This window comes from Phoenix dactylifera, chromosome 9, assembly GCF_009389715.1.
Source record: "Phoenix dactylifera cultivar Barhee BC4 chromosome 9, palm_55x_up_171113_PBpolish2nd_filt_p, whole genome shotgun sequence".
Classification (NCBI taxonomy): domain Eukaryota; kingdom Viridiplantae; phylum Streptophyta; class Magnoliopsida; order Arecales; family Arecaceae; genus Phoenix; species Phoenix dactylifera.
The window spans coordinates 7,358,967-7,414,542 of record NC_052400.1 but is presented as its reverse complement, the minus strand read 5'-3'; the positions used below and the strand labels follow the sequence as shown (position 1 = coordinate 7,414,542).

Here is a 55,576-nt window from a genome sequence, read left to right as displayed (position 1 = left end):
GCTCGTAGCATATATGGACAACAGTAGCAATCTTTCAAGACAAATGTCTGCAGATAATGGATAGGCAAATGAGCTATAGACAATAGCCCTCCACCAAATGTGAAAGCAGGATAAAATTATTGGAACAATCAGTTATCATTTTCACCGATCTAAAGTGTTGATATCCTTTTAAAGTTGAAACAAAACATTTGATTTTTCATATATTTAGAGTAGAATAATGACTCAAAATAATAATAATACGACATAAGAATCGAGATTTAAAATAATAAATATTGAGTTTTAAAGGCTTCCATTTATATGAACAAAGCTAGGTTTCAATGATGACTAATTGTTAGTCATGATCTTAAGATAGTGGTTGGGGTCTTTGCTTGGTGTAGGAGTCTTGGAACAGCAAATATGTGCAAAAAAATTCTGATTATTAGTTTAACAATAATTTCCATTTCTTAAATATTTTTGTCATCTTGAAAAATTTAATGTTTGAAAATAAAATAGTTTTATTGTTTTGTTGTTGTTGTTCATTATTTTCCATAATAATAACCCATAACAAAAGTCATATTCATTCTATTTCTAAAAAAATCAAGTTAGAAATTGAATTAGACAAATAATAACAATATTCTTTCTTATGAAAAAAATAATTAATATTACAATTGAAAATTGTTAAACTAATATCAGTGCAAAAAAAGAAGAAGAAAGGAATGAAATGAGAGACAATTTAAGCGGTGAAGGACTAGATAATTAGATGGCTAGCCTACTTACATATATATAAAAACATGATTGCCAATCTTTAGTTATCTTGGATTAGCAATTTAGCATTGCTCGGTATCATTATTGTTCTAATTGATGATTATTTAAGAGACCCTTCTTATTATGGAAGAGTTCGGAATGTATCCTTCATGTAAAAAAAGAATGAGGTTCTTTCGCGACATCAATTATTGGATCGCATATTTTGCCGTTATCAAAGTATTTGATCTTTTTCTTTTGTTTGTGCAAATCTCAAAACGGCTATTACGCGGTCCAACCCTTTTAGGTGGGGAAAAAAAAAAGTGAAATATTCTTTGGTGCGAAAGATACAACCCCAACCTATTGCGGAAACCTTGATCAACGGACGTCTCCATCCGTTCCGTCTTGAAAAAACACGCGAAGAACGCACGAGCACGAGCGCACGCCAAACGAACGGTTGCAAGCTGTGTGGGGCCCATATCATGCAGCCTCGAGTGCATGGGTCTCATGATTCTTGCTCTGGGGCCCGTTCTTTTTGGACGACATTCTCGTTGGCCTGCAGAGAGCCAGTCGATTTTGTGTTAATAAGATATTATTATATATATATTCTGTCGAACCAAGTACTGATCTGGACACCTAACATGGAAAACTAATTGGAGATTGGGATGTTTGGTACGTCTCAAGAAAATTGAGAGCTCTAGGTTTTGCTATTAGGAGTCAGAAGGTATGTTTGGTTGAGCAGTGGAGGATTTTAAATTTGAAAAGGGAGAAATGGAAGGATTTTTAATTTTGACATTAAGTAGATCTGGCTCTACTGGGCCTCTGTTTTACCCTCCAAACACTACACATTCTGGATGTATTTGTAGAAGATTGACTAAAGTTATGTAAGTTTGTTATTTCATGAAGTTCATGAAATGGGATGGGCTATCTACCTATGTTTCTTCTCAAAATAAAAAATTGTTAGTCATGATTTTGGTAGCCTAATGACATCATGTTGTCATGTCCCGAGAGGGGGAGAACTCTAAAATTATAACACATGGATTTCATATGGCAAGCCAAATTCCGTGCATGTCACATGCAAGATATGTGCATGGAACCTTGAAGGCTTTTTGAGGTAAAACTTGGAAGGCTTTGAGTCCAAAACAATTGCCTTCATATTATGTATGTATATAAAAGGATATGCTATCAAGTTTCCATGGATAGTATATTACTATGAATGTTTTCAAGCAAATTTGGATTGAAGTTTCATCTATATATGACTAGTATTAAGAACCAAACATAAATGCTCAAGTGGAAAAGAAAATAATGAAGAGAATAAGAAATTTGGAAACTATATTGGCTCGCTCCTTGGAGGGCATGAAACTTACTCAAAAATTTATATTTTTTTTAGATAAGTGTTACCTAGGCAATACTTTGACGGAAAAATAATTACCCATATTTTTTTATGCATTGGAAGGTGGTTTGGAATTTGTTACTCATATTCTTTTGTATTATGATTTTTTGGATAAGTAGCTAAAATCTATCCATCTTTTTCATAATGCCCTTTATACTTTCAAGCCCTATTTGCACACTTATTCTATACTGCCTCTTTGTGATTGAAGCTCAATGTCCTCGTACCAAACTAGGCTTTCAACCCGTACAAAATTGGAGGGGCTAGGTAATCCAGAGGCATGAGAAAACAGTCAAAATTGTATTCAATTAAATATGGGTAAAGAAAAAAATATTGCTTGAATTCATCACCAGCTATTAAAACAAAATCCAATATTAAATACCATAAGTCATGTTCTATCACATAAAATAAGTCCAATTAATTCCACTAGTCAAACTAAAACAAAAGCCATGCTAGTCTCATAAGGGACCAGCTGGGCAAGAACTTAAGCCTGCCTATAATCCTCACGTAGACTAAAGAAGTAATCAGTCTCAGTGCATCATTTAAAATTTTCCTTCTTGCCATCATCCTCTCATTTTGTGTTAGCCCTTCCATTCATCAAACACTTTATATTGTAGTTTTATATAAGTTAAGATAGTTATTTTTTTCTGTTCTATGTTGCTCCTCTTTTCTTTGCATGGTAGATTCTGCAAAGTTCTAATAGATTTCAGGAACACCGATGAGGCTAGTTGGTGGAGTTCTTACTCACGACGTGCTTTGGGCATCAGACGGTGGAATCTTTGGCTTGGAGAAATCCTTCAGTAGCAAGCCAACAAGCTACTAAATATCGTATAGTGCTTAGATCTTTTTTTGCTGGCCTTTTAGTTTTTTAAAATTAAGCTTATTCATTTTCTTACTTCAATAATTAGATTATATCTTGCTTGGATTAATTATTCTTGTTCGGTGAAGCTTACATCGGGTCCTCCTCGCTTGCATTATTCCATGAAATCGAAATTATGATACTAAGACGATTAGCATCACCATTGCACAAAGATGACAAAATGGAAATTGAGAAGCAACACGAATTATTACTAAAAAACATAAAAGCTAACCTACCATATATTTAAGACTGACTACTCTAATTGTAAGCACTGCTTTTCTTTTATAACCCAAATTGAATGGCTCTTTCTTAGATTCTTTTGGTAGATAAGTCCCTTAATTATCCGCGTGAATTATGGAAGTGGGCTCTGAATTATGACACATAATTGTACGCCTCGTAGCATATTTGCGAAGCCTTAATGTGATCATTTAATTGAGGTCTTGTAAGTTAAGTGGGACAGGTACAAAGAATAGATTGGAAAGACAAGGGTGATTTTAGGATCAAAGAGCACTCACTCGGCACACCCTTTTTCCCAGTTGGGACCCTTCCATGGACGCATCTGTACCACCTCTTGTAGAGACCCCACATCTCAGTGATTTAGAATTTGGTGTAGTTAATATCACTCTTTATAAATATTGCATAGTTAAAGTGCCTTTGGAGGGGAAGAATAACTTTGGGTTCGTTTGTCCAAATCGCGTTTCATACGGCTGGAATATTCTTCGCTTTCTTTTCATGAGTTTAATTACTTTACACTTCTTTTAGCTGCGCATGGGAAGCTCTTTTTAGCATGGAAAGATGTGCTTTGAAGTTTAAAACAACAAATAAATGGATAAAGGGAATGGAATAATTAACATCATCACCAGGGGATAAGAGTGCATGAGTGAGAATAGAAGCATTTACTTGATGCTCGGACATGTTGACGAGGGGATAAGACTGGGCATCTTGTTAAATGACAGGAGGAAAGAAAGAGATGCCATCATGCCACTTCTCCCATCGAGAGAGAGGCATCCCTATTTTTTAGAGCATGTTTTGATTGTCTTCTCCACTTGGAACAGACCGTTGTGCTAAGAACTTATATCATCTTTTTGCTACATGATTGGTTCGAGAAATTAAAATTTTCAATTTTGAAAAAACTTTTTCAAATTTATACTTTTAATCTCATTGTCAATTTACAACTTTATGTTCATTTTAAGTTTCTGTTCTGCTCGAGATGCACCCACCCGTGTTATAGTTGTCCAAGATTTGAATCCAAAAATCTCTGAAGGCTAAACAGTAGGGTATGATAACAGGAACCAGACCGGTTCATTTGAATATTGCCAACAAATAAAAACTTCTCTCAAAATTTAAAAAATTTGTATGCAAGAAAAAAGTCATAATTTTGACATAGAAACGTTATACTTTCTCGTTATCTATAATGAAAATCTTTTTTATGGTTTAGTAATAAAGAGACTCAAATACTCCTGTGATGGTGGTGGTTATTTCCATGATGCTTAGAAATACTCCTGTGGTTGGATCTAGTAGATAGGAGCATCTTTATCCGGTTCCCTCAATTGTTTCCTAAATTTATATGTTCATCATACTCCTGTTGCTGACCTATCACGAATAAAAGGAACAAACGTCTCTGACATACAGATTTCTCCATTTCTTTGAGCAAAGAGGATCACATTTCACGGAGAGTTGGCTTGGATAAACTAGGTTGATTCTTATACTGAATCAAAAGAAATCCAAATGATACAAATACTGCTTTTCTCCTCCAACACTATAGTTTATCATGGAACCAGATATATATACAAATTTCCACTACTAAGAAGGTATCTAATCAAGGTCAATCAAAGAACAAGTTAAATAGACTTGGAAACAAGGCAATGTACACTAACTCACACAATGCATGCAGCCGCAAACAAAACCAACTGAATAAATAAGCAGACACCTTACGTTACAAAGCACCAGAACCATATCCTGCTTCCAATCCCCAGAACAAAGGGTGGAACTACTTGACTTGTTGAGCATGGGCATCCTCAGTGATCACAGGCAATAAGCAATCTGCTCATTTGCTCCTGCAGGACAAATGCTTTCAGGAATTGATCCAAAATTTTGAAATGTAGCACCAAGTAATCATCCCGAGTCTTCACACTATCTGTGCGGGTCTTCCAAGAGAAAAAGAACCTCTTCATCTTCAACGTTTCCAGTCTCTAATGCATACTGTAGGGGGGTTTTGCCATCTCTGTCAATAGCTTGTGGATCAGCCCCCCTGCAACCAGAAAATCACATAATGGATTTATATCTCATTGTTTTATTTAAAAAAAAACAAGAACATTAACTAGCTGACTGATGTATGAAGCCATGGAATGGCTCCAATTTATAGAGGTGAATTCCACCTATATTGCCTTAAGTAATGTAGGTAGAAGAACAAGCCATCTTTTTGGTAATATGACATAAAAAGCCACATATAATCTGAAATATACAAAGCTGCAGTCCACTTAATGTGGTCTTAGAAAACATATGACAAGAGCCGCATATAACTGTAAACCTACAACCTTACAATCATCGCATATTATGTGGGAACGTAATTGGTTTACAAGTTCGTGATATTTTCTAATCACTTGATTCTGTATCAATACTCGATACCATCACAGCAACAGTTGTCTTTGTCATGGTAATCTAAAGCTACTCTAGAGGAAATCCAGTACAAAATAATTCATCCAGCCTCTATTCATCAGCCATGCAGTGACTCACCCCACTTACAAGGAATGCGAAAACGAAGATAATGTAAGTCTGCACAGATAACAACACAATCTTGAACCTCAAGGAATTCACCCAGCAAGATTGACAGAGACCGTTAATTTCTTACTGGAGGATTAGAATTTGATAACATGATCTCGCATGGCACTAAGTATGACCTCTGACTTGAACAATCAACCAATGGACCATTAGGGCTGCTTGCATGTCAAAGATTAACATACTCTGTCGCATATAGACAACAAAATATTGTTGCCACATATGAAAACATGTACTGTACACCAAGTAGACGTACATAGCAGATATATGTAAGGCACCATTGCTGGAACATTACCCAGGTGCTTCTTTTTGTTGGATAAACTGTATGCAACAGAATAAATAAATAAATTTGTACTGACCTCCGCCCATGCTGTTCAAGCACGAAATTGTCACACCTGAAAGAGAGAGAAGAGAAATTCCACGAGAGAGAGAAGAGAAATTCCACAGGCTTATTTATACTGCTAGGTTAGGAACCCGTATCCTTATCCATGAGATTTATCTCTAATTATTTCCATCCATCACAAAAACTACCAGATAAGATAAACTCTTAATAACCTCTTAATTTGATTGGATTTAAATCACCATTTAAACAAGGTTTATCTTGATGTGGGATAAATTTATCAAGTGGGCCACATCAGTCTTCTAAAATTAGGAGACGTGCTAACATTCTCCGACTTGGCCCACGTGACATAAAGGTGATAAAACTGTATTATGGCCATAAATTAAATTTATCCAATCTTGTAACTTTATCAACAAATACCACTACATGAATCATAGCGGTTATAACTTATTATGAAGACATTTTTTTCCATGTATAACAATGTAAGATATTTGTTGATGTGTACTTTATAAGATATATCCATATCTTACCGAATGATTAAATAATAGTCCCTTAGGATCCTTCCTTTATGCATCAAAAGATACCATACATGACAAAAGATAAACTTTATGTGCACAACCATAGTCATGTATCAAAGCTGTAAGTATTGTTCACAAAATGCAAACACAAAAATGAGAGGAAAATATCATACATCAAACGAGCTAATAAGTTTCATATGATCCACATAATTAGTATAAACTTTAGCCGGCAATGCTTTATTCATGGGATCAGCAATCATCAGCTCAGTACTGCTATGTTCAATAAACACATCTCCAGATCTTACTTTATCTCTCACAACCAAATACTTTATATCTATAATGCCTGCCACTTTTATTATTCTTAGAGAAGAAAACTGCAGCCATATTATCACAATAGATCTTTATTGGCTTTGATATAAAATCAACGACTCTTAGTCCTGCTATAAAATTTCTTAGCCATATAGCCTGTGAAATCGCTTCATAGCATGCAACAAATTCTACTTCCATGGTTAATGAAGCAGTTATAGACTGCTTGATGCTTCTCTAAGATACAACTCCCCCAGCCAAGAGAAAAACATATCCTGAAGTAGACTTCCTTGTATCGGAACATCCAGCAAAATCTGAATCTGAATATCCGACAACCTCCAAGAAATCTGTATGTCTATAAGCTTGAAATTCTTGGTTCCTTATAAATACCGCATCACCTTTTTGGCAGATTTCCAATGTTCCTACCCTGGATTGCTTTGGTATCTCCCCAACATTCCTACTGCAAATGGAATGTTTAGACGAGTACATACTTAAGCATACATCAAGCTACCAACTATAGAAGCATAAGGTATGGTTTTCATATGCTCCAGTTTCAAACTGTTTTGTGGTGATTGTCTCAAACTGAATTTGTCTCCTTTGACAATGGGTGCTACTGTAGGTGAACAAAACTTCATATTATATCTCTCTAAAACTCTTTCGATGTAGGCCTTTTGAAACAATCCCAATATCCTTTGGAATCTATCTCTATGAATCTCTATGCCAATGACATATGAGGCTTCACCCAAATCCTACATCTCAAAGTGTTTAGAAAGAAAATCTTTAGTTCACGTAGAAGACCTAAATCACTGGTTGCGATCAAAATATCATCCACACATAGAACTAGAAAAATATATTTACTCCCACTCACCATAAGGTATATACACTGATCAACAATGTTCTCCGTAAAACCATATGAAGTAACAATATTGTGAAACTTAATATTACCACTAGCGGGAGGCCTGTTTAAGTCCATATATGGATTTTCTTAATATGCAAATCAGATGATTATCCTTAGATGAAATCTTTCAGGCTGATCCATGTACACCATTTCTTCAAGATCACCCTCCAAGAAAGCCGTTTTCACATCCATCTGATGTAGCTCTAAGTCAAAATGAGTTACTAGTGTCATGATTATCCTAAATGAGTCCTTAGATACTGGAGAGGTCTCATGGAAATCAATTTCTTTCTTTTGAGTGAAACCTTTGGCCACAAGTCTAGTTTTATATCGTTCAACATTACCAGAGGAGTCCCTTTTAGTCTTAAAGACCCATTTACAGTCAATAGCTTTTGCTCCTTGTGGTAACTCAACGAGATCCCAGACTTAATTCTTAGTCATTGATTCCATCTCTTCATGGCATCATGCCATAGAAAGGAATAATCTCCTATCATGGCGTCTAAAAACGAAATAGGATCGACTTGAGGTCCAACATCAAAGTTGGATTTTTGAAGGTCTACAAGGTAGTCACTAGATATTGTTGGTCTCCTTATTCTTGATGATCGTCTTGATTCAATAAGAGGTTCCGTATGAGTTTGTTCCTCAAGGTGTGGTTGCTCTTGAAATGGTTGTTCTCCAAGTATATTTGGAACTAGATTTTGAAAAACAACCATATTTCCAATTGATTCACCACTTGGTTCACCAATTAGTTTCTTTATTTTCTCAAACGATATGCTTCGAGGAAAACCACTTCCACTAAACTCATGATCCTCAAGAAATTTAGCACTTCCAGCTTCAACGATTCTAGGTGTGTGCGGGAAAATAGAACTTGAATCTCTTGAAGTTTTCAGCATACCCAATAAAAAAACGCTAACTGTCCTAGGGTCTAATTTCTTTATGTGTGGATTATAAATCCTCACTTCAACTGGACAACCCCATATATGTAAATGTCCTAAACTTGGTTTTCATTCTTTCCACAACTTAAAAGGAGTTTTAGGAATAGCCTTAGATAGAACCCTATTTAGTACATATACAACGGTTTTTAAAGCTTCACTCCATAGCTCGATAGGGATATTTGAATGACTAAGCATGCTCCTTACCATGTCCATCAGCGTACGATTACTTCTTTCTACCACACCATTTTGTTATGATATTTCCGGCATTGAATATCGAGCAATTATGCTCTTTTCCTTTAAGAAATCTAGCAAATGGCTCAGATATGTCCAGATTCTGTGTACCTTCCATAATACTCTCCACCTTTGTCTGACCTAACAATTTTAATTTTCTTTTCGATTTGTTTTTCTATCTCTGCTTTATATATTTTGAAAGCATCAAGTGCCTCAGCCTTATCATATAGATATATATACCGAGTATGGTCATCAATGAATGAGAAAAAATATCTCTGACCTTCAGACAAGGTAAGGTAAATGATCCACAAAGATCTGTGTGTATTATCTGAAGAGTCTCAGAACTCCTTTTGGCTCCTTTAGTGGTCTTGTTGGTTTGCTTTCCCTTTATGCAATCCACACAAGTACCAAAGTCGGTAAAATTAAGAGTATCTAGTACCCCTTCATTTACCCACCACTTTATTCTTGCCATTGAGATATGTCCCAATCGCCTATGCCATAATAACAAGGAGTTCTCCTTAATAACATTCCTCTTTATGCCAATCTTTAGGAAAAGAAAAACCCAGCATGATATTGGCAATGTAAATTGTAGTACCAGAATCAATCCACCATGTATTATTAGGAACATTAACAAAATTAGACTCATCACAAATAAGAGAGTAGATTACCTTTCTCGAACCCCTTCTTGTATTTGGTATAATCGTTCTTCACGTGTCCTTTTTTTTTACAAAAGAAGCATGCAACCTTATTGCCTTCACGCTTGAAAGACACTTTAGCATCTTTCCATTAGAGACACCTTTTTCTTTATGAGTTTTTTCTTTTCCTTGAAGTGCTAAATTAGCAACTTCAAGAGTCTAATGCTTTAATCTCTCTTCCTCTTGAACACACATGGTCAAAAGTTCATTAATCGACCATATTTCTTAGGAAGAGAATAAAATCTACCAAAAATGACTCTGAAATCTCTATCTTTAAACCTCTGAGTTGAGTAGCAATGTCCCGCATTTCAACAATGTGTTCATGCACACCTTTAGAATCGTTATGCTTCATGTCGGAAAGCCTTTTCATCAGGGTGCTGACCAATGCCTTATCAAAGTTGATAAACTGCTCTTTTATGGCCTTCACGAAATCCTTTGCCTTATGGCAATCAGGGATTGAACCCCTAATGCCCTTACTGATATGAGACTTAATGAGCATCAAACTTAAGCGATTAGATCGCTCCCACTGCTCATAAGAAGCCTAATCAATTGGCGAACTTGATTCTGTGGGAACTGGTGGTTCATCCACACGAAGCGCCAAATCAAGATCCATGCACCCCAAAGTCAACAAAATCTTATCTTTTCCATCAGAATAATTATCATCACTCAATAATAGAACCCAAGATGATTCAATACTTAAAAACGTAGTAGGAATAACTCCAAAAATCAAGAACATATTATGCTACGAAACATTTCAAAATTATAGTAAATTCAAACCTCTCTGTGGGCAAAGATTGCAACATGCATTGAATTTACTTAAACTTCATTAATAAGACTAGTAAATATCACACTAAAAATAAAAAATTTTCATTATTTGCGGATATAGAAAATTCTCATTTCAGCGATGAATCCACTATCTTATCCCAACTAAGACAATAAATTAAATAATTTTTTTGTGGGCATAATAATTATTTTATTAACTTAATTGCAATATTAGATACCATTTAATCCCTTAATTTTGTCTCACAACTCTGAATGTGATCCAAAATTACACGTCATAATAATTTAAGATGTCGTGGCTACTCCCAAATTATCATGACGTTTTTTTTAAAAAACGGTATCAAAATAAAGCTTTAATGGGATAAATACTTTATATAAATATTATAATTCATTTTAATTATCCCAAACAATAAAACTTAATTGCAATATTAGATACCATTTAATCCCTTAATTTTGTCTCACGACTCTGAATGTGATTCAAAATTACACGCATAATAATTTACGATGCTGTGGCTACTTCCAAATTGTCATGATGTTTTTTTTAAAAAAATGGTATCAAAATAAAGCTTTAATCGGATAAATACTTTATATGAATTATTATAATTCATTTTAATTATCCCAAACAATAACTTTCTGTTTTTTCCAAAGAAAAATAATGTCATGAAATTGTTCATCTTTAAAATGCAAATATGAACAATTTAAATAATCAAAACTCATCTAAATTGATTATTTATGCAATAAATTCATTACAGAGATCAATATATAATTATCAGTGTACTGTTCTGTAATGAAACTTGAGTACAGGAACCAAATAAATATATCTAAAGGATCTGTACATAATAAAACTTTCTTCTGCAGATCACATGCAAGTTTCTGAAGACCCTTTTGTAAAATAACATACTTTCAGGGGTCAACTAAATATATTTTAGGATCTGCATGTAATTTAAGTTTCTTCTGGGGATTAAATATAAATTTCTGAAGACCCTTTTCTGAAATAACATACTGTTAGGGAGTTAACCGTAAAAAGCACAGTTTATGCCAAACGGATTCGGGTTTCGGGTCGGAAAACCCAGAAACCCGAAACCCAACTCTCACGCCGGCGGCGGCCGGTTTCTCACGCCTCCAACCGCCCAAACGACGCCGGCGGCCCCTCGCTGTTGGCTCCGGCCAAATGGGAGGAGAAACGACGGCGTGAAGACCCATCCTTCCCCTTCTCCTTGAAAGCCCACGGGAAGAACCCCCTTTCCGCCGCCCCTTCACACGGTGACACGGCCGCTAACCGACTCGCCATCGGTGGCCTTTTTGGCCACTAGATGGGAGGGTATGGCGGCGGAAATCGGAGCGCCGCTGTCTTTCCTCCTTTTTCCCCTCCGACCCGCGGTGGCAATGGCAGGTTGCAGCTGCTGCGACTCGTCGGGGCGGCGGGCCGCAGCGGCCGCCGGGAAGGCGGCGGCCGTGGGCGGCCACGGCCATGGCTGCCTCCTCCCCCTTCTTCTGTTCTCAAAAAGGGGAACAGGCTTGAGAAAGGATGGGTTTAATCTATTTTCTTTATACCAAACAGCATGAGCCGGAGGGTGGCTTTGATACCACAATGTTGGATAAACTTTATGCAGCAAAATAATAAATAAATAAATTTTTACTGACCTCCGCCCATGCTGTTCAAGCACGAAGTTGTCACACCTAAAAGAGAGAGGAGAGAGTCCACGAGAGAGAGGAGATCCGGATCTTCTAACCTATGCAGGACTTGAGTGCCTTAGGTGATGGATCCACAGGCTTATTTATACTGCTAGGTTAGGGACCTGTATCCTTATCCATAAGGTTTATCTCTAATTGTTTCCATCCATCACAGAAACTACCAGATAAGATAAACTCTTAATAACCTCTTAATTTGATTGGATTTAAATCACCATTTAAACGAGGTTTATCTTGATGTGGGATAAACTTATCAAGTGGGCCACATCAATCTCCTAATATTAGGAGACGTGCTAACACTCTTAAGTCAACGCAGTTCCCATGTGTCCTGTTAAGTTTTCTAAACACATGCAATATGCTTGGCAGCAAAGTTGTCCATCAGCAACTATACAACATGTCAGCCACCTTACAGTCACTCCTATTCCCGGAAGCAATCATACAATTTATCTAGGCAAACCCATAAAGACCAACTAAACAGCCATGATCAAATAAAAGGCAACCATGCACAGACCACAGTTTTTTTAACCACATAAATACTCAAGAGTGACAAATAAGGACACTAACTTAGTAATGAGGCCTTTTGGTCATGGTAGTTGTTCATGTCTAGTGTTCATTCAGAAAAACTACTGAATAAGAAGTGTCCTTGCAGTGAGAATGAGGAAACAAAAAATCAGACAGAGAAAAGTGCCGTATAGAGAATACATCGTTAAACAAATAATAGACAATAATTTCTTGAAATAAATGTAATAAATTGTTGAGCAAATTTTCTGAAAATAGTCTCCTATAGTCAAAAATGAAATAGAATAATTTAGAAACTTCTAAAGCTTTGCCATAAAATGTTTTTGGATTAGGGATATTTTTTTGACCTAATGGAGATGCCCACAAGGATAAGGAAATTGACCTGGAAAGCAGTAGTCTGGCAAACAAATGTCTTCCTTTGAGAATACAATGATGAAGTGGTGTCCTTCCCCTAAAATCAGTAGAATTTACATTGGCACCATACTGTAAGAGGAGCTCTACCATGCCCATATCTGCAGTTCGGCATGCAAGGTGAAGTAGGGAGAAGCCCTCAAGGCACTCTTCCAACTCAGTTCGGTCCTCATTTGTGCTCGCTGAGCTAAAGGAGCTCATAGCGGAAGTCTTCTGCAGGGAATCACCTGCTACACAGCTAGAACTTCGATCCAGTACTGCAGTTGGCTGCTCTTGCAGAAGCATTGCTTTTGCAAGAGTTAGAGATAAGTTGAAACATCCCTGCCCATACACAACATTAACATCAGCATTTGAAGTAACAATGTAGTGGTATAGTGCTTTCTTGTCATTGGCATTGACGCTGTCCCACATCTTTTGAGCCACTATATGCTGATCTGTCTTTGCTCTACGAACAAAATCCTTCTCTGCATACTGGAAGCACAAAAAGGCTACTTCAGTATCACATTCGAAGAACCAAGAAACCTGTTACTGAGAGATATCTACAACTTCCAATGGGGTATAGCAAACCAAAGTTAGACTAGATCAACGATACACAAAAAGCTTAATTAATATATTCTACAGAAGAGTTGTTTTTCTGCAATATATAAAACCTGCAATTAGAACTAGAGAACAGTGCACAACATAAATGGCATTCCAGCGCACAAGGCTTCTATAACCGAAGGGTCTGGGGAGGGTCAGATGTATACAGCCTTACCCCTAAAAGCAAACAGGATGTTTCCGTTTTTTTGAGCGCATGACACCAAGGTCGTAATGGAGCAACTTACCATTGCGCCAAGGCCCCCCTTAGGGAACAATGCACAGCATTAGCTCCAAAAAACACACATCACACTAGTAGCGCCAACCGACAAGCATGTACACTCACAGCACACCTTGAGGATAAGTTGACAGAAGATTACAGCATACATATATAACTCAGTCATATAAATATACATTATAATGACTAAAAACCACAAGCTGCACGTGCATGTATACACAGAGATACTAAAGTATATGCACACATTAAAAAAGGAAAATTGTGAAGTTGTGTGCACTATACCATATAGAGAAGCCATAGAGATCCTGAAAAGAGGTTCACACGACATGAGGGCATAAGTTATGTTTAACAGAATAGAGCAGTCAAAAGAATTAGTTCAGGACAAAGAGTAATGCAGAGTAAGAGAAAATAAATCAATGGAGCCAGAAATTGAAGAAAATGATCTGACAATCAACATGACTTCTTGGAGCATGAAGCAGGTTTTGGCCAGGATAAAATAAGAAGTTTTGAAAGAAGCCAAAGGTGGATCAAGTGTTAAGCATCTCTCATAAACATAACCCCACAACATACAGTCCTCAGGATGCATGTGGTGTACAATATGAGGCCAAGTTATTTACTAATAATGGGACATGTGACAATTGAATTAGAGGTAGTCATGGGTAGAAAAGAATGTAAAATAATGCTTTATATATATATATATATATATATATATATATATATATATCAAAAATGACAAGACACACCAATTTTATTGTTGAATATCTCAAAAATAGTGATATGAAAGAAGGAACTATGTTCAGAAAAGAAAAGAGAAAAAGAGAGATGAAAAAGGGAAAATAATCCAAAAAACAGGAGAGGCAAGCTTCTTCACAGACTAGCTTGTTAGGCATGGGAAAGGCATGAAAGACATACTTAGGGGTGGCAAACTATGACTCGACCCGCCAACCCGACCCGTGTTCGACCCGCCATAAACAGGTTTGGGTTTAGCCTAAACAGGTTCGGGTCGTAAACAGGTTGACCGTTTAACCAGTTTATTAATTGGGTCGGATACGGATTTTAGACATCTGACCCGTTTAACCTGTTTAACTCGTTTAACTATTGGGCTGATAGAAGATAAAGGCCACAATCCACAAGGCCCACAGCCGGCCCAACTCCCCTCGGCCCGATTTCTCCGCCTCAGCCCGATTTGGTTTTCCCTTTCATTTTTCACCGCTCAACCATGATTTGGCCATTTGGGGGGATAGGGTTTGTCAAGCGCCGCCCAACTGCCCGAGCTCTCTACTCTCTCGTCTCCCCTCTCCTCTCCTCCGCCTCCGCCCTCTCCTCCCCGGCTCCCCCTTGCCGACTATTTTTGCCTCGTCGACGGCGAGTCGGCGACCGCGGCTACATCATGCCCCCGATCGGCCGATCCCACTCACCTGGGACGAGATCATCGCGGCTACATCGACGCACCCCTCCTTCCTCCTCGGCTAGGGTTTTCAGAACCCACATCTGGTGCCACCGGAGAGAGTTGCTGCAACTTCTTCCCGGAGCAAGGTAAACCGTAAACCCTAACCCCTCTTTCCTTTTACCCCATGTTAACAAAATAAAAAAAAAAAGAAGAGGAAGAAGAAGGGGGAAGGGACCTACCTGGCTACCTAGGGTCTCCGACTGTGGATCCGGCGCCGCGCTTGATCGCCGTCGTGGCCACAGTTGTTGACGGCCGTGCTAGGATTCTTTCTTCCCTCCTCTGAGGGGTTCTTTTCCTTCCCCTGCTATGGGTAGGCAACTAAAGCAAGGCAGAGAGGGTTCTTCCTCCCTCCTCTACTGAGGCCGTGACTTGGTCGCAGGTGGAACCGCCGCGATGAGGTCCGGGAGAGAAGCCATCAGCCCCTCCCAGACCTCATCAGATCTTCGGACTCCGATTTCTGAACATCAGAGAGACTTCTCTCTCTCTCTCTCCGTTGAACCCCCCACCTCTCGCTCTCTCTCTCTCTCTCTCTCTCTCGCCGGAAGCAACCCCACCCAACGTCCCAGCCACGGTCCACGGAGCCACCCTCCAATCTCTCTCTCTCCATTTGGTTAAACGGGTCAGAACAGTAAACCCGACCTGTTTAATCGACCTGTTTATTAAACTAGTTAAACGGGTCGGGTCGGGTTACCTGTTTAATAAACAAGTCGGGTTCAGGTTGTAATTTCTGACCTGTTTATTAAACAGGTCGGATTCAGGTTTCTATTTTCTGACCCGTTTAACATCTGACCCGACCCGTTTATGTCAGACCCGACCCGATTGCACCCCTAGACATACTAGAGTTTAGAGTGACAAATATGTCAACCCTTAATACGCATTGTTAACCCGTTCCCTATCAGCTTAAGCTTTTGGGTTCTAGTGGCTAGTTAACAAAGTGCACCTTATTAAAATGACTGGGAATAATAATTTGTTGTGCTTATGCAGCACGCACACTGCAAGGGCGAGAAGAAGTCATCTAGGGAGGAAAGCTAGATTTGGATGAACAGTAAGACCAACCTAAATTTGGGTCTGCAGACAAAAAAAGGTCAAAACTCTTGTGCAACTCCACAGAAGCAAGAAATATATCTTAGTCTAAGGAGAAGCGACTGCAGTGATGCACGAGTGATGAAGCAAAATGATACAGAACAGCTCAAACGCTGACCTTGGATATCTCAAACACTACTTAGATGATCTCTCTACCTTAAAAATCTCTTAATGGAGAAGAATTTAAATAACATAAAATTGTACAAATCATTGGCACAACACATTCCAAATCAGAAAACTGTGAATCATTAGAGGATCAAGGTTTAGGTACAAACATCACTTAAAAACCAAACCAGAAACCTATTGATTGCTTAAATTAGATAAATGTTTGAGTGGTTCATCAAAGACGTGACAAATATTCAATGCAGGTCTGTTCCACAAGGTCCACAAAATGCATCAGAGCGAAGAAGAGAGAAACACCAATTGAAACCATCAATGAAGAGTGATACAGTTTGTTGGTTTGCTCACCATTTGATGATATCAGGCTCTGGTACCATGGAATCAAAATTTCAGGTGGAGACATTGCACTAAGTGCACTAAATTATTATTGAGAAGCAGTGTCCCAATACATAGAGCCATGCATAAATGCTGTCTACAAAACTATTTTCTTTAACACTCTGGCGACTAACTGATGCATGACAAGACAATGAAAGCATCATGCAGAAGCTTTGCTCATACAAAATTATCATGCGCGAGCACAAACTCATAAAGATTTTCAGATAGGGTGGTCAAATTACGAAAGGATAAATGTTAGGTCTAGCCCTTTATTAATGAGGTCTAAATTAATGTAAATGATGTTGCTCGAAACTACATTAACCAGATGATGTTTAGTCTTGCAACTGATCCAATTCCTCAGAAGATTCTTCCACAATGGACTCTGATAAGTGAGATTTCGAGTAAGTGTTTACAGAATCTTCTTCTGTCCGAAGAACAGCTGCCAACTATCCAGGCAATGATAGGGCCCTCTAGCCAAAGTTACGTTGTCCAAGAATTGTAGTCAATTTACAGAAGGTTGGAATTTGGTTGAAGCCAATAAGGAAATGCTCTCAAAACTTGATAGAACATAATCTCAATTATTAAGCCTTTCCTGTATATATAAGTTTCGCATATTACAGCCAGAGTTCAAACACAATTTAGTTTTTATTTCCAAGTATTAGTAGCGGAGTATGAAATTTGGTGTCAGTATCCAAATTTCTCAGTGCAGGGTCATGTCTTAAGTCTATCGATCCGGTAATCCGTACTGTGGTCAAGCCGATGGACGACCGTGCGGGAACAAGGAACTGTTTATGGCCGTTGCGGTATAAAATACTATACTCATCCGAGCGAGTCAAGGGATGAGAGCGAAGAAAGCGGTTTTTCGAAGCCTTAGCCTTAAAGAGAGAATTCCGCATTTGTAGTATATAACCAACCCACCCATAGCCGGTCTAACTGCTGAGAGAGAAAAGTGCTTTTCTTTCCCTAATGATATTCAAGAGAAAAATGTTCTAGAAAGATTCATAGAATTGGAAGAACTATTCTTTTTGTGCCGGCTTATCCGGAAAATGAAATTCTTTCCACCCCAAATGCTGTCATTTAGGCTAACTTTACTTAACTTGTAAGGATCTTCCTACCCCCTTGCCTAGCCCCTCATTCTTCTTGAAAAGAATTAGTTCCACCAGAAGAGAAGATTTTTCTAATGACCAGGTTGAAGATAGACAAAAGAACAAATCAAGTACTCTCTTAAAAAGAAGAAACATCTTAGTTGAATTAACTATGACAAATAAATAATTATCTTTGCAATACCTTTGCTTGAATGAACTTCTCTTTTATTGGAATAGGGTCTGAGAGCTTGGGCTTGCTGATACATGTCTGCTGCTGTTTTTTGTCTAACTTACTGGAACTGCATCACAAGAATATATACAGCAAAATTTTGTTAACTTTCTCTCAGTCAATCTCTAACCATACAAGGACATGTTACACGAATTATATAACAAAATTACTATAAAGTCAGTGTAATTTTACCTAGAAACATCATCGCATTTTCCATCACTTGTTGATGGCAATAATTCCTCCCAGATGGAGTTGGCAAATTTATTGCCCAATGCTTGAAACAGATTGATAACTGAAGGCTCCCATACTTTGACATCAAGCGTCAAAGATCTTACCTGCACCCTCCACCATAAAAGAAAAACATTAGTAATTGGCAATAAGAACTGCATGACTTGGCAAGAAAGAAGGCCACCAACAATTAACACAATTTAAAAGCAACTACTTTTCCATTATCCTTGAGTAAAGACTAATTTATTGCATGTCATAAGACAAAACCAGAATTTGAATGCATCACTTTTCTCTGTCCTGAACAAATTGGCATAATTGTCCTTTCAGAACAACAGAAGTACAACATTCATAACCTTTGCTAAGCTTGATAAAGATTGATAACAAAAGGCTCCCATACTTTGACATCAAGCGTCAAAGATCTTACCTGCACCCTCCACCATAAAAGAAAAACATCATTCATAACCTTTACATTTCTTTTAGCAAAAGAATATTGATGTTACATATCATAATCTTTATCTTATTCTTTCCCTTAATTCAAAAAATTCTAAATAATTGGCCATTAAAAGAAGACAATTCAAAAGTAGTTTTGCATGGACACAGATATGAGAATCAAATCGCACACATATCCAAGTGTCTCACTTGGCGAGAAGGAATTAGAGAGTTGCATGGAAACGTAAATTTAACTAAATTACATATGAGCTAAACTTGGCTACACTCGAGTGGATGTCCACTCAAATCTGTTCAGGTCTAGATTCGATGTTGGGGATCCCACATCAATGATCCGGATCGTTGGATATGATCTATTACCTTTAAACTATTTATACACCAAAAATCATATAATTTAGAGACCCTTAACCTATGTATCAAGCAGTCAATAAAAAAATGGGGCAGTCCAAATAACATGAACTATATATGTTTATTTTGATCACTTGATGCATAGACTAGGAAACTCCAAATCACATGACTTTTGGAGCGCAAGCAATTTAGAGATTATAGATCACATCCAATGGCTCAGATTACTGAAGCAGGACTCTCATTGTCCAATGTAGATCTAACCGGATCTGAGTGGAGATTCACTCTAGTGTAGCCAAATCCAAGTCATTCTATATTGGGAAAATTACAGCATCCTTCAACTTTTTGTGATTTTCACTTATACCCCAAAACTTCTAATTTTTTTCAATGAGACCCTAAAACTTAAGATTTGGTTGCAATGTACCCGATCCATCCATCTTCGTTAGGATCTGAGCATGTGATTGTCACATGACAACTTCAGACACTATATTCAATAAATACCCTTCCCTCCTTGATTAGGCGAGGGATTAGTTTTTGGAAAAATTACAACATCCCTTCAACTTTGCACAATTTGCACTTAACACCCCAAAAATTCTATTTTTTTTCAATTAGACCGCAGTACCCTTCCCTCCCCATTCCTCTTTCTACTGGTTTGGTTTTGCTAGACCTGGTTGAGTGCGGTGAAGATAGAGAACAAAGAGAGAGCAAACCTAATATTGATGAATCTAAAGCTGCAGATGGCAACGAAGGCATAGAACAGAATAAAGCCGAGGAAGAAGATGAAGGCATAAAGAAGGGGAAGAAAAGCTTTTGTTGTTTTGGAAAGCAATTTGTTGTTTTGGTACAATGAATCTGTTCTAAATTCTAATACGACAATAGATAAGAAGTTACAATATAAGCCACTTCATTATAACTACATTTCCACTACCATCCCCTCTTATACCAGAGCTCTGTCCCACCACCATCGTCCAAACAAGGAGTCCCCATTTTGATCTCAGCTCCCATGTGACACCGATATATAATGATGAACAAGAAGGAAAACAAGAAGCGTAAAACATCAAAAATAAACTTTCCAATACCCACCCTTCATCTTTCCTTCCATCACTACAACCCAAATGGGAAGAACAAAAAATAAGGGATCTTTCAAGCAGGGAAAAGAAACTTCCCATTAACTCAAATGGCACAAGGATGGAACAAATAGAGCTTTTCTTTGTCTAGAGGAATGAAAAAAGAAGACGGGGAAGAATCAAATTAGACTAAAAGGAAATGAAAGAGATAGCAAGAGCCTATAGGAGAACAAAGGAGGGACTTGGAAAGCTTCCCTCTTTCAACTTAAAACCATGATTGAGGATTGAAAGTATGAAGCTTGGTTTCTTTGCAGGACTCAAAGAGGAAGAGGTTCCTAATGGTAGATAAGAGAGTGAAATCCCCAAAACCCCACAATTCTCAAATAGGTCCTCTTTCGAGGCTCGTCAAGGTCGAAGGGGGCAATTGGGGTGGCAAGAGGGTGCGGGAGGAGGGGACTGCGGCCAACGTGGGGGTCTCCATCGGTGGCAAAGGGCCGGGCAAAGGGGGCGAGGAGGGAGAGAGACATGCCCAAGCAAGGAGGGAGAAGGTTGGGGAGTAGGTGAGGGAGACGGAGGCAAAAAGGAGGGAGAGAGTGAAGAGAGTTCCGGTGTCCCAATCGCCGGCAGCGAGGGAGGCAGCACCGTAGCCTCAGAAGAAGAAACACAGTCGTGTCTCTTCTTCCATGAACTCCATTCCTAAAGAATGTGTCTATAAGTTGGAAAATCATTTAATAAATTGGAAAATAGGATCTCCCCCGGTAATTTAGTTGTTTTGTACATGCTGTTAACAATGTTAGAGCTTGGATGGACAGCTAGGCCAAATCGCAATGAAATTAAGTATTGGGGTCTAATTGAAAAAATTAGAAACTTTAGAGTGTAAATGCAAATCACAAAAAGTTGAAGGGGTGTCGCTGCAATTTTTCCTTATATATACCTTTGAATATTATCTTTTTAAACAATAAAAGAAATATGTTAAAAATATATTGTTTGTTAAAATCTTTCAATATACATTTGTCTCATTCAAGTATCCCAATTAACTTAAGGATATTGGCAAAATAATATTTTGTAGAATTGTTTTAATACCTATATTTTTAAGAAACCTCGAAAAAGAACAATTATTTCACTCTTAATATCAAATTAGAGGATCAAACTCCTCATTGGAAGAGTTCAACTCACTCATCGTTTGAAAAAGTTCAACTCTCTTCCAATCATTAAAAGTGGCTATCAAAGAGCTTCCTAAGTATCCAAGTATCCAATACAGTCCTTACCAGACACGGCATTTTAATACTGGACGTGAGTGTCCAGGTTACACTATTCAAAGGTGGACTAAATGTGTAAAAAAGGTACGAACCCTACATGTGCCTCTTTATGTGGTATGAATAATCCTAACAAAACATATTCTAAATCATTATTTATGATGCATTTTTAGAAAGCAGCACCTCACATGAGGTGAATTTCATACACATCAAATTGAACAATGAAACTACAATTTAACAATAGTTTCTGAACAAAAGATACCATAACCAAATGCTTACTAAAAGTAGGTCTGATCCAGTGAGGTCCAAAGTTGACAAACCAAAGGAGTTAGAGAAAGTGAGCATGGCTGTTTCTTCTATTGTCTAGAAGTGGATTCCATATGTGCACTCCTAGGTGTGATATCCTGCTTATAGGTGCAATGAATTATCCTCATACCTACTCTGCCCTCATACTCTAGCTTGCTGTTTTCACTAAAGTGCAGGGCTGAAAATGGATCAGATATTACCTGTCCAGATTCACTTCTGTATCTAAATTTATCTGAATATGGACAACAAATTATAACATCCCACTAGCATTTATACCTGTATTTGTATCTGTCAAATAAAAGCAGATACCAATATCGATACATATATCTTCTTGATACATATCCAAATATCTGATTCTATTAGCAATTATAATTTTATTTACTTTCATATAACTCTCATAAAGTCCAAAGGAAAACAAATGACAGCATCGACATATCTTTGGTCTAAGCATCTTTCATATGGGAAACTTTTCAATTTTTTGGATTGCATACTTAACAATCAGTTTTTTTTTTAAATACAGTATGTTGTCTAGCAAAATTATTAGGATCCACTAAAAAGGTTAGATGATTCCAATGGTGCAAGTATATTTTATTGTTCTCTGTATGATTATTTGTTTCTCTTAAAAAAAGTAATAAAAAAATGTCGAGAGGCCTAAATATTTAAAATGTGTTAAAAATATAAAATGGAATATTATTTTACCCATAAAATTTAGCTATCCAATTTATCCACATTAATATCAGTATTTGTCAGTATCCAAAGTATTCTAATCCGTTTAAAACCAACAAGGATACAAAGTTTAACATCTGACTGATATCGATATTCATATTCATCAAACGGATATGAATATGGATACGCTGAAACCAAACTGTATATGATCTGCTCTCAGCCATACTGAAGTGGCTGCAATCACAAAAACCAGTAAGAACTAATTTAGGCCACAGTTTTCTGCTTGGAGTTCCCAAGGAAGACTAAACCTACAGATCAATCATCTGATGAAGCTTAAATCCAGCAGAGAAAGGCACTCCCCTAAGATCAACAAAAAGGTAAAAGAAGAGATATTTTCAAATGTTCTCAGAAAGAAAAGTTTTACATGGGGTTGGATGTAAGAAGCAGGATGATTTAAACTACTATACGTACCATGAGGTTTGTTGGCCAACCAATTCGGCATTGATGAGCTCTATCGTCTAACAACAGGAAGCGACGACTTGGAGTGACCTAAATCTGCCTGAATCACGTTGGCTGGGATCTTTTTTGTTTTAACATCAGTCAAAATATGGTTTTTTATGCTATTGACAATTTGATCCACCTCCAAACCTCCTTCCAGTTTCCGGTGAACCTCTTTGGATCATCTACCCAAAACTATGAATTTTTGTTTGGGTTACCAAGTCCATTACTTCTTCCAATATTAATACTTGTTATTGTTTAGGAGTTCTGCATTGCCCGGTCAAATCATCATCGTTCTTGCTCCATTACTATTATTATTATTGTTCTTCCATTACTAATTTTTAGTTAGTTATCAAATTGCAGACTCCTATCTTGGAATTTTGGGTGGTTTCCATGCTTTGAATTATTGAGCATCTATTATCGGCTACATATTTGCCTGAAATGGCAAACCCACACTTCCCCCACCCCCAACCCCCCCACCCCCAACCCCAAAAAAAAAATAAAGAAGGAAAAAAAAGAGGGAGAAGAAAAGTCTTGCATTGTTTTGTCATTTAGGAGAGTCTTAGATTTCCTTTTAGTAAGCAGATTCTTGGAACCAAGATTAGCCAAACCGGCCCATTTCGAGCATACCGAACCAGACCGATCGATACCAGCACGATTCAACCAGTTGGTTCGGTATGTAAGAGCTGCACTTCTTTAGCCTTTGTTCAGTTTTCCCTCGCTTTATCACGCAGTTTTGAAGCCCTCCACCCCCCAAGCAGCAAAGCCCTCCTCCGTCCCCGAAGCAGTGAAGCCCTCCGTCCCCAAGGCCGTAGTCCCCAAAGCCCCTCTCAGGTGAGTCTCTCTCTCCCTCTCTCTCTCCCCCTCTACCTCGATCTCCATCACCGGATTTGGAGCTCTCGAAGCTCCGCCATGAGGACTCGAACTTCCTCAGCCCCTCTCTCTCCCCCCTCTCCCTCCCTCCCTCCCTCTCCCTCCCCTTCTTTCTCTCCTTCTCCCTCTCCTCCTTCCTCTTCTGGTTTTGGTACATCTTAGAACAACATGATATGGACATGTATTGTACCATGTTAGTCGCTAGCCAATATGAGCCCCAACACCAGTTCGGTAGACCTTGCTTAAAACACTTTGGTTTTTGATCTCTTTCTTTTCTTTCGGCAAATCTCAATCTTAGAATTCCATTTGCTAGGTTTATCATCAAGAGCCATACAAATTCTACTTCATAATAGGATTTTGTGGGCCTTTAGACCAAGCATTTAGTTTTAAGAGATTTGCATCTTTGCCAGTTTTAAGGTTAATCCTGTCATTACACTTCACTGGGGAACTGCCCAAGTACCCTAACAATCTTCACAAGGATACTAGCAAGAGGTTACAGTTTCACTAGTCAAGCGTTTTGACTTTTGAGATAAGGGGACAAGGAAAGTGAAATACTTAACTTGCTCAATAATACAAACTTAAAGAACAGTTCGATAGCTGGCAAAAATGTTGCACAGTAATGACAAGTAAAGCATGCACAGAAGGATGTGCATCTGATTGCAAATGCATCTGTGACTACACAAATACAAGTACGTGAACTCCAGAATGCTGTGACAATTTCAAAACATGTATATATAGTACCAATCTTGTGCTTACCTTAGATATATGCACACCAAGGTTCCGATGAACCCCTGAACACTCAATGCATACCAGAACGCCGAGGTTCAAGGATGCCCAGTCAGGATCAGACGCACCACAGTCAGCACAAGTGTCATTTCCACATACTTTTCTTAGCACATCAATCGGTTTCTCATGCTTCGCATTGGACCTATGCTGTTGTGAGCTTCTGCCAGAACGCTCAAAATGTCCACTCATAAAGTTCTTGTCCAACGACGATTCTTCATTTAAGTGATCAAAATCAGATGAGCTATCAACTGAACTACTTTCACTGGCAGCATGATGATGGCCACTGCTTGTAGGGCTGGCAAGGGAATGCTGAAATTAATTTGGGACAACCAATTAAGATGAAGCCATAAAGTATGTGGTCATGCAGTGATAAAATTCTCTCTTTACTAACCTGTTCAGGTGACTGGGAGCTCAGTAGAGAAGCAATAACTCCAGTTATTTTTTCAATCCAATCCATCTGGTCCATTGCGCTCTCCGCCTGCATCAACATACATAATCAGCTAGGAAATGAATACTCCACTTTGATGAATTCAAGATAACTTTGATGTTTAGTGATGATAAACACGATCTACAAGATGGATTAATGTTAAGCAATATAAGAAGTAATAGAATTTGCAAGCCCAATATTAACAGCAGGTGACTATAAGTTGTAACAAGAAGTGTGTAGTAAGATAATTATAATTTTACTGTTTATGACGACCTAATGTCCTACCTGCAAAGTGTAGTTCTTTGTTGGCGAAATGATCCTGAAGCAGAAACGTAAGTCTGACTGGTCTGCATCAACTTTTATTGTTGAAGTGAGCAAGTTCACAGTATGACGTGCAACAGACTTCTCATCATGTACACCACCATGATAGTGAGAAGAGAACCACCGGCTCAGCAACCCAGAACCATGTTCAGATGAGTTGTGAGTTCTCTGACTAGAGTGACCACCCTAAAGTTGCAAGGGCATGTTAACAATAGAAATAAAAGATAAGAGTTAAGACAGAGCAAGTACGGCCAGGTCAAGAAAATAAAGAGAAATTACTTTCAAGTTTCAATAATCACATTAAATACAGTAAAGACCTACAGATGGTCTGCTCCACTGCTTGCGATAGTAATACAGCATTCCTCGACTATCAAGAACAAAAAACCTTCTCTTCCAATCACCTCTCAAGTTCGATGATCGTTTTGAAAGATAACCTTGCCGAATGGTTTGAACCTGCAAAATCATAGTTGTAAAAATGACATTAAATTACATGGTGCAGGTATTTAACCGAACAGAATAAACGCCTACCTAAGCAAGAGGTATTCCAGTTTTCAGCAAAAACATGATGTACTTAGAGCTATTAAAATTGGAATTTAATCAAAATATGTCACCTTTCCCTTTGCAGCTGACTGCATCACTGCATCTATCATTTTATGGGAACTTCTACCAATAGCTTGTATGCCATCTCCATTAGGAGAATCATGTGACCCATTAGAAGGCCATCGACTTTCTCGGTCAACCTGTCTTTTGAATTCTTGCATTCTCTCTACAAGAGCTGCCTGCTCATAGTTAGACCGTTCTCTTGACTGTTGTGCATAAGCCAGAACCTTTAAACAATATGTGCACAAGGATTTTAGTACTCCACATTTTAGATTATATAATATGTGCATTTATTGGTGTTGAAATATTACCTTGGGTGGCTGAGAAAAGTAACGCGACCAATAAGACAAGATTTATTGCTTAGATATGAAGAATTTGGACAAAAGTTTAGACCAGGACATCCAACATCGGTAGAAAAAGGAGTGCCTAACATATGCAGCCAAATAATCATAAAATTTGAGCAACGACAGAGCTGGACAACTTTTAATAAAGTTAATCACTGTCAGGACAGCTCATGTTAGAGACACGTACAAATTACTATTAACTACTGATTAGAACAGACAACAGTACGGCAAGCTTTTCCTCGATGTTAGATTGTGCCTCTGATAAAAAGTTTTGAAGGTTTTTTGATAGCTAGGACCAATGATTTGATGACAGTAGCACCAAAGAATTATATCTGAAACTTACAGAAACTTTAATGTTTAAAAACCAGTCTGGCCCAGCTATCCCAGATTGGCCTGGTGAGAGTCTGGGTCTTGGGACAGGCCCACAACCCTGGTACATATAAACCAATACCAGTCTGCACTGGCAGGAATGGAAAAAGAGACATAAGCCTCTTTTTCTTTACCTAGCTGGTTCGCCTATATATATCTTCAAAAAAAAAAAAGAGCCTGCTGACGGATGGTAGGTTTGAATCCTACTTGGGAGAATTTTTGGCTTTCTGAATCTGAATTTGTAGTTATAGCTTTTCTGACCTAGCGATATCGAGTCACAGTGGGCCTCAGCTCCTGGGCCAGAGATCCAAGGTTAGGCATTGTACCAGTACATCCTCTAAAAACGATACACAGAAGTAGAAGGGAGAAAACAAAGAAGGGGAGAGAGCTCAGATCATGAACCCAATAGCAAATTGGTGTAAACACTGGCACCATATGCCTAATCATTGGCTCGAATACTTATCCTAATTCTTAGTTATGACAAACAAACTTTAAAACATTCTAAACAAACATTAACAACAACAAATAACAGAAAGAAAAGGGAAAAAAAAGTGTCAAGTGACTTACTGATATGCAACCATCCTGAACCAGTCCCCAACTGATGAGGGTCAGAGACCAGGATTTAAAACCTTGAATTCTAAAAATATTCAACAAAAGAATTATAAAAACTTACCCATTCCCTTAGAAGTAACATGCATGTGGTATTAAATTGGTGCTAGTTGTTTATTTTGTTTCCAGGGTCATCAAATTCTTTATGAAATTTTGTTCCAGATTTGATTTCCGTTCTAAAATCTATACACTACTTATGCAACCAAAAGGATGAAAGAAACCATTAATAAATTCTAGATATTTTCATTAGAACTATGTTTACGTATCTTCAATCCAGTTCAAAAGTCAGATACGTAGAAGCTAGAGTCCTCTACTTAAGTTGCCCAGACCATCAGAGAATCCCAGTCCAACTTTGGCACTTACAGTCTCAAAATTATTAAGCCAGCTGTATATGAAATTTAATGTTATTCAATACAAATACATGCTTTTCCCTTTTTTTCCCCTTTTCAAAGCAACCTTTCATGCTCTTGCACTGGGCTACTAGGTTTTAACAAACTTCTCTATCTTTTTCCATAATGACAAAATCTCAAAATTATTAAACCAGCTGTATATGAAATTTAATGTTATTCAACACAAATACATGTTTTTCCCTTTTCTCCCCTTTTCAAAGCAACCTTTCATGCTCTTGCACTGGGCTACTAGGTTTTAAAAAACATCTCTATCTTTTTTCCATAATGACAAAATTTATGGATATATAAGGACAATTAAGACACATATAAAGACCAGCCTAGTCAATATAAGCGACAGTGCCTATTCTTCCTTCCCACAGTTTTAACAAGAAAGCCAATAATAAGCTACTTTTTTCTGAAATTTCATTCATGTCGTATAACATGTTCAAGGAAAGTGGGTAGAACCATATATTAAGCAAGCCACTCCTGCAGTGATTGCAAGCATGAACAACAGATTGGAGTTATGCCATTCAAAAAAACAAACCACAGCAGATGCATCACATAACCATTTTTTTTCATATGTGGAAGGTGGGCATTTCAATTTCATCCTGCATCATACATAAAGCATAGTTCTCAAACCTTGGTCTCAATCACAAGGTACAAATTAGTATTGGATACAAGTTGAATGAGATAACTAACAGCCGCAATGGTAATTTTGAGAAACTTACAACAAGAAATGTTGATCATGCATAGTCATAATATTCTCCGAATCACTGAAAAATTCTCAAAATACTATCAGCTTTTCTCTTAACCGAATTATCCTCTGAATTATTTTTCAAAAATGAAATGGCCCAAAACTTAGTTATTCTCGAATCATCCACGAATTTTAATATTTATTCACAAATTATTCATCACTAATTTAAGAAATTTTTATGTATTACAAATTAATGTTACCATATATTGTTCTAGCAGTGTTTTTTTGCTATCATTTGTTACTTTTGCATCTCTATACTTATTTTAAAGTAGATAAATCTATAAATATTTCAGAAAGCCCATATATTCTTTAATTTACTATTTTTTCTAATTCTTTGTTATCCAAACTCTTTCCAATTTTCGAGGGATTTTCTAGAATTTTTCCAAATTTCAAATTATTACATCTAGCCGAATGGTTCCTGAATGCCAAACTTGTGCCTGTTATCATGAGGAATCTCTACATGCACTTTGGGAAGTTTCTCAGTCAAAAGATATAAATCATTACAAGCATCAGGCCAACATTGCATGATTATAAATATAGCCAAAATCTCCAACTATAAGAAGCTTAACTAGCAAAGATTCAAAAGGCATATGCTAAAAATGAACCTGATGGATATATGGTTCCATCTGATGCAGTAGCTCATATCCCTGCACAAAATGGCCATAAAAGGTTATAAATCACTGCAGCACAACGGAGCAACAAATACCTGATAAATGCAACCACAAAAGTTACTTGTTTGAAATAACGAAGATGAGCATCCATTGCTCCACTAACAGCCTCTAAAAACTCAAATCTCTTCTTTGCCTCAATGTTTGAAAGAGCAGTAACCTGGATATTCATGAGAAATCCATCATAACATAAACAATATGAAACATTATATATACACGTGGAGGTGCAGACACCTTGTGTGGATGAGAATTAGTTAGATAAGGAGATGTTAGTACCAGACTAAAACGAGCTTGCTCAAATGATGATCTTGCACTATGGAGCTCCTGGATTATGTCCATAATTTGAAAAAAAATCCTTAATTAAAAAAAAGAATATTCACAAGGGAAATGATGCAGAACTCAGGATAAATTACTCTATCATTATATGAAAAACACTTTAAGACAGAAAGTATATGGTAATTACATCTTCTAAGATGGTTGCGATGTCAGCTTTTGTGCCTTTCTTCAGTGATAGATACTTCTCACGAGCCTGTCACACAAATTAAACACCAGAAACAGTCATGTCAGAATCATAATAAAATATAAATAATATATTCCACAGTCAATAAAACCTTCAAAATCTAGTGGTATTCATCACGAAAAGAAGTTATCTTGAACTTCCTTGAAAATCAATTATAGTAATAATGAAAGTAACTCAGAATGGCTGAGCAATCTCAAATAGATCCACCAGTATTGCAAATTTGCAATCAATATTTTCTATTCATTCCAGCATAAGAGTACTAACATGGAGAGTTGTTGCAATCAGCCACCAATGTAGGCTAATTCAATCTGATATTTTGCTTGAAAGAGATCCAAGTCTTTTTAGTATTTTGAATTTCACAGGAATTGCATAACTTAAACTGACTGGAAGAAAATTCTGCTGCTCAGAACAAACAGGAATCCTGAATATCTGTAATCTTGATAAGATGCCATGAACTACTCATCTTTAAATAGTCTTGTATTTTTTAAAAGTAAAAAAAAACGTCTGGTTAACATTTTAAGTTATTAAACAATGTCTAATTAACATTTTAATTCCTCAACTTTTCTAAGTTAAGGCGAGCAAGTCTTCATCATCTTTAATGACTGTTAACCTGGTTATTAAAATAGTCAAATTATTAAAAGAGAAAAAAAAAGGATGATATGGTAGCCCTAAGTTATGTCTTTTGCAAGTCAGCCACATGCATTTTTTGGTCAGACTAATATAAAGAATACCCAATGCATGAGTTTCCAGCCACTGCAGGATCTAAGGAGGGTCAGACATATGCACTCGGACTCCCACAGGCAGAGTGGCTGTTTCCATGTTTCAACCGTGTTTCGAACACGACACCCAGGTAATAATGAAGCAACCTTACTGTTGTGCCAAGGCCTACCCGTCGATTAATAGAAAGATAACATCCAATTATTGAAACAAAAGTACACACATAAGCTGGTTGCTGAAGATCATATATTAAGCTGAAATACTTCTATGCTTCCATCCACTAGCCCCACTTAAAGTATAATGATAACATAAATCATCATCAATTAGCCAATTTTTTTAGAGGTCAAATCTCAAGTTCATTTAGCAACAAAGCAACAATGACTAAATACAAAGGACAAGGAAGTCGGTAGGCTTAAGAACACATCACCCGGATGCAACTAAACCAACAGCCATGTCTGCATAGATGTATAGAACATGGTTACCTAAATTGCAAGTTATACAGTCATTTTGTGAATTGGTATGTCTCGAACCAGTTCACAATAAGATTCGATATAACTCGGGAGATAGAAGATGATGATAAATCTATACTTCTTCAGCTTCTCTGATGGATAAGGTATAAGAAGGCCGTTGTGAATGGGATTCTACGACAGGAAAGGAGGCTGCTGACAATAGGAATCCACAATAGTAGGAAAATTTGTGCTGCTGGAAGATGAGGAATTGAGGGGTCAAAACAGGGAACCTGGCAAAGTTGAAGTTAGTGCTCCCTAAAATCTCCCAGAAGAGAAGTTATTTGGAAACAAAACATGCAGTCTTATATAAAAGTCAGTGATGTACAGATTTCAATAATTTTCACACATTACTTGTCATTTTTTAATTGATCAACGGGTTCTTTTTTCTCACTCAAATTTTATAATAATGTCAGTTCCAACAACCAATTGTTTTTATCAAAAATATTATACTTTTGATATTTATAAAATATATTTTCTAATCCAATATCTATCATATTTGGTTCATCTCTTGGCAGCAAATTTTGAATTTCAAACCCCAAAACATACCAAGTGAACCAACATACGAGGTAACATAGGTACAGACCATGACCGACCAATTTACTTTCTTTTCACACTTTCACAATAAATTTACATAGCCATCTCACACAAAAAAAAAATACTTTGTCAAGAAATGATTAAGATATAAAGTAACAATCCCACAAACTGACCTGGTCATAGAGAAGGCTAGCCTTGTCAAAATGCTTACGAGCATCCTGCCACAAGATGAGAAGTATACAATGTAGAGTTAAAGTTGCTCAAAGTAATAACAATGCCAAAGCTTCCAGGAAACAATAGATAATAAACAAACCTTGACATCATGCAGATCCATATCTACAAATTGCAGCAATCTGTCATTCAGCATGTGCTCAACCTGTACAAGGAAATATCAAAAAATTTAGCACTGGAAGAAGCAAAGAAAACCATAATACAAAATATAATCAGATTATATGATTCAAAAGAAGAAGAAGAAGAAGAAGAAGAAGAAGCAGGACTCTACATGGTGAATATCATATATGCTAGCTTGAGGTGGCAACGGATGACAAATTGGCTGACCAGAAGATGAAATGAAGCAGAGGAAGCAGCTATGCATGTACTAGCGCATCATGATGAACCGGTAATCTAATTGAGAAACATATGAAATCTATCCATAAATAGCCATCTAGATTTATTTCACCATTCAGCTCTAACGTCATATCCAGCATGAAACCAAGCTACTTCAAATCCTTCCTCATTACTTAAACTAACAAGTTGAACTGTGATACTGTAAAGACAGCAAGAGGCAATATAAATTGCCATAACACATTTAAATCTAAAATTGGCAAATATTTTTATCTAGTTAGTGCAATATCTGACTCCTTTCTAATAATTTGACACAGATTCAGGTAGAACTCATTTTCCACTTGTGATTATCAAGAGCTTGCCTTATCTGAAGTAATCTCACATTTTTAATATGGTACAGTCTCTAGCATAACATAATAACCTTAAAAAAGGCAAACAGAATTCATACTTCTAAGATAGTTAGAGCGTAACTCTAATAATACCAATAACTGATACAATATTGGGCATCATGGAGCAAAATAAAAACATTAAAAAAAACTCCCATCTTTTGGGCACATTTGTATGAAGATTTATCAAGCCTCTGATATATGGATAGTTACTTGAGCAAGAAGAAAGTAATAAAGGTGAACTTTATTTTCACACAAACAGACACATCTTGAATCATATAACTTAGGCACTTTACCTGAGAACGTAGAACTTCTTTGTATGTTCCTATTTCTCTCAACGCAATTGTAAATTTGGTCATAACAGGTCCTGCATAAGAAACAGAAAACCAGTAAGCAAGTAAATCAAGCAATACGATATTCCTATGCTTTCTAAATAATTGCAGTAACACCTATCTAGATCTAGAAACATTTGGCAGGTAAAAAGTCATAAGAAAGGACAAAAAAGAGAGGAGAAACACAAACACACACACACACACACACAAACTACACAGAATTCTACCATATGAATAGTTGAATACTCTAACCCATGTTTTGCTCAAGCAAGCTTTTATCACACAGAGTGACATAATCATTGCTTTTCTTGATAGCAATGGACTAAAATGATATGGTATTACCAAACACTGCAAAGGAAAAGCCATACAGAAAAGTAACACACTGGAATAACCAAAAAATGTAATTAGTATTACATGAAAATGTCAACACAGGACTAACCTCCAAAAGCGACACTAATGGGGTCATTGTGCCCTCCTCCAAATGTTTCAAGAGAGCTTGCAAAAGCTATATCCCCATCATATGCCTCACCAAGTCCTTCTCTGGAAGTCAAGCAAACACATCGTAAGTGTCACTATGCACACTCATGCACGCACTCAAACACACACACATACCGAAAGAGAAAGAGAGTAGACATTGCCTGCTCATCATGTATACTTTACAAAATTGCTAGTAAAAATGAACAAGTTTCGAAAAAATCAAATCACTACTGAAGACTGTACCACAAAAGAGATAAGTAGCCGATCACAAATGTTCATGCTAGTACCTCACTCCACCAAATGCAAAAGCTTTTTCATTGGACAAACAATTCAAAATAAACAATATGATAAAAGTGGGGGAAGGGCAAATCGTAAAGTTTATTACAAAATCCAAATTAAAACAAAAATGGGACGGCCTAGTACACGAGGCTCCTGTCATTGTGGGGTAACGAGGGTCAAATGTATACAGCCTTACCCCCATGTGCGGAGAGGCCATTTATGTGTTTCAGAGCCGTGACACCCTGGTCACAATAGAGCAACCATACCGTTGCACCAAGCCTCACCCTCAAGCTCCAAATTTAAACTAAGATAATAAACTTTATGTATGAAAATAACTACGATCTTTATAAGCAGCAAACAAGTTTTGTGCAAAAGGAGTTTCAAAACAATCACAGGCCTGAAACTACAAACTTCCATTCAAATAGCAGAGTGGTAATGGGACAAAATTTGAATCAACCATGCCATCTAGAGATTCTAGACAAATTTTATCCAACGGCACAGACAATTGAGATAAGCACGTATGTAGTTTGTTAATGGTCTACATGTTATATAGCAAGAGATCATAGTTCATTGTCATCAAAGAGTGCTAAAACCAAACTTGTTCCTTATGGAATGGAATCAAAGTCTCTCCCAAGTAATTTCTTATCCCAGTAAATTTTAGCATGATCCTAGTCAATTTTTCGGAACCTATTCTTATTTTGAGATTAGGAAGGGTGGAACATGGTGCAGCATGCACCTTGATGGAGATGTACAATGAGAGGAATAGGACAGGAAAATCCAGACTCATGCTTGAGGCAATGTGGCACAATATCATTTAATTGCTGCGTTTGGAATGAGGTACAAGAACCCTATTCATAGGGTGACCCTTGAATTCTTTTGTGATATTTGTTTTGGATCCTCTAGGAAGTAGAAATTGTAACTGTCATCTTGTTTGTGACAGAACTAGCAAAGTTTGTGGTATCCCTACGATAGATTTGGAAAGTTACAATATTAATGTCATTCAAAATGATAGAGATGTGCGGACATGAATTCCTTTTCTTATGAAATTAAAAAATAAGGCTGATTAAAATTCTGAGATCTGGTTAGATTTGTGAAATTATTAATTATGATAATGAGCTTTGTTACAATAGAAACACATTTTCCATCTTGGAAGCTGATTGATGGACAGAAGAACCAAATAGTACAGGAAGATTGTTTTTGCGATCATGAAGTGCTTTAGAGTCCTAGCTGGAGTGAGCTTCTGAATATGTTTACACATGTATGAAGATCCGTATCTTTGTGGATTTGATTAGATATTGGGATGAATATAGCTGATTAATGATCTAATATAAGGTTATAATATAGGGATCTCTATGTCTCTATGTTTGTATAGGGATCCTATTCGACCACTTAATTAAAAAGTATTAACTAAAAATATGGAAAAGCATCTACAAAAGGATAGGGCATATCCACTTCCCTTTTCACTTTATTAACTAAGCTATTTTACGACAAGTGGAAGCCTAGCTAGAAGTTTGCAAAGACATATATGAGACAATCAAGGTTGACAAACATCCATGATGTTATCACCAATGGCATCGATAATGTCAAAGATCATGTGATTGTGGGGATCAACGTCCACAGAAACATCCTGAACCATTTGTACTGGCACAAACCGCACAATACCGGTGTGGAACCAGAATGGTCCCTAGGCTATTTGGTATATGAGCAAAACCAGTCCAAACCAAGCAAAAAAAAGGTGTGCAAGCCTGTTTACTGTACCATACCACCTATATCGTACTGAACCAGTAAAATATCAATACGGTACCCTATTCTAGTATTGCGGACCTTGGCGGGAATGATGTTGGAGTTGATAAGAACATTGTTGTTAATGATAACCAAACAATCAATGATTAGCAGTTACACAAATGGTGTATATCAGTCACATTATCATAGAAGACGATGGTAATTATTATGGGATGGTCACATTGGAAACACCAATACTTTCAAAAAAACTAAATGATGTATTGCAAGTGGCTACAATTTCCCTAGGATAGTATATGGTTGTGTAGCTAATCTTAAAATTTTATCAATTTTAAAAAATGAGGAGGAACGCCACCATGAATTCTATAGTTATCAATGACATTTGAATATACGAAAATAGATGCACATGTTCAGCATTCTTGATGATGACATCCTTACAACAATGATTTATGCTAGCACTTCAACAGAATCAAACAGCAATAACAGAATATCAATCAGTACTTTTTTGTGTGATTTTCCCTAGGGGGTCAAAAGATACCTGTGGGCAACTTCAATCATCATGAAAGTTCATAAAAGCATGTCCTCCCTTAAGAGGTTAATTAGAGTTATAAGCATTGCATGCTCAGTCCCCCTCATCTTCTCGTTTTGATCACATCCAGCATTTTCAGCAAGCCATTTAGAAGCCTATTGTCATTCCTTGCTACATGTGTCATTAGTGCATTCTCCATTCCATTCCTTAACATATTCATGTTGTACAACTCATTGGAAGCATATGATGCTTGAGGATGTGCATTGTTCACAAGCTGACACAAGATATGATTATCACTATATTGCTTCTATGACTCCCTTACAATGCTACTGCTAGCTTTTTTTCCATAATTATCTTTGCATTTGAATGTCTATAGTTTTCATCTCATAAGTTTGGTTTAAATCCATTGATCTCATAATACTTGGTCATTTACCAATTTTAAATACAATAAGAGGAACAAGAGAAACATTATGATTTAATCATGGGCACCTCACTGGCTCGCAATGACAATACAACTTAATTTATCAACCCATGAAACAAAACAATCCAACTGACTGTGATAGCATGCATTTTGGAGTGTCAAGAATGATTCACTATATGGTTCTTTTAAAAATATCTGGACATATATGGACTAATTACAATTGTCATATGTAATTGTGATGAGATGAATTTCAAGTTGTAGGCTACTCAAAGAGGCAGCCCTAAGCCCACATGCTTTTACACTTGTAATAGGTGATATTCGGTGCAGTTTTTCACTGTATAATAATTCTGATGCGATGAGATGAGAAAAAGATGTTAAAAATGGATTATTGACAGAAAACCAAGTGCATGAGCATTTCCATAAAATGGAAAAACTGCAAAGTGGTATGTGGAACACAGTCTTGGTTAAAATAGAATTGAAAATAAATCCACTTAGAAAGTTGATGGCCAGGAAAAATTGAATGAGAATTTTAATTATCTTATATCTAAAAAGCATCTAAACAACTACTTCAGGGGTATTAAATGCCTTTGAAACTTATGACCTTGTTCTGTGACTTGCAATGTTGGACAATTCCTATAAGCAATAAAGATGATCAAATAGCATTAAGCATGAGAACGTTCTACAGCAAAGACGAGAACGTTAAGGTGAATGTTAACTCAAACCCACTAGATAGGACTAAAAACAAGCAAGTTAAAGGAAGTGTATATTAGAGTATATGGAACATAGAGTACTAACCGAGATAGTAGGCATGAGAAGCGAACATCCAAGGAGGCCTCTATTAAGAAAGCATGTTGAACATGTGTTGAAGAAATGGGATAGAGAAAAATCATTAATATTTAGAAAAGCTAGAAAAGACAGAAACTATAGCCCGCAACAGAAATGAGAGGTAAAAGAACTTCATATGTTGGCCCTAAATCATCGAATTAAATCTTGTTGCTTATGGTTATGATCATGGTTCATCATACTAATGCGTAATATACCTACTAGTATGAATCTTAGTACGCCGAACCGACCTCCATACAGGGCACGACAACATTGCACTAGCATGGTATCGGTACAGAGTTCAATATCGAGATGAGCGTATCTTGGTTATGATTAGAGTAATCATGTCAATCATAGTGTTAGTGCATTAACAAAAACTCTTGCTAAAGGCAGTGGAGAGTGTTGGCCGACTACTGCGTTGCGTCTGGGCAGAGAGTGAATGCCCAAAAGTCCACCATCTCCTTCAGCCCTAACACGACGCCTGGGGTTCGACGGGGGATCCGGAGAATTCTAAGGATGCCAGAGTAGGATGGGACCTGAAGCCATCGGGATGTACCGATCACAAGTAGGAGACCGCGAGTATCTGAGTGCACTGGGCTGGTGCAACGGGTCTAGAGTAGGCTGGAGGATTGGCAGGCAGTGCTTCTATTTATGATAGGTAGATTGACGCTGATCAGATCTGTACTTAGCTCCATGCCCATCTATCTCATGGCAAACACGGTGGTGCCGAGGACAGTGCTACTGAAGATTGAGCGGCTACTTCGGAGCTTCTTATGGGGCTCGCATAGAGGTGGTCGGAGGTGCACTTGGTGGCATGGGAGAGCATGTACCTCCCATTCAGTGAGGGTGGCCTTGGGTTTTCTCTCATGGAGAGACGAGAGGTGCTCATTGCCCAGCATGCAATCCGGTTCCTTTTGAAGCCGCAAGGGATCTGGAGTCGGACCATAGCAGCCCGCTATGGGTGGGTGGGCCCTGAAACACCAGCCCGAGGAGGACGGAGATGTTCCTTCCTGTGGCGAGAGATTGCGCGGTACCTGCCTACTGCGTTGGTACACACCAGATGGCTAATAGACGATGGGCGTAATATTGATGTGGCTGAGGACCCGTGGATAGATACCCTCCCCGTATGGCATTGGCCGACTACGGTTAGCATCGAGGCTGCGGAGGGTCTGCATGTCTGTGATCTCCTTATCCCTGGAGGGGGCTGCATGGGACGAAACTAGGCAGGTTCCGCTTTCCAAGGGACATCTGGTGGAGTGGGTCTGATCCCTCCCGTTACCAGGGTATGTAGGTCCAGACGTGCGGGTTTGGAGCACCTCTACCAAAACCACTATCAATGTGGGCAACCTTTCCCACATTCTTCAGTAGGAGTACGAGCCTAGGCCAGACTGCGCCTGGATCTGGCGCTTGGAACTCCATCCGAGGGTAACACTGTTCTTCTGGAAGGTGGTCTGGGACCGTCTTCCGACGAGAGCAGTACTTAGTGGACGAAGACAAAGGATTCCCTTGGAGTGTGCGGATTGTGGTGTAGAAGAGACGATGGACCATGCTTTGATTTAGTGCACATGAGCTAGGGCAACTTGGCGACTGGCAGAGATCCTGCGGAAGGTTTGGGGTTAGAGGGACCAGTTTTTACCGACCATGCGACGATGTTCAGAGTCCCCACTGCTTCGCCAGAAGGTGGTTCGAGCGATTTGCATGCCCTACCAGATTTCGCTAGCTAGGAACGCCTGAACCTTTGGTGAACGCAATATATTGCCGAGACTTGTGGTGGAGGCTGCCCGTGCACAGGCGGCGGAGCTCAGTCACATTATACTTGTTGAAGGAACCTTAACAGCTCGGAACATCTGGGGTTCCTATTCTGCTTTGGCAACATCCCGTATGATGTTTCACCTGGGAGCCCTACCCCCGAGTTTTCTCAAGATCAACTTCGATGGATCTGTCTTGGACGAAGGTACGAGGGGCAGCGCGGATTTTATTATTCGGAACCTGTCTGCCAGGATCGTGGCTGCAGAGGGCAGTCAACTTCTCGACATATCGGTTTCGGATGCAAAGCTGAGGGCCGCTTAGGTGGGCCTTCGTCATACCCGGTGTGTTTTATAGTCCAGTTCCATCATCCTGGAGGGAGACTCGGCCACGGTCATCAGTTGGATTCGAGAGGGCCCAAGGGGTAATGGTTACGTTCACCCTTTGATCCGAGATATCTAGGCAATGGTGAGGGATGAAGGGGCCTTCCAGGCCAAGAATGTTTTCAATAAAGCTAATGAGACTGCGGATTGGGTGGCTGCTTATATAGCCAATCACTCCGGTAATATCTTGTGGGCTGGAGATGAGGAGTTGCTCCTGGCACTCCGAGGTATTATAATTTTTAATTTTATTGGGTGCACCCGTACTCGTCAGGTATGATCCACCAGCTCTAGCAAAAAAAAAAAAAAAGAAGTGGAGAGAAACGATATGTAGGACCACCACGAGAATAATGTCCCTATCCCCATCCTTCTTTTAACCTGCCATATTTAATACTAGTTATAAAATATAAGAACCCTTCTTAGAGGGTAGCAGGCTATGTTCATAATCCCATTGAGACTAGGTGTTTAAAAGAAATCGGAGTGATAAATTCCTTCCATAAGAATTATAATAGATATATAAGCTCTAAGAATTTTTTAAGCATATATTTCTTAATTTAATAAGCATATCATGGAAAGAATTATTTACACTTGTAGAACAATGTGTGGTAGTACCTTATAGTACCTACACAACATACATTTTGTGCGCATATCACCTATCTAATCACAAGTAAAAAAATTATAATAAAATATATTAAAAGAAAGCAAGGTACACCATACTGTACCATACCAATTCGGTACCGATACCCAGTACAGGTGGTGTATCAACTCTCGGTATACCAAAAAAATTTCGTACCGTACCATACCGACACTATGCTAGTAGCACCGATACGGGGTCTAATATCGAGATGGTGAACCTTGAAAGATGTAATTATATTTAAATTATTCTAAGATTCTAACTAAAGAGACCAATTATGAACAACAAATGATCTCTATTCTGATGATGGACATTTCTTGTGTACTCATCCAAAGAGACAAACTTTCCAAAATTTCACAAGAAACATAATGATAATGTGTGATACTTAGATGTTTATGTCATAATACTCAAAACCAAAATGATTGCATAATTTTCTCAATGTATATGCCTACTTTATCATGCAAATGAAATTCCAATAGACAAGTATAGTTCAAAAGGTAGTTCGAAAGAAACATAGATCTTGACATACGTATACTTGCGACAGCCTTTATAAAACCTTAGGCACCTCTCCCTTAATGATTCGGCACTTTCTTCAAGCGATTGAATCTGTTTATCATGAAATACAAGCCAGCTGTCAATATGATGCTGAAGGAATAAAACTCAGTGAGACATGAGCAAACTTCGCAAAATCAAGGATACAAAAGCAAAATGATTCATTGTTCTATTCAATTACTTTTTACAACCATAACGCTTTTTGGTCATCCATATCACTTAGCAATTCACCAACACAAGAAGTACATAACTGCAAAAATTTGCCATTCTCCCCCCTATCTGATTTATTTCTGTCAGTTAATTTCCATGATCTTCCAAATGAGATCAAAGGAAGTTATCCCCTACTCACTGAGTTATAATATGGAACACAAATTTACTGCACTACATAGCATTTCCCTTTTTCAACTCTTTCATGACAAAATGGAAAATTCTCACTGACAAAGGTGCAGCGGAAAATATCTCCATCAGACCTATAAGATATATCATAGTACAAAAATAGAGTACAAAGAGGGGCATGAAATGTAGCAGCATATCGAAATTAAGAGAATCAAGAAGATGGTGCCATCTGGAATCTTTGTAAGCTTACTATATTCAATTCCCGGTATAATAGACATACAAGTATACAACACATGCTGATAAGTTGAACTGCCCCAACCAATCTAGATGTTTTTGCAGTGTTCGCAAACACATAATGCAGATGACTGAGTTACAACTGGAAAACTGCACCAAAGCCATTTATCTAAGTTCAGGTTGAGGGACCAGACTAGCTAACACAACTAAAACATGAGCCAAAAATTTAATAATATTTTACAGGGACCTTAACTTTTCATATAATGTTACCAAACACATTTCTTTTGCAAGTGCTTGTTTGCACTAAAAGTTGCCAAAAAGTGCTATTTTTAAGCAACACCAGTTACCATTTTACATCTTGTTTGAAGCTGCCTTCTCTTATTTCTGCCCATTTCGATCTCTCCATTTGGTCTCCTCACCTCACCAAATTCCTTTACTCTCCACTTCTGCAACATCAGAGTGCTACTGTATAGAAATCTGGTATTCTCTTCTCCAGACATGGCATACTCATGTTGATGCTGTCAGTATGGTTTGATTCCACCAGGCCTTTGCCCGTGTTTCATCAAGAATGAAACCTTGGTATCTAAAACCTTGGAACAAGAGAACAAGCTTGACCATCTCCATAGCACCTACAATAAACCACTCAATCTCTCTCTCACACACAAACATCCCACTCTTCCCTCTCATACTTCCAGCCATTCCAAAAGCGACTCAATCAGAATTGTGGTCAGGTTGAATTTCTGAAATTCCAGTCACTTTTAGGATCAATGGTTGGACTTTCGTCTAGGGTTATGTTACAATTGTCCTCTTTCTTAATCGTTTCAGCAAAAACTAGCCGCCCACAGCTGCCCTTTTATTGATATACTTTCTACAAGTCTTTATAAAACAGCAGCACAAAAAAAAAAAAAACACCTCCACACTGTCTTAATAGAATTTACCCTTTCATCAAAATAATAGTTGAACACATCCTAGATCTATCAATCTCCTAAGTCAAGCATACAATTGCTGCTTCTGGGAGTTTATCCGGGATCGGAACTTTTGTAAGTTCTTATTTCATAGGTATTGCTCCATCCGAGAGGAGGGCTGGGTAATGTAGCAATATATTCCCAAAAGGAAAACATATGTTAGTGAGGCTCAACCTGGTTTCAGATGAATAATGCACATCTCTATCTTGTTAGATACCACAAAAAATTAAAAAAAACTTGTTGCAGTAACAGTGTATTTTGTCCATAAGATAAAAAAGTACAAGAATCCCAACACAAATAGAGAATCAGAACTTCCAATTTTGTCGGTCAGAACCACAAATAATCCTAAGCAAGGGACAAGTCAATGAAAGAAACAGGGGATGAGACAACTCTGGATTCAAATCAAAGGGATTGATGTACGATGCAAAAGGAAACAAAAAAAAACAACTATTATGTGGATCCACTTGAAATACTAGAAAGGATTGGTGACGTGGCCTATAGAATTGCCTTGCCACCTACACTTGCTGGTGTACATAATATTTTTCATGTATCTATGTTAAGGAAGCATGTACCGGATCCCAACCATGTTGTGGAATATGAATCCTTGAAACTCAGAAAGGGTCCGACACATGAAGAGTACCCTATGCAAATTGTAGATCAAAAGGAACAGAGATTAAAGTGGTGTGTTATTCCATATGTTAAAGTGAAATAGAATCATCATTTTGTATGGGAGGCTACTTGGAAGTTGGAAGATGATATGAGGCAAAAGTATCCTCAATTGTTTGAGAATCCAAGAATCATACTTCAAGGACGAAATTTCATTAAGGGGGGAAGGATGTAATACCTAGACCCATGGCCCAAGCCCAGCCCATGCTAGGGCCTGCTAGTAAGGCGGTACCCACATTCTCTTGGATAAACAGTGGCCACCCTGTTAAAATAGCAGAAGCACCCCTATTTCTCCCGATCCCAACCACACAACACCCTACCCACCTCCACTGCCTCTCGTCGTGCCCTTTTTACCCCTACCACATGACCCCAGCCACCCACTCCACAGCCTCTAGCACCTCTTGCACACCCTCTCCCCCTCTCGCTTGCCTCCTTCCACCACCTCTCTCTCCCTCTCTCTTTCACTCTCTCCCTATATCTCTCCCTTCTCCCATAGTTGCCTCCTTCAACCACCTCTCTCTTTCTCTCTCTCTCTCTCTCCCTTCTACCCTTTGTGTGTGTGTGTGTGTTGGCAAGTGCTCCCTTCTCCCCTCGTGTGTTAGCGGGTGAGGGGGTATCGTGACCTCATCCAGCCGTCTGCCACTCTCTCTCTCTCTCTCTCTCTCTCAGAGCCAAGCCCCCAGAGGGGGGCCCTCTCACATCATGCTATTCTCATGTGACATGAGAATGTATTTGGTGAATATTCTCTGCAAAAGATTGGTCATTGATGGTGAAGAAATTGGCATATCATGCCTGTTTATGTATGGAGTCCTAAAAACCCACCATCATTCATTTAAAATGAAAAAATGGAACCATCAAACTTGGATTTCGATTGAGCTTTTTGCCTTCTCAAAAGGAGACTGGATGAGCATATGGCAGGAGAGGCCCAAGGATCTCATTGCTACGGGAGCTAAATCTGACACCGAGGGTCTTCAGAAAAGGATATTTGTGTCAAAAAAAAAGTGTTTCAACAATTGGCTGTGACACCAAGCAACTTCCTTCTCTAAGTACATGACGCAATGATTTGAATACTTATGTCTTCACAATGTCATCGAAACCTCCCAATCAATTAAACAAACAAACTACACTTTGATCAATGTGCGTGTGTGCATGCATAAATGTGTTCGATTTCAAAATACCACCTTTCTGAAACAATATGTCTGTCGTATACTACTGAGAAAAATCCTATGGCCGAGATGTTGCAGCTTGCTGATGAATGTAATTTTATTGCAAGAATAAAGGCGACCCGATGTTCCCAAAGGGGTACATCGGGTCGCCTTTAACATCTCCATCGGAAGAGAGGAAAAAAAGGAAAGAAATAAAGAAAAAAATGCATGCATTTAAATGCCTCAAAAACAGGGAACTATCGAGCCATTCTCAGTTCAGAGCATCTCACCTGTTTCCGAAACATGGGAGAATCATCGAGCTTGGTGAAATACATGGTGAAGCCGCAAGCTTTTCCACCTCCCCGCACCAAATCCTCATCAACGCCCACGCTCCAATCCCCAGCTCGCCCAACCCGACCTCCAATCCACCCCCGGACGATCAAAGACCCATCCGATCCATCAGAGAAACACAGAACCCAGAAAAACCGAGCTCCCACCGCATCAATCCCGCTCCGCCGGATCCAGATCCGCCGTGGATACAAATCCACTCCAATTTCTCGACCCCGATCATCACGAGAAGCTTCGCCCGGCGAATCCCACCAGTATTTCCTCCGATTTTAGATCTCTCCACGTCCAGGACGCGAGCTCTTCAGCTCCAAGCTCCCGAAACCCTATAAATCCAAAGAAATCACGGAAAATAGAGGAAAAACACGACGAAATGAGGGGATTAAGTAGAAGAAGCGGCTCTGATCGAAGAGATTTGGGGAATCCAATGAACTAAATTGGGGAGAAAGCTCAGAGAGGGAGAGAAAAAGGAGAGGAAGCGAAAAAGGAGGAGAGAGAAAAAGGGAAAACAAAGGGATTTTTTTTTCTGAGGGATTTATTTTTTATTGACCGGATATAGAGGGAATTTTGGTCTTAAAACGGCGGGGTTCGGCGGTGTCTTGACCGACATTTTTTTTGTTTTTTTTAACCTACCGACGTTTTTCGTTGCTAATTATTTGCGTAGATAGAAGACGGTCACCGCCGGGTGAGTAAGTTCACGAAACAGTGGACAGCTCACCCTGCCAGCTCTTCGTTTTTCTCTCTCTATTTTTTCTAACATCAACTAGACAACTAGTTAGGAATTTAGGCATGGTTTCAGAAATATGTAAAAGGTATTATTTTTTTATTTTTATAAAAATATTCTTGTTATCATATTATTAGATAAATACAAAAATATTGTTTGGTATAAAAAATTAATTATTTGAGATTTCTCTATTCTACTATCAGAATAAAGCTCTCCTAACAACTCTATTTGTGTGTCCCTCATTTATATATGTCTATTTTAAATTTCTAAAATAAATTTTAATTTATTATCCTAGCAAATCAGAAATATGACTCCATTTTCAGCCTCTATTAGAGAGTGAGTTTATTCCAATAGCATGGGCATCGGATGTGCCATGCTATCAATTTATTGAAAATTTGGATTTATGAGTTGCTACGAATAGATGGTCAACATGTGTGGATAACAAAATGCCCAATCTCATGTTTATATTGAATAAATATATCAAGGTCTTATCATGTTTATATAGTAATATAGTAAAGCATGTATTCTAATTATAGATTCTTGATTAAACTATATTCTAACTAATTATATTTATTGTTATAAAAATTAAATTAGATCGAATAACCAAATCCTCGATCTCTAATCTTCACACAATTATAAATACTTTCAACCTTTCTAAATATGTCCTTCTCAACCTCTATTTAAAAGAGAGAAGAGAGATGCATTGGTTCAATGTGAAAATGTTCTATTATTAACTTAGAGACAATAGGTTTAGGAGATGATTATAGATATTTTATGCTTTCTTTTATATGCAATTCATGTGCTAATGCATGTGGACATAATCCAAACATTTATATATAAGCTATGAAGAGTGATTTACGTCATACTATAGGAATTATTCTTCATGACTAAAGGTAACGATACGTTAAAAGTTCTTGATGGTTTCTAATTGATATTTCATGTATGTTTACCTCAAATTTTATTATGTATGAATAAAAGATATAGTTCTGCATAAGTTGAATGCATCATCCAAGTGCTAATTTATATAAAAAATCAGATTCTATACATATTCTTTGCTTATACGGAGATTGCTAGAATTCCGAACAATTGTATGCAAATCATATAGAATATACTTTGAGATTTCTCTTGTGAAAATCTTGTACTTTCCATTGATCAATTATCATAGCAAATAGAGATTTGCATGTCAATATTTCAACAAACCATGTTACTTAGTCACAAATATCTATCTATCTATCTATCTATCTATCTATCTATCTATCTATATATATATATATATATATAATACTCTTGTCAAAATAAAATAGCCTCCAAAATTTGTCATGGTGGAACCAACATTTTTTAAGAAAAATGAAAACTCAAATACAAGCACAGCAATGCATTATCTCTAGCTAGCCAATTTGTAAGTATATTAGCTACTTAGTATATGCACATAAAAGTTAAAAGGGGAGAAGAAAAAGAAACATTGACGGTTAGATATCCAATATATATGGATTATAATGATTATCTACAAATATATGTAACTATAGAGGGTCACCATTTTACCTAAAACTATAACTTTTTCTTTCTAAAAAAATTGAGGAAACCCTTTCAATTTATAGAAGCTTAAAACTTTTAAAAAATAATCCTATTTTACAAGACAATGGTTGAGAAATATAAATATTTTTTGAACATCGTGTAAAACGACTCTCACTTCTTTTGCATAAAATGCAAATATATTTCAAAATTTTAACTTCTCTAAGAAAAAAGTTAGAGGAGAAAAAAATCTTGACATGAAGGGCTCCAAATGCATCTGCATTTTTCGTTGGAGAAATTCAACGATATAATATTTTTTTTTTTGCATGCATCATACGCTCTACAAATTGGGTATATAAAATTAGTGTAAAACTAGGGCTGTTATTGATATAGAAATTCTATCTTAGAATTCACTAGTACAAGTTTTTCCAATTAGACATTTCCCTTTGTTAATTTTTTACAAAAAAGGATTTTTTTATGGTAGATAATTTAATAAATAAGATATTTCCCTTTGTTAGTTTTAAAAATATTGATATTTCCCTTTGTCAAAAACAGGAGAGTAGATTTACCGGCACTGGTGATCGGATCCCCACTATAATTAAGATGTGAAGACTATAATAATTTATGTTTAATTACGAAAGGCACCCCGCCCGACCTGACAGTATGGAAGGCGGAATGAGCATGAGCCGAGCAAATTCTAAAAGGGAACCGATGCCCCCCCGCACCTATTGCACGAAATCACACCATAATTGCACTCCACACTGATACCTGGGTCCCACGGCATGGTTACGTCATGAGTGCCAGTTTGGGTGCAGTGCACGGTCGACCAGCCACCGGGAGGAAATCATTCAATCCGCCCCAGTTTTGTTTTGCTTTCGCTTTTCGGGCTTCCCCCTTCTTTTAGGACGGCGGGACCCACCGTCGCGGAGTGGTGTCTCATTCAAAATCGAGAGATCAGGACCGTCCAATAGATGGACCCCAAAGAGTTAGATTAATTTTATTGCTATGTATTTTGTAGCCCTCCCATGTGACAGCATCGTTCCTCCTTTCAGCTTTATCCCACCGTCCCAAATTTCTTTTGGCGGCACGTTGATCGAGTGGTCCTGAACGGTGGACCTCATGGTAGAGGGTGCTGTTTGGTACATTTAGATGCACCGTTGGCTATACAAATATTAATTACATCTATGGGGTTGGTGACTCCATTATTGTACGTAGCGCCAAGCATTTACGTTGTACTGGTAGCCAATTAGGGGTCATAATCATAATAACATTATAGTTGACATAAATTTAGTTTTTATAAGAATGTATATTTAAATAATGAATGTTAGTGTTACGGGGGAATTTAGCCACCATGCCCCACGTGACCGGCACGCGCGCCCAGGAAGACTACGGCAGTCCCTTGATCCAGCAATCCGACCCCGAGTCGGATATCTTCGGCTCCGCAGCCCGACCCCGAGTCGGCTGCCCCTTGATCCAGCAATCCGACCCCGAGTCGGATATCTTCGGCTCCGCAGCCCGACCCCGAGTCGGCTGCCCCCTGATCCAGTCATCCGACCCCGAGTCGGCAATCTCTCGACAACAACAGACTGTTCCTCTGAGGCACGCCGCGGCCCCCTGCTCCACTACTCCCTGCAACGGCCGTATCCGGCGCTGCCCCACGATCCCCTATAACAGCCGTACAAAGCGGAGCTCCACTATGCCCTGCCAGGGCCGTACCCAGCGCTGCCCCACGACGCCCTGTAACGGCCATGTCAGTGGCAGCCCCATCGTGCCACACGATGACGAATCCCCGGAAAAACCCCCCAGCCTGATATATATGGGGCTGGGGGGGAGGGGGAGGTGGTGGTGCGAGGCTTGCCTGCAGGTTTCCCGGTGGAAGGTGGAGCGCAATCAACCCAACTCCAAGGGAACCCCGTTCACACCGCTGTGCCAATCGTTCTCGGTTTGGACCACCAGCAACAGTTGGCGCTAGAGGAAAGGCCCGGATCTCAGAGCGATCGTAATGGCACGGCGAGGTGGTCGTGGAGCTTCCAATGCTTCCGGTCGCGGGGCCTCTCGCGCCACTGGCCGGGAGGCCGCTGCATCCCCAACACGCTCTCAGCAACACTCCACCGCCCCACCGCCTATTCAGATGGTCGAAGCCGCCCAGTTCGACCAGCTAACCCAGCAGGTTCGCACCCTCGCGGAGGCGGTGCAGAATCTGCAGGGTGCGATGTCCCGGGCGCCGCAGCAGGCTCAGGAGCCGCCGCTGCCTGAGCGTTCGCCTGTCCTCCTTAACCCGCGTTCCTTCCTCTCCCATGGGGAGGAGCGCCGACGCGAGGAGGATTCTCGAGCACGCTCCATTCTGCCGGGACCTTCCCACCGGAGCTGCGCGGGGGTACGAGGGCCCTTTTGTGGGACAAAACCGTGAGGGTAGGGGTAGTACCTCCGCGGACCCCCGCGCCGGCAGGGCTCGGGACTGTCATTGGGCCACGGCCCTGGGCGACCTCCCGCAGACCCGAAGCGGCAATCCCAGAGCGAACAATACCTCGGGGAGGACGCGGATGCTTTCCCTGCTCGTCCGGTGTGCGGGCTGGTGTCGGGGTTCCGACCCCACATCAGATGGCGCTAGAAGGAGGGCCCCGGCCACGCACAGACTTTCCCGCTGGGGGGGCTGTGTTGTGGGATGGGGTTCCCAGTTTAGTCCCACATCGGATAATCAGCGGAAAGGTCTGTGCCTTAAATGGGGGGTGCAAACACCTCTTCTCACCGAGGGCCCTTTTGTGGGACAAAACCGTGAGGGTAGGGGTAGTACCTCCGCGGACCCCCGCGCCGGCAGGGCTCGGGACTGTCATTGGGCCACGGCCCTGGGCGACCTCCCGCAGACCCGAAGCGGCAATCCCAGAGCGGACAATACCTCGGGGAGGACGCGGATGCTTTCCCTGCTCGTCCGGTGTGCGGGCTGGTGTCGGGGTTCCGACCCCACATCAGATGGCGCTAGAAGGAGGGCCCGGATCTCAGAGCGATCGTAATGGCACGGCGAGGTGGTCGTGGAGCTTCCAATGCTTCCGGTCGCGGGGCCTCTCGCGCCACTGGCCGGGAGGCCGCTGCATCCCCAACACGCTCTCAGCAACACTCCACCGCCCCACCGCCCATTCAGATGGTCGAAGCCGCCCAGTTCGACCAGCTAACCCAGCAGGTTCGCACCCTCGCGGAGGCGGTGCAGAATCTGCAGGGTGCGATGTCCCGGGCGCCGCAGCAGGCTCAGGAGCCGCCGCTGCCTGAGCGTTCGCCTGTCCTCCTTAACTCGCGTTCCTTCCTCTCCCATGGGGAGGAGCGCCGACGCGAGGAGGATTCTCGAGCACGCTCCATTCTGCCGGGACCTTCCCACCGGAGCTGCGCGGGGTACGAGAGGCGGGCCCGGGCGCGTTCCCAGACCCCCCAGTCCTCGAGGAACCCGCGCTCCGGTCGATCCCCCTCTCGCCGCTCCTTGTCTCCCACCCACCGGTCGCGTTCCCTGGACCGGCGGGTGGACGATCTCCACCGACAACTCCAGGTCCTGAAGGGCCATTCCAAAGATCCCTTCGCCGACTTAGAGATCTCCTCCCAGCCGGTGCTCGCCTCGAGGATCCTGCGGACCCCGAATCTGCCGGGGTTCAAAATGCCGACGATCGAGCCCTATGACGGGGCGGCGGACCCGCGGGATCACGTCGAGAGTTTCAGGACCCTTATGCTCCTCCACGGAGCATCAGATCCCCTTCTCTGCAAGGCTTTCCCAGCAACCCTCCGTGGCCCGGCGAGGGCATGGTTCGCCGAGCTGGAGGCTGACTCAATCCGGTCCTTCGACCAGTTCACTCGCCTCTTCATCACTCATTTCGCCGTCAGTAGCCGGCGGCGACTGGTCTCCGACTCCCTCTTTGATGTCCGGCAAAACGAGGGAGAAAGCCTGCGGGATTATCTTACCCGCTTCAACAGGGCTACGCTGGAGGTCCGGAACCTGAGTCAGGAGGTAGCTCTTTCAGCCCTGAAGCGTGGCTTCCGGAAGGGCAGACTCACCTTCTCCCTGGACAAACGCCTGCCGCGGAGCTTCCCAGAGCTGTTGTCCCGGGCGAACCAGTATGCAGACGCCAAGGAGGCGGCCGCCCACCGGAGCAAGGAGGCCGCCGAGATCCCACAAAAGCTTGGGAAGAAAAGGCGGAAAGAGGCACGCCAGAGGAGGAGCCCGACGCCCCAGCGTCGGCGCAGAAGCCCGTCGCCGGTGAAGAACCACGGCGCCCCACGCCCTCGTTCTCCGCCCCGACGTTTCAACCGGTACACCCCTCTCCTGACTCCCCGGGCCCAGATCCTTATGGAGATCAAGGGGCGGGAGGACCTCCCGGCCCCGAGACAGATACGAAGGATCCCTGGAAAGAGGCCCTCCCGGGCGTACTGTGAGTACCACCGCGACCACGGCCACGACACAGAGGACTGCTTCCAGCTTCGGGACGAGATCGAGGCTCTTATCCGTCGGGGGCGTCTCGGTCGGTATGTGAGCGACCGATGTCCCCCCACAGACCCGCGTCCGGCCGACCCGGCTCCTCCGGAGCCTCGGGAGCAGAATCGACCCGTTGCGGGCGTGATCCACACTATCACTGGGGGCTGCTCTCGGCCCGTGAGGAACGCAGGGGGCTCGACGGAAGCGTCAGGGACGGCCGTCGTAAAGAGGCAGAGGGTCGGCAATGTAATCACCTTTTCTGATGAGGATGTAAAGGGGGTTCAGACTCCCCACGATGACGCCATGGTGATCTCTCTCACTATGGCAAACTATGATGTAAGGCGTGTTTTTGTGGATAGTGGAAGCTCAGCTGATATTTTGTTTTACGAGGCCTTCCAAAAGATGAGCTTGTCCAGACAGTTGTTGCACAAAGTGTCCACCCCCCTCGTAGGATTCACCGGTGACGCAGTCCCGGCGGAAGGTGTCGTTGAGCTGTCTGTGATTGCGGGCGTCGCACCCGCAGAAGCCACGGTGCGACTCGGGTTCTTGGTCGTCCGTATTCCCTCGGCCTACAACGCTATCCTCGGGCGACCCGGGCTGAACGCCCTTCGCGCGGTGGTCTCCACGTACCACTTGCTCATGCGGTTCCCCACGGCGGTCGGGATCGGAGAGGTCCGAGGTGACCAACCGACTGCACGGCAATGTTCTCTAGCAACCCTCAAAGGGAAGAAGCCCGTGGAAGCCCTAAGCGTCGAGTCCCTTGATGCCAGAGACGAGGTGGCCTTGCGGCACGGGGAGCCGGCCGAGGGAGTGGTCGAAGTCCCCCTTGAGGAAGGCCGCCCCGACCGGGCGGTCCGGGTCGGCGCCAATCTCGACCCGGGAGCTCGGGCCCGGTTGGTGGAATTCCTCCGAGCCAATGCCGATGTATTTGCCTGGTCGGCGGCCGATGTACCTGGGATCGACCCGGAGGTCATTTCTCACGCCCTCAACGTCGACCCGACCCACCGACCAATAAAGCAGAAGAAGAGACACTGTGCCCCGGATCGGATCCGGGTGGTCGACCAGGAGGTAGACAAGCTCTTGGAGGCAGGATTCATAAGGGAGGTAAGCTACGGCCCAGCGAAGGTGTACGTGGACGATATGCTGGTGAAGAGCCGCCATGCAGACCAGCACATCGCGGATTTGGAGGAGACTTTCACCACCTTGCGGAAGTTTCGCATGAAGCTGAACCCAGCGAAGTGCGCCTTCGGCGCTTCGGCCGGGAGGTTCCTCGGTTTCATTGTCAACCAGCGGGGTATCGAAGCCAACCCAGACAAAATCAAGGCCATCCAAGGTATGTCCCCTCCGACCAAAGTAAAGGAGGTTCAGGAGCTCGCTGGAAGGGTCGCCGCGCTTGGACGATTTGTGGCAAAATCGGCCGAACGCTGCCAACCATTCTTCAAGGTGTTAAAACGCCCGAAAGACTTCCTCTGGATGGCCGAATGTCAAGCAGCATTCGACCAGCTCAAGGAATACCTGGCGTCTCCTCCCCTACTGTCCAAGCCGCAAGAAGGGGAGATGCTCTACCTCTATCTGGCGGTCTCCCCAACCGCGGTCAGTGCGGTGCTGGTTCGGGAAGAGACAAAGCTCCAGAAGCCTGTGTACTACATCAGCCGGGTCCTACGGGATGCCGAGACGCGGTACACGAAGGCTGAAAAGATCGCCTTCGCGCTGCTGACCGCGACCAGGAGGCTTCGCCCCTATTTCCAGGCTCATTCGGTCACCCTCTTAACCGATCAATCACTACGGCAGATCCTCAGCAACCCCGAGAATGCGGGACGACTGGTGAAGTGGGCAGTAGAACTCGGTGAGTTCGACATCCGCTACCAGCCTCGACCCGCCATCAAGGCCCAGGTGCTCGCAGACTTCCTCGCTGAGTGCACGGTGCAGGAGGCGGAACCTAGACCGCCGGAAACGCCCAGCCTCGACCTCCCGATTTGGACGCTTCACATCGATGGATCGTCGAACCCCGAGGGTGGAGGGGCCGGGCTGGTCCTTACCAGTCCTGATGGAGTGATAGCCGAGTATGCCTTGAGGTTTGGATTTCCAGTGACCAACAACGAGGCGGAGTACGAGGCCCTAGTCACGGGACTCAAACTCACCAGAGAGCTCGGCATTCGGCGTTTGAAGGTCTTCACCGACTCCCAGCTGGTGGTCGGGCAGGTTCGTGGGGAGTTCGAGGCCCGGAGCCCGACCATGCAGAACTACGTCCGGAAGGTGCAAGCACTCATTCCCGACCTCGGCAGTGTCGACATTCAGCAGGTCCCCAGAAGCGAAAATGCCAGGGCCGACAGGTTGTCCCGCTTGGTGGGCACAGAGGCCCACAACTTGTCGAGGGCAATCTACCTGGAGACCCTGGATGCCCCGAGCATCGGCGAGGCTGGAGCGGTGATGGCGATTGATCCGGAGCCGTCTTGGATGGACCCGCTCGTCGCCTACCTCGCCGAAGGGATCCTCCCTGAAGACGAAGATCAAGCTCGGCGACTTGTCAAGAAGTCCGCCCACTACGTACTCTATGAAGGGAGGCTGTATCGGACCTCGTTCACCGCCCCCCTCTTAAGGTGCCTCCGCCCCTCGAAGGCGGCCTACGTCCTCGGCGAAGTCCATGAGGGCGTCTGCGGATCGCACTTGGGGGCTAGGTCCTTAGCGCACAAGATCATGAGGCAAGGCTATTATTGGCCTACCTTGTTGGAGGACTCGAAGGATCACGTACGGAAATGCGACGCCTGCCAGCGCCACGCCAATGTCCAGAGAGTCCCTTCTGTCCCCTTGGCATCAATCACCGCGCCCTGGCCCTTCGCACAGTGGGGAATGGATATCCTCGGACCATTCCCCGTCGCTTCAGCCCAGCGGAAATTTTTGATTGTTGCAATCGACTACTTCACCAAGTGGGTGGAGGCAGAGCCGCTGGCCACTATCACGGAGGCGCAAGTCCGGAAGTTCGTGAAGAAAAACATCATTGTCCGATTTGGGGTACCTCGGGTCCTCATCTCGGATAATGGTCGACAGTTCGACAACAAGCATTTCCGTGACTTCTGCGAGGAGTTCGGGATCGAGCATCGGTTCACATCTGTGTCGCATCCCCAAACCAACGGTGAGGCCGAGGTCACAAATCGGACAATCCTCCAAGGAATTAAGGCGCGAATCGGTCGGACGGGGCAAGCTTGGGTCGAAGAACTCGAGAATGTCCTTTGGGCGTATCGGACCACGCATCGGACCCCTACCGGGGAGACGCCTTTCAGCCTAACCTATGGCACGGAAGCGGTTGTTCCCGTGGAGCTCGGACTCCCCTCGCCCCGGGTCGCCGCGCACCGACCCGAGGCCAATTCGGAGCAACTCCGAGGGAACCTGGACCTCTTGGAAGAAGCAAGAGAAATGGCGCAGGTTCGGATGGCGATGTATCAACGGAGGGTGGCCCGATATTATAACTCCAAGGTCCGACCGAAACTTTTCAGAATCGGAGATCTGGTGCTAAGGCGAGCCAAAGCATCTCAACCCGCGGAAGGTGGGAAGCTGGCGCCAAATTGGGAAGGCCCGTATAGGGTTCGCTGGGTAAACCGACCTGGCTCCTACCAGTTGGAGGCCCTAGATGGTCGAGAAATTCCGAGGAGCTGGAATTCCGCTAACCTGCGGGTGTATCACCAGTAGAGCGACAAAGCCAGGAAGACAGTTCGAAAAATGTACAATTCTTTTCATTTCAATAATTCCTGGTTACAACGGTGTGTTCGTGTGATTACAAAGAATTTCCAGAGGGGAATTGGGGAGTAAAGAAAACAAGGAAGAGGTGGAGACTCCGTGGAGCTGAAGATCTGGGACCCCGAACCCTCCATCCGAAGCAGCTGCAATCCCAACGGGCGTGGGTGCTTCTCCCCGGAGGCGCCATCCACGCCTCACGCAAAGGACGAAGAGCCGGCGCGGACGAAGAAGAAGTGGACGAAGGAGGAGTTCCCGCTGCCTCCAGAGAAACGCCACCTCCAAGGGATATTCCGGTCCTCCCCAGGAGAAGGGGAGGGAAGGAATACAAGGGAGAAGAGCGCGAGGAGGCGCGATCCCGGATGAAGCGTCTGGCGCAGAGCTCAATCGGGAGGCGGGGCTGAAAGGAGGGGGGATGTGATCCCGGATGAAACGCCTAGAGCGGAGTTCCGCCGGGGAGAACCTCCTTGTTGATCCCAGATGAAACGGCTAGTTGGCGGAAGTCGCGAGGGGCGCGCCTCCCGTTCCTCCGGCGGGGGTTTCCCAGCCACACGCCGGAGAGGAGGTCCACGATCCATGGTAACCTGAATAGCTCCGGCTTGGCAGGCTCCACCGCGCCTGCACTTATATTTATAGCCAAACTGTGGCCCCCCGGTCGTTCCGATGCGGGTGGCTCCAATAAAGGCGGGCGCACCGAATCCGGAGCCGTTCCAGCTCTCGAGGCGTATCCTCCCACGATCTCCTAAGCGTCGTTCTCCTTAATTGCATTCTTCATGCAGAACACTCCGGGCGGTGTGTATCCCACGGCCCACGTATCTCCGCTCGCGCCCAGGCCGCATCCGCCTCGAAGAACGCGCGTATCGCGGCCGCTTAACTGACACTCCTTGCAAGCAGCAACTGGCGATCCGATTTTCCAGGTAACGCCTCAATTAGCATTTAATACCCTTCTGGTGTTCCCCAGGCGACGCTTGGAGAAGAGGAGAAACACGATCGTAGCTGGCCACGGAGAAATCTCGTCGAGCGGCAAGCGACAGGCGCGTGACCAACGAGCGGAATTCCCCGAGGCTCGGCCCTCGGATGCCAGGCTAACCCGATGATCATCCCGGGAGCAGACTAGCCTGAAGCCCCGACCGGTCGCCTCGGC

At 41.3% G+C, this 55,576-nt stretch overlaps 1 protein-coding gene across 1 annotated transcript; it reads right to left on the bottom strand.

Moving 5' to 3' along the window:
- Positions 1 to 4,646: 4,646 nt before the first annotated feature.
- Positions 4,647 to 44,534, bottom strand: LOC103723881 (ADP-ribosylation factor GTPase-activating protein AGD3). Its single transcript, XM_017846814.3, has 19 exons — positions 43,957 to 44,534; positions 40,298 to 40,374; positions 33,180 to 33,280; positions 32,705 to 32,775; positions 31,772 to 31,834; positions 31,632 to 31,676; positions 29,642 to 29,707; positions 29,455 to 29,502; positions 29,243 to 29,338; positions 29,116 to 29,157; positions 26,057 to 26,272; positions 25,767 to 25,898; positions 25,410 to 25,631; positions 25,089 to 25,175; positions 24,668 to 25,006; positions 18,418 to 18,560; positions 18,199 to 18,295; positions 13,041 to 13,540; positions 4,647 to 5,220 (listed from the first exon to the last, which is right to left on the bottom strand). The coding sequence occupies exons 1-19, from the start codon at positions 43,999 to 44,001 to the stop codon at positions 5,103 to 5,105; spliced, it is 2,508 nt and encodes an 835-aa protein (XP_017702303.1). The 5' UTR covers positions 44,002 to 44,534; the 3' UTR covers positions 4,647 to 5,102.
- Positions 44,535 to 55,576: the final 11,042 nt, after the last annotated feature.

Coding starts and splice junctions, on each gene's coding strand:
- LOC103723881 (XM_017846814.3), bottom strand. CDS start 44,001: ATGTATTTCACCAAGCTCGATGATTCTCCCATGTTTCGGAAACAG. Junction 25,899..26,056: donor AGTCAGCTGCAAAGGGAAAG/GTGACATATTTT, acceptor ATGATTTTGCAG/GTTCAAACCATTCGGCAAGG. Junction 25,007..25,088: donor GCTCCCAGTCACCTGAACAG/GTTAGTAAAGAG, acceptor AATTAATTTCAG/CATTCCCTTGCCAGCCCTAC.